At 40.1% G+C, this 61,557-nt stretch overlaps 2 protein-coding genes and 1 long non-coding RNA gene across 4 annotated transcripts; 1 reads left to right on the forward strand and 2 right to left on the reverse strand.

The window, feature by feature from the left end:
• The first annotated feature begins 13,210 nt into the window (after positions 1-13,210).
• On the forward strand, positions 13,211-13,950 carry LOC118564464. Its single transcript, XR_004931863.1, has 2 exons — positions 13,211-13,290; positions 13,510-13,950. It is a non-coding gene; the product is annotated as an uncharacterized LOC118564464 (long non-coding RNA).
• Positions 13,951-15,255: 1,305 nt separating this feature from the next.
• On the reverse strand, positions 15,256-37,171 carry ltn1 (listerin E3 ubiquitin protein ligase 1). The gene is made up of 32 exons (XM_012855202.3): positions 37,020-37,171; positions 36,635-36,841; positions 36,345-36,443; positions 35,633-35,863; positions 33,544-33,596; positions 33,220-33,400; positions 32,677-32,850; positions 31,755-31,945; positions 31,530-31,677; positions 31,184-31,441; positions 30,731-31,042; positions 30,312-30,521; positions 30,186-30,227; positions 29,911-30,100; positions 29,564-29,803; positions 29,335-29,488; positions 28,149-28,299; positions 26,339-26,549; positions 26,079-26,235; positions 25,278-25,391; positions 25,065-25,192; positions 24,845-24,980; positions 23,613-23,757; positions 21,339-21,552; positions 20,831-21,068; positions 20,660-20,737; positions 20,340-20,526; positions 20,080-20,245; positions 18,134-18,354; positions 16,316-16,510; positions 16,017-16,184; positions 15,256-15,916 (listed from the first exon to the last, which is right to left on the reverse strand). The coding sequence occupies exons 1-32, from the start codon at positions 37,059-37,061 to the stop codon at positions 15,854-15,856; spliced, it is 5,304 nt and encodes a 1,767-aa protein (XP_012710656.2). The 5' UTR covers positions 37,062-37,171; the 3' UTR covers positions 15,256-15,853.
• A 1,434-nt stretch (positions 37,172-38,605) lies between these two features.
• Positions 38,606-52,658, reverse strand: tmem135 (transmembrane protein 135). Of its 2 annotated transcripts, XM_036143088.1 has the most exons (15): positions 52,452-52,656; positions 49,067-49,194; positions 48,279-48,371; positions 48,090-48,123; positions 47,930-47,995; positions 47,360-47,406; positions 46,392-46,433; positions 46,120-46,296; positions 45,956-46,025; positions 45,684-45,851; positions 45,504-45,567; positions 45,319-45,395; positions 43,637-43,735; positions 43,467-43,534; positions 38,606-42,001 (listed from the first exon to the last, which is right to left on the reverse strand). In XM_036143088.1, the coding sequence occupies exons 1-15, from the start codon at positions 52,587-52,589 to the stop codon at positions 41,851-41,853; spliced, it is 1,422 nt and encodes a 473-aa protein (XP_035998981.1). In that variant the 5' UTR covers positions 52,590-52,656; the 3' UTR covers positions 38,606-41,850. The 2 variants fall into 2 exon arrangements, with proteins under 2 accessions (XP_035998981.1, XP_035998980.1); XM_036143087.1 differs by lacking the exon at positions 47,930-47,995 and having other exon boundaries at positions 48,018-48,123; positions 52,452-52,658.
• Between the last annotated feature and the right edge of the window lie 8,899 nt (positions 52,659-61,557).

Here is a 61,557-nt window from a genome sequence, read left to right on the forward strand (position 1 = left end):
AGTTTGTAGCCGCCTCTACTCCAACTGAGTCATTACAGTTATCCAGGCGAGATGTAATAAAAACATGGATTAATGTTTCAAGGAGTTGTCTTGACAGAAAGGATTTCAATTTTACCATCTTTCTTAAAGTATAAAAACATGATTTAACAACTCCTCTGTTCTGACCATCTGATTTTTCAGGAAGTTTCCCCAAGTCCCTTTTTGAATAATGGCACAAGCGCAAGACCGTCTTACCTCGCTCTTCCGCTCATCAGGGGGATTGTGTGAAAAGAATCTCCCATATCCACTCTGGTCTTATTTCTTTTTACTGACACCTTCCTCTTCTTCTCATAAATTGTACACAGTTTGCTTTTTGCCACTGTTGGCCATTTTCAAAGTTTACAGTGAGAGCAGCGGAGCTACAATGAATGGCTAACACCGAAGCTAACTGGAGCTGACAGGATACATAAACGCTAGAAGTGCGCATGCGCAGCCAGCAAGCAGAAACTAACAAGGAACGTGCACGCACATTGGTGTTACATGAGTGCGTCAGAATGATTGGCATGTGGGACAACCAGCAGATAAGAAGATACCCCTGGAACTTGTGGGACAGAAGGGGCTGAGGGCAGGACCAAACTTCTGACCTATTCATACCGAATGGCAGGGATTGGTCAGATTTTTTACAGGCCTGTAGCTTTCACAGAGATCTAATTTTTTTAAACCTCCTTTCTCTGAATACATGATTTGTTGACTACTGTCAGGATGGAAGGACTATTTCACCTAGTATAACAAAATGTATTTGTGAACAGGATTACCAACCTTAGCTTTAAAACCAAAATCAGTGACAGTTGGTTTAAAATATACTGTCAGGGGTCTCAAATCAACGATACTAGGGTCACAGGAGTGATTTGGTCCAAAACCTATTACCTCAGTTTTCCTATTGTTCAAGTTTAAAAACTTAGGCTTGGCCAAGATTTAATGTCCTCCAAACAGTCCTATAGGGCCTTCAACGAGAGATAGAGCAATTGTCAGCATAGAAATGGAAAGGAATTTCATATCTTCCGAGGATGGAGCCTAAAAGCAATAAATACAATGAAAAGAGTAGCGGTCCTAAAATTGAGCCCTGAGGGACCCCACAAGATAAGAGTGCAAGATGATTCTGGGTTTTAAATGTTGACACAGAAGGATCAATCCGCCAGGTAAGATCTAAACCACTTCAGAGCAGTGTGCTGAATGCCTACTAAATGATTTAGACATGATATTAAGATATTGTGGTCAACAGAGTCGAAGGCAACAGTTAGGCCAAGCAGAATGAAGACCATATAGGTACTAGAATCGCATGCCAACAAGATATCATCAACAACTCTTATAATGCTGATTATGTACTATGGTGCGCTTTAAAACCAGACTGAAGAGTTTGAAGAATGTCATTTTCGTCCAAGAAAGATTGTAAGTGACAGAAAACAATCTTCTTTGACATTTTTTAAACAAATGGCAGCTTAAAAATAGGTCTATAATTAGCCATCACAAAGTGATCTTGACCAGGTTTAATAAATGGTGATATTACTGCATGTTTAAGTTTTGCAGGGACCTCACTAGTACACAGACTGCAGTTAACAATGGTAAGGACACATTGCGCAACACTGGCAAAGACCGCCTTAAAAAATTGTGGGGGGTCTGGGTCCCATGGGGAGCCAGATGGCTTAAGATCATTTAACAAATAAACAGTCACAGGCTCAAACTGCCTAAAAGCTGCGAGCAAGTGGCTGAGACAGAAGGGTCAGATTCAGGAGGGATAATCAGAGCCCGTGTGTTGACAATAAAGAATTTTAAGAAATTATTAGATAAATCGGCCAATGCTTCGGAGCAAGGGTTCTGAGGAGGATTAAGAACAGAGTCAATGGTGTTGAACAACACAAGGGTTATGTCTGTTGGATAACACAACATTTTCACTTCTTTAACAGTGTTCTGATACTGACACCAACAGTCCTTCACGATTTGATGCGAAACCTGCAGTTTGTCCATTCCAACCGCCGACATTCCCTCCTGACGACACGAATAATTGGAAACTTTCGCACGGCAGTGCAAATATGGGGTTTCACTGATCTCTAAGCCATTTCAATTAATGTGTGCCATATTTTTTTTTTTTATCTACAAAACATACAAATCCCTAAAAAGGTTCCGTAATAAATGTATTACAATTTGCAACTTAGGTTGCAAACTATTAAATTAAAACTGAGGACACATTGTCTCTGTGCCTGCAATCTAGCTATGAGGTATACTTTGTGCTGTAACTAGATCTTAGAACCCTTCCCTCCATCCATTAACTCTCTGCAGGCTTGTTTTGGGGTACACTTTGAGCAGGTTGCCAGTTCATCATAAAAACACACAAGTCTAAGGAAAGTACATAATTACTAAATAACCAAAAATACATGTGTTGGGGCTTTGGGAAAAAGCTGGAGAAAATGCTTCATGCACTTTATTGTTTTGAAAAAACAGGACAAAGGCCTTTGCTGCCATTCAATGATTCTATTCTGTCAAAAACTGTTATTACAAAACCAAAAAATGTGTGGGAGATGGGCTCTTTCACATAAATAGCTTTCCATGAAACCAGAATGTAACAATATGTTTTTAACGGCGTGGATTTCATTTAACTGTATCTAAAATTTTACCAAAAGCAGAAATAAACAGGATATGTTTTCCATTTTGGGGTTTGTGGAGTTTAAAATTACAGCTCCTATATTTCCGCAAGCCATTATTGATCAGCAGGCGCTTAACACACCCTGCCAATAGAAAGGTAACAATGTTTTTCACTGACTTACTGAAAGTGGAATCTATTTCACAGCAAAGGGTCTCTTTACTTGTGCAGCTTATACCGAAGGACACAAGACTGTTAATTTGGAGATAGAAGCTTACAGCAACCAGTGGGAATCCACTTTCCAGCTCCCACACTTGAGACTCAAATGGCATTACTAACACTGTAATCTAATCACAGGACAGTGTGGTAATGGTGTCCTCAGCTCAAGCGTCAGGAAACTCCTGGGCATACAAGCAATTAATTAAGTTAATTGCCTGGTTCACTTAATTGATTACCTTGTTATTTTTTGCTAGCCTTGATAAGGCTCCATTGCGCAGTGAGATAATGTAGACATAATGTGAGCATTAGCCTATAGTCAAGGCTGGCTTCAGGTAGCATATCTGTTCTGCCTTTTTTCCTGATTCCTGACTCATTTAGTGAAATACCAAAGAGTGCTGGGTATGCAGTACAAGGGTAATTGATGCCAAATTACCTGTTCATTATCATAATGCATAATTAGTTTTATTTATAAGTCATTAACCCAATGCATCTGGTTCAAAAGGAAGTTGATAACAATGTATGAGAGTCCCGTCACCAAGCAACGTTAAGGTCATAATAATAAAGGTTTATTAAAGAACGTAGCATGCCGCAGACGTACCTCATACTACAGATTAGCAAAAAGGTGAGCAAGGAGTGTGTGTAAATACTTTACAGTACAGTGTCAGACGGAAGTGTACATACCGTCATCGTTGGCATGAAAGTCACTGATTTTGGTATTTCAAAAGAATACATACAGTTGCGGATATGCATCTCCATTGATATCTTTATAACTGTCCTTTAATAGAAACCATGTGAGCTCTATTTGTTTTTGTCACTTTCACACCCGAATTTAGGGTATTTATAATATATAATATTATATTATATGTTTTGTTTCTATGCATAAGATTTGAATGTAGTCTTTTTAGGTGCTGTGTAGATATCTTTGTAACCTTTTCGGTCATATTTTTCAAGTTGTTACATTTTTTCTATTTTCTGTTATGTTTTTGGAGCCTGACCCTCTGCAATGCCTTTCAATAAAATGGCAGCTCGGCGTGATCGAAGACCAATGATCTAAAACAACTTTAAGAGCCTCAAATCAGAACATTTACTCAATCAACTCTGCGGTCACATCTGAGCCTCGGCAGGTTTAGCGTCCTGTTCAGTGAACACCAACGTTCATACTGTATTCCCAGCGACATTCCAGTCCTTTCCCTCTTGGAATCATGTGTTTTTTGAACTTTTTCTTCATTGTTTCACTGGGAGATGCTAATAGCCGAATAACACGTGATGCAAACATCATGTACGGTTTGAATATTGGGTTCTCTAGGTGTGCATAACAGAGACAAGCACTTCCCCTAAACTGCAAGACACACTAGTAAAGCATGAAGAAGTGTTTGTTGATGAACTGGGCGGCATGAAAAATATTGCTGTGAAGTTGCATGAATGAAATGTCGGAGACCATTACAAACAGTTAGTGGGCGGCACACATTGTTCAGGTACCTAAAAAGGGTTGGTGCAATCAGGACGTATAGGGTTTCAAAGTAACTGTTAACTGTGGTCTTGCAGCAACACTTCCATGATAGATGACTTGTGTGCTGTGTTGAGTTGAGATCAGAAATTTGGTTTAATGGATCTGAACCAAGTGTACCTGCAGATGCTTGTTGAATGTTAGCCATGTGAATTGCACACTATAAACACACATAAAGGATTTTTCAGATATTACATATTACCATTTGGGATCATGTCAGCGCCAGCAATGTTACAACGGGCAATGGACCAGATCCTGAGTGTGCTGTCTGGAGAACAATGCTATTTTGATGACATTCCCTACCAGGAGTAAAGGATCAAGAACTTCTAAACAACCTGGTGTTACCTTGTAAAGACAGAAAAAATATGGACGAATAGTTTGCAAAAGCCATCCATTTTCTAACACGTCTATCCCTTTGTGGGGTTGCGAGGGGTGCTGGTGCCTATCTCCAGCTGTCAACGGGCGAGAGGCGGGCAACACACTGGACAGGTCGCCAGTCTATCGCAGGGCATCAAAGAGACAAACAACCATTCTCACTCACACCTAAGGAAACTTTAGACAGGCCAATTAACCTAACAGCCATGTTTTTTGGACAGTGGGAGGAAGCCGGAGTACCCAGAGAGAACCCACACATGCACAGGGAGAACGTGCAAACTCCGAGCAGAAAGACCCAGTGGCAATGGTAGGACTTGAACCCAGGACCTTCTTGCTGCATGGCAATAGCGCTACCCACTGCGCAGCCCAGTTTGCAAAAGCAAATGTGACTTTTTCCAATCATCTATAAAAGATTTAGGCCATGTGACTGATACTGAGGGACTTCATACAGCACCATCAAAGACAGCAGCAATTGAAAATGCACCATCACCTTAGAACACAAGTCAGTTAAGATCCATTCTACAATTAATGAACTATTGTGGACATTTCTTTCCAAACCTAGCACCACTGCTACAACCTTTTCAATGAGACTAGATGGAAATGGACGGCAAAGTTTCACAAGGTTTTTCAAAAAGCTAAAAATGCATTGACTCCATCAGAAATTGTGACTCACTTTAACGCCTCACTTCCAAGTCAGCTATCTTGCACCCATCTGTATATTGTGTAAGTGTAGTTATTTCCCTTGTTCTGCCGAATGGAGAAGAAAATCTATTGTGTTCGCCTCACCAACCATATAGAAAGCTGAAACCAACTATGCAGTTAGAAAGAATAACACTGAGTATCATTTTTAGAGTCAGAAAGTGGAATCGATGTTTGTATGACAGAAAGTTCACACTTCTGACCAACCGCTTACAACTATCCCGGGAAACCCTGAATAGCTGCATCAACCCTGCAGAGATGGGCAGTGTTGCTGTCAGGACAAATCAGATGCCCATTGCAACACTAATGGTCCGTCAAGACTGCCACTTCCTGTCATAAAACCCGATTCAGACCCTGTGGAGATATGTTACTTCAGAGAAGCAAAAAAAACAATTTACCCCTTTCAGCTGTGCAGGTCAAGAAGGAGACCTATAATGACCCAGAGTTATTAGCAGTCAAAGAGATTGCTGCAAAAGGGCAACCTTCTGCAACTGATGATGACTGACCACGAATTCCTCAACTTTGCCTGAACTCCATGGATAAAGCTTTCAAAACTGGACACGGACAACAGGACAATGATCCCAAACACACATCGGGATAATGTTAACCTCCAGCAAGGGTCGCAGCCTCTGTTGAATATTTATGGTCTGTAGTTGAAATATTGGCTTATGCTGGTTATTTAAATACTTTAAACGAGTTCTGTACTTTCACATAAAGAATAAACCAGAATAAAGTTCAACCTGTGCACCAAAAACTCTGAAGTTGGATCTTTTCACTCTGGCGGAAGAATAGTCAGAATCTATCAAAAGTCCCAAATGATCCTGACATCGCTGCCTATGATGAGCGCAAGTAAACGTCCCAGCAGGACTGTAGATCAGTGAAGCCAAAAGCATTTCTCTTTGGAATGAGGCGGTATCAGATTTGACCTCAGACTGTTGCCATTTTAACTTGACTTTAGGGTAGGACAGGCAGCTTTTCTTTCCCTATCTCCGCTCTCTCTGCTGCTCACACGCTCCTCTCTCCTCTCTACCCTCCTCTATCTTTGTTCCCTGTCTGACATGACCCAATCACGCCCTTCTCCACACTTCCTCGCTCGTCTCCACTCTTTTCTTCATCTCACACTGTTCCTCCTTCCTCTCTTTCTGCCAGATTCCTCGGCGCTTATGAAGGATGACTCTTCTTCCGTGCCTCAGTGTGTTACCTCTCTGGCCTCAATCTTGCCCGACTACGCTGACCTTGTTAGGACTTGATAATGAATGACAACGAATGAATGCAAATGTCTGCAACAGCAGCTGTGTGTGTTCTTTTACTACCTTTCAGCTTTACCCTTGAAGATGAATAAGACACATACATGCACTTCATCACCAGTGAAAGATTATGAGCTGCTGGTGGTAAAATATCCTTTCTATCTATTCACTTTTTACTTAAATTGGAGATTCTTCCTAAAAGTTCCTGAGTAGAAAAGTTTTCCCTTGTGTTCCAAAATCGCTTGCTGGTAAAGGAAGCATCACCCACTTCGCAGGCACACCTTGATTTTTTTTTACACATCTTATAAAAGCCAATTACCATTCTCCATCATGCTCCATGGCACCATTAAATGAGCTCATTAAAAACCTTTAGGATTACAAATCAAAGTAATTGCCAATTAGGATTTACCTAATTGTTAAAATCTTCCAGGATCTGATGCTTTCTCGCTACGTTTGCGGCGCTGCGTGGAGCCATAGCTCTCTGTATACTTGTTTATTGGTGGCACCATTGTGATGATTGATGTGCACAAGCGGAACCAGCCGGGACCGCGTTTTGATTTACTCCGCACAGTAAATACTACCGCTGAGGCAGAGAGGAAAAGGGAGTGCAGTAACTGAAAGACCTAAACTCGTGTCTTTATCTCTAAATTGTGCAGGCATGGTATTTCCCCTCCGTTGCTTACATAAGCCTTGTGATTTTTCATAAAAGTGGTATAAAAACACTTATGGGTTAAAAGACTAATTAGGGACTGCTTTACAATGACTCGTTAAACCACGTTGGGCTTGACAATGGGTAATGCAAAAAAAAAAAAACACTTTTTGCCATACCAACATGGCAGTGTTTAAAAGTAAACAGCTTAAATTTACCCTGTTCTCCATCATATCTTTGCAAACGAGCACAGTTACAAGAAAGATGCTAATGATACCCATCAATTTGCTGTAACAGATTTAAGAACTAATTATTCCTTTGTAAAATAAACTCAATCCATGATAGCAAAAATAATTTCTCCTAACCAACGAGTCTGTGCAGTTGTATTGTACATATCAATATTATTTCCCCCTTTCGTTGTTCCTGTCAACTCTGGCCAGCTTCTCCCCCCTAATCCCCACAGGATGTTGCTGCGGGCATGATATTTCATGGTGTTTTGTCTTACAAGTGTTTTTATGTGTCCCCAAAAATGGCTTGTGGCCAACTGCAAACAGGAATCTCTGTGGCTGTCTGTCAGCCGTGGCTTTCTTCTTAACCCTCTACCAGAAGGATTAGATTTGTTGAAATGATCCCACCTGAGCTGTGGATCTCTGCAGCTCCTCTGGAGGGACATTCCTCTGGCATGTCAGTTTAGCTAGACGGCCATTTCTTTGGTAGGTTTGCAAGTGGAGCCGTACTTTTCCCTGTTTGGATGATGGATTGAACAGTGCCCAGTCAAACGTTCCATGTTTGGGTTGCTGTTTTAAATCCCAATCCGGCTGCATTGCAATGCAAAACATCCCCTGAAATGTCCGATACGTTTGTTGGTCTTCTTCGTCCTGTTTTTCCTTTAACATTCCCATAAGAAATTTTCAGGTGTTCACATAAAATCTGTACTTCTGTTTTTTATATGTGAAACATTTTGAAAATACATATATGATTTTCTATTTCCTTTAGAGAATATATATATATATATATATATATATATATATATATATATATATATATATATATAAATATATATATTAAATCCTTCCTACTTCCCCTCTTACACGGACCTTCTAATTTAAGGAGTGTAGAGGACATACAATAATTATACAAGTCCTTACCTCTATTTATTATTCTGTATTCCCATTAATGCATTTTCAAAGCACAGCTTGAGCTCACTGCCAACCTCCATGATAGAAATGTTGACCCACCCCTACCCCCTCACACGGCTAATCTGGGTTTGAGCCTTAGATCTTCCATTGGAAGTCATGCAGGCTACTCCAAAGTCAACGGTTAAATCAAGAGTTTGGCTTTCTCTTTCCGCAAATCCCCCTCTTTTGAAGACATAAGACTGAAAGAATCATAAATCTCTTCCAAATGTGTTCTTTAAATCCGGTGAGAGGCTGTAATTATCTGAACAAAAGCTTATAAGCCAATGCAAGCTGTCAGTTAAGCAGAGCTGTGGTTCATCTGACCAATTCCTCCCCTAAATCATCTGAAAAAGTTTTGTTTTATTCCAGACTTTGATTATAAGGAATTTTAGAGCACTTTCTGCATTGTACATCAAACACCTTGTTACTTTGCTGCGTGATACATCTAAGTGCCCCAGGGGTTAGCTATGTAAGCAATGGCCTCACTGAAACACTCTGACCATTTAAATAGCCCAGTAAATCAAATTTGGCCACAGGGAGTCAGGAGCCCATTTTCTTAGCATCTATCACAATATATAGAGCTTTGGAACAATATATAGACATGCCGATGGGTTTCTCTAAATTAACTGAAAGGGCCATGATGGAAAACTGCCCTCAGTGGAATGTTGTGGGTTAATTTCTTCCTTTCCACTGAGTTATAAAGGATGAATTTATCAAGCACCACTCCTATAGACAGCAGAGGCTTCCCAGTGTGAACTGCCCGTCTGGCTCATGTGGACAAGTTATCTCATGCAGGCTGAAATATTCATGAAGTTTTGCTAATGCATTTGTCCGTGTTGCATCTAAAAGGGTCTCCTCTCGCTTAGAACTCCTTCACGGGTCCCCTCCGTGCTGCTGTGTCCACTTCCACGTTTCGGAGTACGAGCTCAATCCAGCTATGTGCTGAAGGTTGTCTGTTAGACAAAAAAAAAAATAAGAAGAAAAAAAGCACACCAGCAGTTTTTATTTGTTGGCAGGCTTGTGGTTATGATGCTTGACTGTGAACTGTGGGCACTGCCTCTGAATACTTAAAGGAATCCTCTTGTGAAGGAGTTGGTTACTTTTGGCTGGAAATGAGCCCTTCAAATATTTAGCCTCTTTGCAGGCGTTTTGACTCGATAAAACATGTTCATGAAAATGGAATTCTTTAATTAATTTTAAAAGTAATGCAAACAGTGTATTCAGGAAAGCCAGCTGAGGACATTTCTAAATCAAATCAGACAAGAACCACCTAATTATTCTTCTTTTCATGATTTTTTCACAAGATACACAGTGCCTTGTAAATGGGTTTACAGCACTTTTTCACATTTTGTTAAGTTACAACCACAGACCTCTATGTATTTTAAATGTAATTTAAGAGACAGAACAACTCTAAGGAGAGCAAGATTACAAGTTAGAAGGAGAATAATAGTCGGTTTTCAAAATATAAGAAATTGTTATGGTCAGATGAGTTGAACTTTTTGGACTAATTTAGAAATGCAATGTGTGGCAGAAAACTAATACTGCACATCAGCCCAAGGACACAATCTACAAGGTGTAATTTGGTAGTGGCAGTGTAATGCAAAAGCTATGGCACTAAGATTTTATAGGAACATAATTTTCATATACACAGACCCATAAGCTATAAGAACATTATTTATTTGCTTAGATTTAGCCTAATTTACAAAGAAATAAAGAGTAATATCAACAGCTTTGCAATATGCCATAATGAATTCCTCAGGTCATGAAATCCCTGACAACATTCCTTTGATCTTAAACGGGTTCCTTCTGGAAAAACATGATGTTAGACATGGAAAACTTTAGTGGGTTTATTTGATTTTAGGTTAACTTACTTTTGGATTACACCTGAAAATTGTACAGACCCAAGGATTGTAAAATATAGTTATTTACCTTCATAATTATTCATTCAGTCTATTTTATAAAGAGACAAATAACTTAGAAATACTATGCAGCAACAAATTCTGAAAACCTACGTAATATTGCCTGTTAGCCTTCTTTATCTATAACTGTGCAGTGTTGGAAACATTCTAATATTCAAACTGTGTAAGAGGTACAAATATATTATTCACAATCAATATTTTTAAATATATAGTATTTTTCTGTTAGGTGAATTCCAAAACTACAAACTTCAGTGCATTTTTCTGATGGAGTTTATGTGATAGACAAAGTGGTGTAATGGCAAAGCAGAGGGAAATGATGTAAAACACTAAATGTGGCATTTAACTACAGTAAAATATTGTAGTAGCAGTATTACAATGTGTTGACGGCTTTTTTTTTTTTAGCAGGGATATTGAAGCCTTTCAGATTTGATGGAAATATTGAGGGAACTAAATAGAGGGTGTTAGAGAAAGGAAGCTTGTCAGAGGTGGAACAAGACTTGGGAAGGTGGTGGTGATGTAGGACATTGGCCCCGGTGCTACAATGGAATGTTTCTGATCAAAGCTTATTCGTGTTTTAGAGCGGCCCAGTCAAAGTTCAGATCTAACTCTGGATGAGCATCATCAGGCAAGACGAGAACACTCCGAGAGACTCTCCACCAATTCTGATTGACTTTGAGCTATTCTGCAAAGACGAATGCAGAAGACTAGCAGCTGCAGTTGCGGCAAAAGGTGGTTTTAGAAACGGCTGTCTCAAGTGATTTGAAAATAAATTACATGCCACATCCTTCAGATTTTTATATGGAAATAAAAAAAAAATCCTCTTTAACACAGTTATGCACCGCTTTGTGTTAGGCTGTCGCCTAAAATCCCAATAAATTGATTTAAGTGGCAAAATGGGGGAATAAATTTACATAGAAGAACAATTAAGAAACATAAACACGGCAAAAGGTGGTTCTAGAAAGGGCTGTCACAAGTGATTTGAAAATAAATGCATGCTACAACTTTCAGATTTTTATATATAAATAAAAAAAAAAACCTTCTCTTTAACACAGTTGTGCACCGCTTTGTGTTAGGCTGCCACCTGAAATCCCAATAAATTGATTTAAAGTGGCAAAATGAGGAACAAATTTACATATGAGAACAATGAAGGAACATAAACACATTTCCAATGCACTGTAAAACAGCTAACTATTGAAAACCATATGGCTGTTGTTTGTGCCCCCCTCCTCCATTCAGTTGGTAGGTCTGAATCCCAGCCAGAGTCTTTGGAAAACAGCACACTCAGTCACCTGATCTTTGATGTCCTCCACTGCAGCTGCAACATGGCAGCAGTAATAGAAAACTATAAAAAGCTTGTACGTGATGACAGACTAATATCAGCTGATTTAAGCTGAGGCAGACCTTGCAAGACTTATCCAGCCATAATAGCGGAGACAAATGCAGGCGTAGGAGCCGATAGACCGAGGTCAATAATCTTTGTTTATTGCCTTCATTACAAGAAAACTGCAAATGTTAATAAAATCGATCCCTTTGCATGTGAGTAAAAGAGCCCAGAATGTAAGGCTCCCAGCTCTGTTTTTTTTTTTTTTTTTTGATTAAATTACCTTGATAAATTTGCAAGATAACAATCGCATTCAGATATTGATCATATGCTGTGTGGGATTTGGAACAGCCTTTGCTGCAGAATAATGATGAACATGACGTGGAGGCGCAGAGTGGGAGACCAGCTGGAAAGAGGCAGACAGAATGGCTGTGTGGGATTCGTTTCAATGGAACTAATATTAGCAGTCATACTGTCGGGCTAATGCGCTTGTATGGCTCGTCTGCGCGGAACACACCTGCGCAGTCTGGAGTGATTCAAAGTGTCCCTTCCGGGGATGAGCGGCCGCCTGCAGCGTTGCGGAGAGGCGTGACCAGGATGCGACCAGCTTCATGTACAAAGGGCTCTGAACGCTAAACGGAACCCAAATGGGTCAGGGGGAGTTATAAGAGAACCAACCAGTTTGGATCATCATCAATTACTAAATTGATGACCGGGTTTAGAATGCCAGGATGACCGCTACTTAGTTTGGAGTAGACCAGCAGGGGGAATTTTGTTTAGTTGTGAAATGGAAGGGGAAAGAAACCTGGGAGAAAAAGAGACACAATCAGAAAAGTGCATCAGGCTTTTGTATTTACCTTCCTCTGAATCAATACACATCCGTAGTCCACCTGCTAATTCTTGCAATGTTGTAGGTGCCTATCTTCAGTGGTCATTTGGCAAGAGGCAGGGGACACTGATAGAAAACAACTAACATGACATGCGCATATTTGAAGACAGCCAGAGTACCAGGACAGAACCCAGACATGCATGGAAAAAAAAATTTGCAAACTTGGTGCAGAAGGGTCTTACTGCAGATTCGACCTGGGTCCTTCTTGCTGCAAGGCAGCGCCGCTGACAGCCTTGAAGAGCAATCATGACTGCAAGTCTTTTTTGTGGTCGGTCTACCATCTTTGCTCATCTACAGACTCCAGTTTATGCTAATTCCTTTAAGCCACATAGCCCAAGCCATTCCGATTGGCTTCAGAGCATCAGCGAACAGAAAATTGCACATCTTCTTACAGATTCTCAATTGAATTCAGGTCTGGACTTTGACTAGGCCATTCTAACAATTCAAAATATTTCGATCTAAACCCTTCCTTTGTATTGCTGGTGTATATTTAGGTTGGTTGTCCTGCTGGGCGGTGGATCTCCACCACAGTTTTAAGTCTTCAGCAGTCTCTTAAAGGTTTCCTTGCACTGACCTCTGACTCCCTCCATCTTCCCATCAGATCAGGGCAGCTTCCATGTTCCACTTCCTGCTGAAGAAAAGCAAGATGCTACATCTACACTGTCATACAGTAGGTATGGGGTTACCTTTCAGGATTTTAATTGTAGGCAAAAAAAAAAAATCATCTGCCATTCATGTTACTATTGACAAAATATGGAAATGTTTAAGTGGCAGTTATTGATTTGCAAGGCACTGTAGGAGCAAATCCACGTGTGACTTTAGAGTTACTGTCTGTTTATAGCTTGTCATTAATATCTTATTTTTTTTATACTTCCTTAATCATGTTTAGGGTCTTAAGATGACTGCTGGAGTCCATCGGTGTCTCAGTCATTGGGCAAAAAGCTGGATACAACCTGGACCAAAGTCTAATACAAAAATAAGGGCAACTTAGTCGCAGCTTAACCTCACATGCAAGTTGATGGACTGATGGAAGAAGTTGAAGTACCTGGAGAAGATCCACAGATGAACATGAAAAATATGCAAACGCCCCAGAGAAGACGCCACCAGCCATCATCATCATTTGAAGCGGCCACCTTCTAGCTAGTGTGCGAGGCAACAGCGGCAACTACTGGAGCAACCTCTCAGAAAGCTATTCTCCAAAAACGAAGCAGATTGGCAAACATTTCATTTCAAGCATGTCCAAGAAGCAGAATTATCATAGAATGCTCCATCCGATTCTTTTAACGGGCTTCATTTGCTAATCCACATCTTTATGTACTCATCAAAAAAAGTGAAAGAGTACAAAAAAATAAAAATGTAATCTTTGTGGGTTCCTCTAAGTACAATAAAACAACAATGCCTTTCCTGGCAGTTTAATGTGTCCATTGTCTCAAGTAAGTACTTTTCCCCTGCAGCCAGTCAGCCAGTCTTCGTGTGGCAACACTGCCATCTTCTGGTAACAACTGAGCGAGCCTGTGCAAAGCATGAGCTTTACACAGGACTGTATGTTTGTAGTTCATAACATTTGCACCACTGCTTAATCAAGCAGATAATGAGCAATAAGACTTGAGGCTATTGGTCTGAGTGTTTCTGTCAAAACTCATGAGACAGAGGGAGCCCTCAGTATAAATATTTATGCCTGCCAAACAGATCAATGGCAATTAAAAAGGTCAAGGGCAGATGATGATGAATGTCGGTTGTATGCTTTGATGAAATTTGACCACAATAATGAATTACAAATGACACACACACACACACACACACACACACACACACACACACACACACACACACACGAGCTTCAGACAGCAGAGAAAAATCAATGGGATTCATTCAATGATCATGCTTAATCTGTCATAATTAATTCCATAGGAACGACCGCGATGAGAGCAAGTCTCCATTAAATAGATAAATTATTCAACAGGAGGATGTGGTGGATTCGAGACAAATGAGCTGAGGGTGCTGGTGCAGCAGTCACGGACTAAGGCTAATTACAACCTTTTCTCGGAAACAAACTTTTTTCTTTTTTTTCTCCCCCTCGTACCTTTTCTCTGGAAACGTCATAACAGGATGCTCAGGTTGAACGCAGGAGGAGCTTTACGTTGATTTCAACCGATTTTACATCAGCCGAAACCGTTCGTGACATGCTTGCCAATTTTACTCAACACTCATCACTTTGTGAGGAAAAATACAAGGTTTATCGTTTAGGGCTTTCACGTGTGTTTTCTTTTTCGACGGTAACCCTGTCCGTAAAATGATGTGGAAATAAACCGTTTCCAACATAATGACCAGAAAATTAATAGATGTAAAAACGTATTATTGGTACTTTTATAGTCATTTGATTGTGGAAATTCAATTCAATTGTTTAATTAAAAAAAATAAGCTAAAAGCAGTAGTCATTTTATCTATATTGAAAAAAAAAAAATTATTCAAATCATTTTTAGGCAAAACTATTAAGAGCCAGTGTGGGAGGTCCTAAGAACCATGCCGCAGGTTTCCAAATAAAAAAACAAAACGGAGAAGTAATTTCTGTGAGAAAAATATAGACATTCCGATATACTGTATGAGCCGTATTTGTAATGAATCAGGGCTCCAGTAACAATACCCAGGATGTTTTATTCTAATTTTTCAACATCATTTACAGCTGGATGTAGACACAGGGTAAGACACACAGCGACGGGCTCTGATACTTCTGAGCGTTTGGATTTTTATTCTAAACTCCGGTTTCCTGCTTCCTAAAGATAAAATGTAACCAATCAGTAAGTCGTTTTACACTCCTAAATATTAGGAAATTTTACACTGAAAACTGACTTATTGTAGATATCACCATGCTTCAAACAGCTTTTCACGCTCTCAGTCATTTTCCCTCCAGTGATAAATGATATGGACGCTCGCTGACTGTTTGCTGGGAACTCAAAAAACAAAAATCTGTATGACAAGAAAGATAAAACGATAACATGAGGGCATTGGTCTTCCACATAAGCAATACAGAAAAGCCCAGCTATATACACACACACACACGTTTGAGGTACTGTGATCCACATATCCGTAGATTTATGCATTTTCCAGATTTTGGTTCGAATCACTTCAGTAATCAAACTAATTACACAGCCTTCTAGAAATGTTTTGTGATAGCATGTAAACGTTGGTCGATGAGAGTCGTCCTCCTTTCATCCAAAAGCAGACGACGAGAACTAAAAGAAGGTTTCTCTGCAGAGCGGGCAGGTGGACTTGTTGCTGGACGTGAACCATTTATACTGTAGGTAAAATAAAAAGGAGAAAAAAACATATATATCAATACCAGCTGCGACCGGCTGCTAAAAGTACATTAATGCTTGAATATCACACGTGTCTCACCAAACAGGCAGAGTGGAACTTCTTCTTGCAGGTGCGACAGGCCTTCTTAGGCAGGGAGTAGTTGGAGCCGTGGATGACGGAGAAACAGATCATGCAGTCCTCGATGCCCTCGAAGCGCTTATCCACGTTGTTCTTCCACAGAGCCAGGCCCTCCATTATACTGCCATTCTTACCGCACAAACAATGTTGTTTTTAACACTTAATCCCGGTTAATAAAAATGCAAGGCGCCTTTAAAAAAAAAAAACGCCCGAGTCACTGGTGCCTTAAAAAACAAAGACGTATCGATTTGTTTTTCTACCTGATGTGTGAGGTAGGTGCTCAGCTGCAGCATCCAGTTCCTCCACTGCTGCACGGCTACGCCCACACGTCTCCCGCTCTCCACAGTGATGGAGCCCAGAGGGTAGTTCTGCGGCAGCTGAATCACCAACTCGATGAAGATATCGTCCACGGAGTAGGTGGCGATCACCTCTCGCGCTGCCGAGCGCGCCTTGACCTGAGGCACGACAATCACAAAAAAAAAAAAGAACGCATTTAGTCTCACCGGTCCGATAATCAGGAGGCGGCCTCACATTTAGCTGATATTTGTAATTCATCATCAGACCTACTGGCCTTTTAACAAGAGATGGATTTCTCCTCTAACAATACAACAGATTGAGTTTAGAGTAGAGATGAACCAAGAAATGAATGAAGGAAGTCGATGTTCAGCTTCATCCGCTGATTTTGGGAAACTCAAAAATCTCGTCTTTTTTACTGCAAAATGCTAAAATCCAATTTAACATGTCAAACTTAATTCATGGTAGGCTTTAAAAAAAATAAAAAGACTTTAGGATGTCTGAAAAGACGCTCTAGTCTAAAAAATATTCTCAATGCTGTTCTTCTTGCATTACTGTTCCTAAAGAGCAATGAGCTTTGGGCAAAATTTGTATCAGCAGAGTTAAACTTTACACACTTAGGAAAGGAGAAAATAGCAACAAAATTCTGACAGGTGCATCTCTAGATTAGAGAATAGGGTGTGTTTTTTTCACTTTTAACCCTTCGATGTCTATGATCCTGCCTGTGGGTTTTTTTCAAATGTCAATACCAAAAAAAATGCCCTAGAAAGCGCAGGTTTTAAACTCTAAACCAGGAGTGTCAAACTCATTTCTATATTGGGCCACTCTGACATCATGAAAGGACCAGCTTCACCTGTATAGCTGATACTTTTGATTTCATAATTTCATTCCGGGTCACATAAAAATGTAAATAAATTAATTAATTAAAAAAATTCACAGTAACATAGAATTAGCACCATTAGGCTCAGTTTATACAGTCTGCCTGCTAAAATAAGTCGATACTTGGGTGAGTTACACTTTAAACTCATGCTTCTGCATCACTTTTTCCTCTTTTGGGAAATTTCTGGGTTGTCTTAATGTGTTGTGGGAAAACTGACATCTAGTGGCAGGATGCTGTTACTACACGGTAAAAAATAAATCAACATTCGCTACAGGAGGCACAATTTCAGCCACTTTATACACTTTAAAAAGGACATATGCCTCTAATTTATGACATGATATGCCTGTTTTGGCTCTTAAGGGACGGATAAATTGCCTTGACGGGCCGGATTTGGCCCGCAGGCCTCGAGTTTGACACATGTGCTCTAAACCCAAAATGACAAATTTTTATTTAGCTTGCTTTGAAGAGTTGCATAAACAAAACCATACATATTAATATACATTCCTATTTATCTATGTACAAGAAATGTGGAGATTTTAATGGGAAATATTTGCATATGTAGTTTTAGTATATTTCATTCGGCATATTTGTGCATTTATTGTACTAAAGAGAAGATTATTCTGTTCTGTTTGATGATTTTAGTTTATTTGTTGGCCCAAAATGTGAAATGTGAACAGAAAGATCAGATCAGACGAAGTTATGCTGAAAATTAGTTACCAAACACAGATATGGTAAATATGTTTTTGAAGTGGTATCTTAAGTCTAAACTGAAACTATAAAACAAAATTGACACTAACACATTCAGTCAAGAAAATTACTGTTTCACCGCAGGAACAAATTAGAGTTTAACGAACGCTTGTGAAGGCTGTCTTGTTCACAGAGCCTACAGCGCCTGCTAACTTACAGTCATGCTGTCAAACATCTGCGTGCTGTCGTGGACGGAGGAGATCTCCTGGGCTGACAGAACAGGACTGACGTATTTACTGGTGAACTTCTCCACCGCAGAGCTCACTCTCTTCTCCTGGCTGTTCCACCACAAACGCACCATGGCAGGCAGGTCCTGCACCGTGCTGTAGTACACGCTGCAGGCCAGGTGGGGGAGCTCCCAGTCAACGCCGACATTCTCTGCAAGTTGGGACACAGGACAGTAAATAATGAAGCACTGGTACTCTTTAAAACTTTTTTTTTTTTTTTTACAGCCTTAACGATCAACATATTTTATAGGTTTTTTGATGTGATCATACCACAAATCAATGCATAACAATGCAATTACAGCTGCAAGTGTTTTGAGGTACATCTGAACAAGCTTTGCACTTCAATAGACTAAAACCTTTGGCCATTCTTATTAGCAAAACAGCTCAAATTCAGGCACGTTAGATGGAGAGCATCTTTGAACGTCTATCTTTAAGTCTTGCCACAGATTCCCAGTGGGATTTAGGTCTGGCTGTATGCTTTGGGTCACTGTTCTGCTAGAAAGTGAACCTCCATCCCAGTCTCAAATCTTCTCAGACTGGAAAACAGGTTTCCCTTCAAGGACTGCCCAGTATTTAGCTTAGGGATGGGCAATATTTACCTGACTCCGCCAGATGGATTTGCTCCGCATATCCATCTGGAAACCTTCCGTTGAAGTAATTTTGGGAAGGGGCGAATATACTGGTTAGCTGATTGGCCTATGTTGGTGATAGACGGGCCAAATAAACCAATCAGATTCCTCGTCGCTCTGTTACGAGCGACGACGAAAACACAACCACAAGCCAAGCTACTCTTGCTGCTGCAGGTAAAGGCTCTTTAGCTCAGCAAATAAATACTCTGTGATTCCGATAAAACTTGCTCGATAGCCACGCTAACGCTAGTTTCATCGACTGAAGCCGCCATGTTGTTTACACTGAACTGTCGCGCTTCCCGTTGCGTCACACCTCAACCCGCCTCAAAGCCAACGCTGATTGGACGTTCGTTTGGTGAACGGCTCCAAATTTTCTTTAACGGAAAGTAGCCAGACTGATCTGCGAGTGAAACCTTGAAAGCTCGCGAGATCAGGATGGTCTCACGAGGCTAGGGCAATATGGCTTAAGAAAAAAAAATCTCTGATTTTATTATACCCGTATTTACCCTTTCAGAAAATCCTGATTTTATCGATTAAGTTGAATTTGCAATTTATGGAGATTTAACTTTTGGAAAATAAATTTAATCACCAAGCCCTAATTTAGCTCCATCCTTCTTCCCATAAACTGAGAAGCCTAAATCTTCCTGCAAAAGAAAAGCATCACCCTAGGACCATGCTGCCACCACCACCACCATGTTTTACTGAGGGGTCGGTGTGCTCAGAATAACATGCAGTTAGTTTCTGCCACATGTCGCATTTTGCACCTGAGCCAAACAGTTACATTTTGGTCTCATCTGACCAGAGCATCTTCTCGATGGCGACGCGTTGAGTTGCCAGAAGGATTTCTTGTGGCTTTCTTTTCAGCTATGGCTTTGTTTAGACCCTCATCCATTAAGGCCAGATTAGTGAGGTGCTACCCTGTCAATAAGACCAGATCTGTGAAACTCACGATGGATGTTGTCCTGTCTCTCTGAAGCTCCTCCAGAGTTACCATGGCCCCCTTGGCTGCTTCTCTCATTAATATTGTGCTAGCCTGATCTGTCTGTTAAGTTCAGGGGGTCTTCAACCCTGGTCCTCAACACTGTCCTGCATGTTTTATGTATCTGCTTGACCACACCTGTAACAAACGATTCCATGACCTTCTTTCTCTAAACTATGCTCTACTTTGTGTTGGTCTATCACATGAAATCCAGAAATGTAACATACTATAGGTTTAGGAATTTAAAGGAGGTCTGATCTAGACTTACTGTCAACTGTAAGACGGAGGCTCTCTGTAAAGAACGTTTTACTCTCCTTGGTCTCCGACCCCTGGCCCGGGCAAATTGGGTTCTCCGGCATCAGTTTGAAGAGATGGAGGAGCAGCTTGTTCAGGGAGCAGCTTCTCTTAAGATACTGAGCATAATGGGCACGCAGCTGGACAAAAAAAAAAAAATAATTCAAATAAAAAAAATATATCAATACATCAAAATCAGCAACTCCTGCAGTAGAAATTAAGAAAGTGACTCACATGGGAGGGGGAGGATTTGAAAAAAGTAAGGAGCAGCTTCCATGCGAGAAGGTAAGCCAGGATGCAGGAGTACTCCACGCTGAGAGGTTGGACCACGGCGAACTCTCCCACCTGAACCGCTGCCAGGATGCTGTCGCACAGCTCTTCACAGGTCGACAGGATGGCCATGAGCGCCGCCGGGGGAGATCTGGGATCAAACACACGCAACAATTTGAAAAATATATTTTATTTCCTTAATTTCAATTTACCTTGTTACATAAATGCATAAAGAAACAACAGCTCGGCTCAGGTTAAGGGCAGAGTTCCCCATTGTCACTTACAGACACGGCTCGTCTCTGTCGTCATCAGACTTGTTGTTATCACCTTCTCCATCACACTCAGGAAGCTGTGGCATCACCCTGTATCGACAATAAGGCTGGTAACATTGTGGGAGGCAGTTTTTTCCAGACAGAATCAAACCCTTTTCCCTGTAAGAAAGAAAAACTCCTTACTTTTCCAGCATGTGGTGAACGGTTATCTGCAAAGGCCTGGCCTTAAACAGCAGCAGGGGACACAGGGTGTTCAGGAGCGTCTGCAGGGACTCGGGCAGGTTCGTCTTTTGGTCCGCTATGAAGCGTGGCGGCAAGGAGTTTTGGTTCAGTTGCTGCACTGGAATATACGTCAGAGCCAAACAAAGCGACTGGAGCACGGCCATGGGGAACACAGGGTCATCCGGTTCAGGAAAGGCCTCTAATTTAAGACAAAACAGGGAATAAAAACATAGAAATTAGGTTTGGTGCTTAACGATACTAAACCTATTCGGAGAGAAATACCAATAAAGATTAGCTTTAAATGTATTTAAGATATATTCAGCAAACGTTAAAAAGTAAAATTTTGTTAAAATGTATATATTTGAATGTTATATTTGAAACATTTATGGAAAATTAAATGCAGCGATTCTCCAAATTATTTACCAGATGCAGTACAATTTACTTGGCACGCTCAACCCTGCACACATACCAGTGATGTGGACTGGCAGGGGCAACAGGAGGTTGTAGATTCCCTCTACGAAGAAGTCTCTCCATTCGCCAGCCAGCTCTGTCGGCAGCCTCTCCAGAACGTCGCAAGGCGAAGACGCGAAGAACTGGTTCAGTGCGACGATCAGTGCGGCGTTCTCGCACACGAACAGCTGCACCCACGGGTTCCACAGGCTGCTCACGTTCTCACTGGCAGTCTGGGTTAGGATGAACAAAAATCAACCATAGCTTAGTTTTCCTTATATGTAAGATTTTTTTTTAATAAAAGCGACAAAATGAAACCATAAACTTTGATTACTGAGGTGTGCAGCGATCCTTATCTCCTCCAGAACCGGTGCCTGTAAACTCATTTATACCCATTTACACGTTATAACCACAAACTCTAATCTGTTTCTAGCTTTAGGCCAAAACGACTCTGCAAAATTGTTAGGTCTAAGGAAGATGATCCATTTTCAACATTTCTTTTAAAACGAATATTGAGCTGTGCATTGGCATTCTGCCCTCTTTCCTTTGATACCCACTAAACAAAATCCATTGCAAGCGATGACTGTTCAGTGAATGCCTCAGAGGTTTGTTAGAGAGCATTACTGAACAAACGGCATCACGAGGACCAAGAAACACAGCAGTCCGGTCAGGGTTGTAAGGGATGTTAAAACAGCAGCTCAGCTCAGAGAACCTGATGACAGGAGATCTATTAGTTAGAGCTGTACAATATATTGTGAATATGTTGTTTTCACGAGGCCAGTGTGTTCAATATTCATATCGCAAAGGACCGATTGGAGTGCAATAATTGTTGGCTAATATAGTCCAAGCGTTGTGAGCATACATATTTATGTGCCAATATTTAGCCAGTTGGAGAGCATCAGATGCTCACCACGGATCAAATGACTTTCTCCAAAATGCTAAAAGTCATAAAAGTGATGGAAAGAAGAAAAATACAGATATTTTGCAACTGAGGTTGTCATTGCGATATGTACCAATATTATCATTTTACGATCTTCTAATATCATGCAGCCCAATCAGTCAGTCCACAAATCTGGAAGAGCAGAGAGATAAAGCCGTGGTTGAAAGAAGGACAAACATCTGGAAGAAGGTAGTTCAGTCAGATGAGAGTGAAACCGAACTCTCTGAGGATAGATGCAGAATTAACACTGCCCACAGTGACACATGGTGGTGGCAGCGTCAGGCTGTGGGCACGCTGTTCTTCAGCAGGACAAAAATAATTAAATTTGCTGGTCAGGACCTCAAGGAGGTTAAAAAACTCAGCGAAGACATCTTTTAGAAGCTGCAAAGCATATGGAAATGGGGCAGATGTTCACTTTCCAACATGACTGACTTCAGAACACAGAGGCTGAGCTTAAAATCAAATGGAATACGGTCAGACCAAAGTTCAAATGACAATGTGTGGCAAACCATGAAAATGATTGTTTGCAGACACTCTTCGCCCAATCTGACTCAGATTTAGCTGTTTTACAAAGACGAATGGATAACACCTTCAGTCTGTAGATGTCAAAAAGTACTAATTGAGTATTTTCCCCCAATATTTTATACTTTTATTTTTCAGACCATAAGGCACAGTGTGAATTAACGTGTCCATGTCCACATATAAGGCACACTAAATATTCTTCCCGAGTCTGTAATATCACTCCGCACTGCGAAAAGGGAACTAAAAGTTGGACTACACTGCCCTGTTTCAAACATAAGGCCAAAATAAACGTAACTTTTATATTGAATTAACTTGGTTTATTGTTGCTAGCGCGTACTCTGGGCGAGGGCTGCCTTACATAAATGCACTTCTAGTTTAGACATTACAGTCAGGCAGTCTTGTAGACAGCTCAGGGGTCTGATCAGGTAGTGACACAGTGTACCGTAATGCTCTGAATATGCATTGAGCGGAGCCGCTTTGTTGCTAACTAGTCGTACTTCGACGTTTTAACAGATTTTTGAGCGCATTGTACCACATAAAATCGGTCATTAGGCACAATTACGGTAATCATATATAAGGCGCACCATCAATTTTTGAGAAAATTTAAGGACTTTAAGTGCACCTTGTAGTCCAAAAAAATACTGTAGGTAAAGACATTTGAAAAAACACATTTCAAAATGTTCCACTACTTTGTTTATCATGTAGAAATTTGTGGTCTTAACTTGACAAAATGTTAAAAAGTTCATTTTAGATATGGAACAGTGAAAAAAATAAATCAGCGTATCCAGCCTCAAAGCCGTGACTCAGCCCCTGTATGAAGTTTTGTCTCACCTCCAACCAGGCCAACATGGAGCAGAGCAAGAAGTCCCACTGGTTGCCCCCAAGGAGAGCTGGACAATGAGACACCAGCCAAGTCAGGAACCGAATCATCTCCACGTTGAGGTTCAGCTGTTCAGATGTCGTTTCAGACAGGTCACTGAAATACACAGATCTGGCTCATTTAAAAGCAGGAGAAGCACTGATTCATAATGGTTTAAACAATCATTTGTACTGCCCTCTGACACTGACAAGTCAAGAATCCAATATTCTGTGTATATTCTGTGGGTCCTGCACATCATAAAATGTTGACTCTACAGATCAAACTGGTACCCAGAACCAAACATAGAGAAGCAGCATTTAGATTCTGTGCTCCACAAATCTGGAACATACTTCCAGAAAACTGCAAATTAGCTGAAACAGAGTTCCTTTAAACCAAGACTGAAAACCACCTGTTCAGAGTCGCTTTCAGCCCATGTTAACAGAAACACTGACCGACTGTATTCGTGTTTTCACTTGATACAATCTAATGTTTGTTACTGGTCTCACAACCGGCGATGGTTTCAACGTGTTTATGTTTTCATGAAGTGCTGCTGAAATGTGCAACACAAATAAACTTGACTTCAAAAACATGCGGCACTCTCCTTCTACATGGGAAGGAGCCAGAACATGGGTCTGCAACAAGAGGCTCTAGAGCCGCAAGTGGCTCTCCGGACCTTCCACATTGGCTCTTAATAACTCTGGCAAAAGATTATAAGATTAGAAGAGTTTTAAAGAAAAAATATATATATATAACAAATGGTGGGTTTAGCTGTTTTTTTATGGATTCATTGGCATTAAATTTCCCTAGAAGAATTAAAAAAAGCAGCAGCAACTATTCTTTTGATCTGTTTTTCTTGTCAATAGAAGAGAACATATCCGTCCTCTTTTCTGTAAAAAAAATTTATTTTCTTTATTTTAAAACCTAAAAATATAAATAGTGATCCTTTAAAACTTACAATATTTTTTTTGCTAATTGATTTTCAAAAATTAGAAGCTGCCTTTTCCCAAAACGTCATGTAATATTTGTGGCTCTAAACACATTTTATTCAGCCAGGCTAAAGGCAAAAGTGGCTCTCTGGGTTGGAAAGGTTGCAGACCCCTGAGCCAGAACGTCAGCGTCAAATCAGCAATCCATAATCTTAGTAAAATTGCTCCACATCATGACAACGGTGGCAAATCTTTAAGAACTCGAGAAATAAGTTTACCAGCTAAAGAGAAACCAATCCTCCCTGCTGTTTCTCCACTCCATCACAGTGGCGAGGATCGCCTGAACCACCTCCTCCTCTACCTGTGTGTTGGCGTTGAGGCAGCACAGCAGCACTGCCAGGCAGCCATAAACTCCTGCAACACAACATTATTACTTTGAGCGGATCAGTCCAGAAGGCGTGGACTCCTGTAACGAGTATGTTTCTCAACGTGTCTCGCCTTCGTTCTCTTGCCAGTTGATTATTCCAGCAGTCGCCAAAGTAATCAGAGTGTCTCTGTCTTCTTCCGTCATCAGTGGGCAGAGCACCTGGAGCGTGCTCAGTTTGCTCAGAGACACCGGGAAAAGACTGAATAAATATACACCATTAGTATAAGACGCTTTACATGTTAAAATGTGGAAAAAATAATTATCCTTTCTTATAAATGACTGACCTTTCTGCACCATTATAAAGTCTTCTTAGAGCTCCACTGCGATTGGCTGCCAAGTCGTTGGTCTGGATGTAGTTTTCTAGAGTCAGGGACCACAAACCTCCATCGGTCACTGACCTTACGGTGGCAAAAGATTAAGAATTTTATGGCAGGATGATAAATCAGGGTTCCTACAGCATAAGGGAAGTTAAATTCAAGACTTTTTAATGCCACTTGAAATAAAAAGTTAAGACCAACTTCACGATAAACAAGATAAACCTCCTTGCGACAACTTCACCCAAATGTTTATTTTAACATAAACCATTACTTTGTGGCCCAGTAGACATGTTTAAAATTTTGAAAAACATTCCATATAGGAATAAAGCTAAAAAACACACAAATTACAGATATATTTTTAACAACTACTGAACTGAATGCACAAACTTTGTTTTGTTCCCTACTAAAATAAACTATAAATCAGTATTAAAAACCACAACATAACCAGTGCCAACTCTTTTTCGCAGCTATGGTCCGGCCGCAACAGTTTTTATTGCTTCCGCTATCGGGACGGGTAAATTAAAAATATATATAATTGTGTCAATTATTATACTGTTTGGTAAGGATTACAAAAACTAAATCCTATTTATGACCTGGTAACAATTTTAAGACCTAAGAAAGACTGATTTGAGACATTTTAATGCCAATTAATGCCTTAGTTTTATATTACAGAATTCAATGCCTTTTAAGACTTTTTAAGGATCCGCGGGAACCCTGTAAATAAAATGACAGTGGGTAAAACGAATGAAAGCCTGAGATAAATCTCACCTTGAGTAGAGGGTCTCTAGCAGAGATTTCATTGGAACGTTACTATGGAGTCCACCTGACAGTCCCCAATCAGCCAACAGGTTGCGATAAGCAGATGCTACTGCGGGTCTGTAGTCAACCTCCTTACACCACTGCAGCGCATACAGCAGTTCTGAAACTGTTGAATAATGACATAAATATAGAAAAGCGTCCAAAATTGATGACAGGAAAGGAACAAAAAAAAGAAGACATTTGTTCCTAATAGAGCGTCCTGTGTGTACCTGTGCTTGTAAGGTTCGGGAGGGTCGAGGGACACGGCTCCTCTTTTAGGCCACAAGGTAAAGCTGCAGCAGTCTGGGCCACTCTGCCCAGAACGGCGCACACACAGAGGTGAGCAGGCAGCCTGTTCGACTCCCTCGACTTCCACATGTCCTTTGAGGGTTTTTCACAAACTCCTCTGTGACGGTTGGACAGTAAAGGAGATTTGACCCACTGAAGACAACAGGTAAGAAATAAACAAAAGAGGTACTACAAAATGTTTTCTTTCTACACTGCCTTGCAAAAGTATTCCCACTCATTACACGTTTGTCATTTTGTCGCTTTACAAGCATTTTTTTATTAGAATTTTGTCACAGACCAACTCAAAATAGCACATAGGTTTGAAGAGGAAGAAAAATTATACGTTTTTAAGATTTCTTCAAGAATCTAAAAAACAGTGACATGTACTGAGCCCCACTTTAATCTTATTGCCCTAAAATTCTAGTGTAACCAAGTGCCTTCAAAAGTCCTGTACTTTGGTGTAATTTAATTTGGTATGAACGCAACTGTTCTTGGAACCCATCGGAAATTTGTTTAACGTTACTGGACAAACTACATGATGAGATCTATGTAACATACCCGACAGGTCAGGGCCAGCTTGTTTATGTGCAGAACTATGTGCACAGAGCTACAGTCTGTTGTGTAACTTTTAATCAGCTACACCAAAATGAAGCGGATGGACTCACAGCCATCACTAATTCGGCTCTTTAAGGAAACTTAAGGTTTCTGTTTCAGCTACAGTGAAGAAAAACAGGTCAGACCAAAGGTTTTGAAGCATTTTTCAACAATTAATTTCCCTGAAATAACTTAAAGCCAAACGTAAACACCACTGGTACCGGAGAAAATTAGCTAAGGTCCAAATGCTGCTCTGCCTCTGTAGAGGCATTCAATGAGCCTGTCAGCAGGATTCCCTGTGAGGAGAGGTTATATCCTAAAAACTGAGACTTTAAGGTGCATTCAGGGACATTTGGGACATTGGATTATCTACATATGAAAACAACTCCAAAGCTATCTAAGCATTTTTTATTCATAAAAAGTTCTAAATAACAACTTTGACCATTTTCAGGTGGTTTTTATTGCTTTCCCTGATCATTATTAATTAATTCAATATATATTACCAAGAGAGTGTAGCGAAACTTTCCGAACCATGATTTTACAACTGAGGTACACACTACACCAAGATTTTAGTGTACCTTTACACTCTTGATCATGACACATAATGGTGGCAGCATCATGCTGTGGGACCAGTTTCTGCTGTGGCGGCAGAAGCTGGTCAGCATTGGTTGGAAAATAGATGGAGCTAAATAGCGCGCCACACTGGAAAAAAAACCAACAGGCTGCAAAAGACTTGAGACCAGAGCAGAGTTTACATTCCAAAAGGACAGAAATCTAAAACCTGAAGCCAGAGCTACTATGTAGTGTTTTACATCAAAGCATATTTAGTTACAGTCCAGTCCTCGGCGTGAAAGTAGATGTTCACAGATGGTCTCCAGCTAAAGTACTGACTCTGAAGCAATTAACACAAATGCACAACAAGATTTCTAATTTAAAAGATGTTTGAGACCATCCGTCCTTGTCCTTCTACTTTATAGTTAATGTCATTCATGCTGGTCTGTCACATAATGTTTTTTGTAAAAGACACTGAACTGTGTTGCTGTAATGGAATAATATGTGAAAAAGTTCAAGCGGTAGGATTACTTTTGCAAGGCCTTTATAAAATATTTCCTTTATAACCACTGTACGGTTGCAGTAGTCAAGCATTTGCTTGCTGACCTGAGGAGACAGGGCGTGTCTGATTCTGGTCCACTCGGTCTGGCTCGGTGTCAAAAGAGCAAAGAACTGGCCGAGGATGGAGGACGCTTGGTCGCCAACGGAGGCGACCGTTTCCACCAAGCTTTGAACGGCTCCGACTAGAACCTGCAAGCTAGATAAAAAAAACAACAATCATTCTAAATACCATAGCAAACCTATCTAAAGCCAGGCATACACTGTACGATTTTTGTTGCCCTTCTTGGGCCGATTCCTCAGTCATGTGAGAATTTTTTGGATTGGGCCGAGTTTCAGCTGCATCGTGTAGTATACAGGGGCTAATGAGGGGCGATTAGCCTCTCGGGACCACCTCCTGATCAGGAATCGTACGGTCGGATGAAAATCAAACATGTTTGAAATTCAGTCAGCCCTCATAAGGTGATCGTGAGCCGATTCCCCCCTCAACCTTGTGCACTGCACTTGTGCAAACAAGGAAATTCTTCTTCTTCTCAGATGAAAAGATAGGAGTGGAGAAAGAAGCACGGCGGCGGTACATGCAACATGGAGGCAAACTATGGCGGAACAACTCATAGAATTGCCAAGGGAGCGTGTTTCGCTCTAATGAGACTCATATTTAACTGTGAGCATCGACACTTCCACCTGTTTCTTCTTCTACTGTTGACATTTGGCTTCTGGGTAGACGAGTCTGAGTAGTGCCATCTCTCTACGGGGCTGAGACCGACGTGTGGTTTTTGGACGTACAGTGTGAGCAGCCGGGTCGCATCACAGCATCGTGTGCTGTGAGCTTTTAAACCCTGCGGTTTCGTCGCACAGTTTGAGCTGGATCTGAGTACACTGCAAAAACGGATCAAAAAATAAGTAAAATGTTCTTAAAGTTAGTGTATTTGTCCTTGATTTGAGCAGGTAAATAAGATTATTTGCCAATGGAATGAGTATTTTGACCCCTAATATAAGATAATTAGACATCCTGCACTTGAAATAAGATGATGGAGATGAGTTGTTCCTATTTTAAGTGCGAAAATCTTATTCCATTGGCAAATCATCCTATTTACCTGCTCAAATCAAGGACAAATGCACAAATTTTAAGAACATTTTACTTATTTTAAGTTCCGTTTTTGCAGTGTACAACGATTGAAAACATCATACAGTGTATGCCCGGCTTAAAAGATCCAGGAAATATTAAATTTACCTTTGAATATCTAGGGAGATGGTCAGCAGCTGCTTCATAACCCAGACGGCTGCGCTGTGCAGGAAACCGCCCGCCCTGACCTCACATTCACAGTGTTGCACCAGGGACCTGACCCCTGCTACACACACTTTCTTCAGCTTATCCAACAGGGATCCTGTCAAAGTAAAAGCAACAGGAATTAACTTTTCCCCCTCACAGCTCAGTTAGACATCTGTCTGTGCGTACCCACCAGAGAGGTGAGTGTGTCTCTGATCCTGAGCAGTCAGCTGGAAGACTGTGAGCAGGAGCTCCTCAGCCGAGAGGAGCAGAAGACAGTCCTGCACGGAGGAGAAGAAAGAGGAAGCCACGTCGCAGATGAAGGAGATGAGTGGCTCCATGTTGCCTGCGTCCGACAGACTCTTGGTCTCGGACAGGGTGGTGTGGAGCTTCTCGAGCATTTTCTCCATGTATACCTCGCCTATTAAAGACTCTGAGTACACAAAACAAATAAAAGCTTCAGACGTTTGTTTTGTCAAGAAGACCAACGCTTTTTGCAATATTTCTGCCTCATTTTCTGCACGCTGAACCTGTAGTTACCGTTGTTGTTGTTCTGAGAGAGAACAAGGCTGATAAGCGTCCAGCTGTGGTTGCTTGTCCGAGTTTTGGACGACGAGGAGCAGCGGCCGGCGTCGCAGAGCTCCTCAGTCAGTCCCAGGAGGTGCTCGCCAAGAATCGAACCTTTCAGCCAATCCCTGCAGCTTGCGCGTGTCTCAGCATCTTTACATGCCTTTACAAGTTAGAAAACAGTGAAAAAGCCGTTTCTAAAACCTGAACACCAACTGCTTCAAGTTTGATAGAAACTGAATGCTTACCCTCTGAATAATCTGCAGGATAATTCCCCACTGCAAACCCATCTGGAAAGAAGAGAGGACGACCATCTTAAGCAAAGAAACAGTAAGACTAGAGTTGGATATCAAAACAAATGGGGATGCGGTTACCATGGTGACATGATTGAGAATTTGTGTGGTCTCCTCCTGGCTGCAGCAGGACAGGGAGCTGAAAACCATCTCCACCAGGTGCTCGGTCTCACCGTAGCCCATCTCAGCCAGCCACACGACCGCCCGCTTCAGCAGGAACTGCACCGCTGGGTTTTTCTCATCCGTCCATTTATCATCTCCAGGTGGATTTTCATCAAATTCAAGTAAGGTCTGAGAGGAAGAAAATATGCATTCCAGTAAGAGCTAATAGATCCTATGTTTTTTTTTATCCCAACAACTGGAAACTGGAGCTCCACAATATATAAAATTGCAGAAGTTAACGCTTTTGCTGAACTAGTTTTTGCAACAGACAATAAATCATAAAAATCTGCCTCAACTCCTTAAAATAAAAAGATGAAAACTGTTGTTTTTTGACTCACGCTGAAGACCCTGGGCGTGTGAAAGGACTGCAGAAGGAGGGACAGAAAAACAAGATGCTTCTCTGAGTTTTTCTCATTCACGTGCACCAGACACAGCTGGGCCAGCTGGCACACGGCGTCTTCAAAATGCTGCGTCTGCAGGGACTCGAACGCCTTCTCGCTCGCAGGCTCCGACGCCGTCTGCGCCAGCTTTTCAACTCCCTCCCCCTGAATCACTGATTTCTCATCCTCCTCTGCCTTTGAGAGACACACCCGGACCGATTTCTTCTTCTGGGTTTGTTTCTTGCTTGCTCTCTCAGGAAAACGCATAACCTGGAGAGACAAGGGAGAAAGGAAGTATTTAAGGCATCAACGCACCGGCATTGTCTTCGAGTTACATTCTTAGTTCTAAAAAACGTTTTAGTAAAAAAAAAAAAATAAATAAAAAAAAAAAAAAAAAAAAAAAAAACTCACCTGCAGCAACATGGCAACGCCTTCCAAAGCCTGAGGATCCACGTCCTCGTCGTCAACAACGCGCACACACAGAAGACCGAGTTCCTCCCAGAAGTCCGCTAAAAGTGTCTTGAAGACATCTTTGCTGTCGTTTTCCTCCACTTTCCCGTGCAGACCCGCCCTCTTCTCCCAGGAAATGAGCATGTCGGTGACCAGCGGGAAAAGAGGGCCGTTCTGAAGGGAGGGATTTCTAATGGCCTTTTCTATTAAAGGCAGGAGCTGCAAAAACAGAACCTGTGAGAAACCCCCTGAACTTCTGACAAAATCATCGATGTCGGGAAAATGAGGCACGACGGTGTGATCCCACCTGCTGGGAAACGAGCATGTTCCTCATTTTCTCCTGAGACTGCTCGTCTCCTGTGTTCTGCAGGATGCAGTACCTCAAGCACTCGACGAAAGACGTCACTATGACCGCGCTTTCTGACGGGCTCGACGCTGCGCGCTCACTGGACAGACTGAGGTGCAACAATTGTGTTTAGAAAATGCAACGGCTTCATTTCGTATTCCCCTTTTAATAAAAAAAACAAGTTACCCTTGCAGGAATGCGGTGTAGAAAGTGGTGTAGAAGTCCAGGCGGGGATCGGTGACCTGCGGCGGCAGCTTGCTGAGGAGAGGCATCAGATTTGGATGGAGTCCTTTAGCCAAGCCTTTACCTCCTTCTCTTAACAGAGCCCAGAGTTTAGGAAGGAAGCCTTTCTTGGCGTTTACATGCGTCCAACAATCCTGAAACAGTTTAACATGAATGACAGTTTACAACTATGTTGAAAAATTGTACAGGAAGAGGAGATGCACGGTTATGGGAGAAGAGACGACACCCTCCAAGAAATCCCGAGTTTAATACGTCACAACATAAAAATAAAAAATACATGGTCTTTTTCAGGTTCTAAAATGAATTCAATCTGATCTCCAACTTACAATCAAGCAGATTCTACGCTTCATCCAGTGTTCAAGCTGAGCAGGAGGCAAAATGGATTAGCTGGGTGTGAAAAAGTTGCTGCAAGTCTACTGAGAAGTCCACTCATGGGAAGACTGTAAACTTTCTATAATGTTTATTTTCGCCCAGCAATATAATGTTTTATATCTTGGTATTGAAAGGGAACATAATGTCCTTTTTCACATAACTACTTACCTATATGTGTCCAGAATGTAACATTTTGGTTAAATATTCTTCGCTATTAACCAATTTAACTATTTAAACAGATTAGCATTGATTACTCTATAAGCTGGTTGACCCCACCCCTTGTCCTCAACGTCCACTGCCCTGCAAGCTTTAGATGCACGTCTGCTCCAGCATAACTGATTTAAATGATTGCATTATCTCCTCAGCTAAAGCCTCTTAAATGCCAATTTATTACATCTGGCTGTGGGGCAGCAGGGAAACACTTAAATCACGCAGGGCAGTGGGGCCTGAGGGCCGCGGTTGGGACCCTCGGGTGTAGGACAGTCACACTCACAGGGATCTTGGACACAACGTGAAGAACGGCCTCCCACACGTGAGGAAGCACAACAGGATCTGTGTCGTCGATACTGAGCAGAACAGCAGGGCAGAGTCGGGCTGCTTCGCTCTGGACCAGGTCTGGTGTGAATTCGCACAGAGCACACATCGTCTCAAAGAAGGCTCCTCTGACCTGCGGAGCAACACGTGAGCTTAGGAACATCACAACAGCCGCCGTGACGGAGACGTGCTACAGTATTAAGGACTATCGACACAAATGTCATTTCACTTAAGCTCTCTGCGTTCTCCAACATTTTCACACATGGAAATTAAGTCATATTAAGTAGATTGTAATTCATTTGCAGCTCCAATTTTAAAAACAATCTTTTTTTTTTTTTTTATAATTATAGATTTAGAATTGTAGAAAGCTTTTGTCCATCTTTTGAGCTTCAAAATTAGAACCCAGTTAAGGTCATTTATGTAGGGAGTGAGTTTTTCTTTTTTCTGTGAGGTCTTATTGGTGCGTCTAAAATCAAAAATGACAGTGAAGTCTTCTACAGACCTGTGGGCTCTTGTGCTTGCTGTATTTCCAGAACTTGCCAGAGTTAACCAGGAGACCAAGTTTTTGCTCCAATGCTGCCCTGTCATTCTGAAGCAGCAAGGAAAGCAGTCTCTTCACCCCCAACATGGAACTGGTCAGCATGCGGACATATTTGGCCTCCCTCTCCTCTCCTGTCACACTTCTGTCGAACAAGAGAAGCAGGAGTCTCAGCAAATCAGCTCCAAATAAGCGTTATTACTGTAGATACACAATGAAAGGCACACCGGAGGAGGGAAGCCAAGATTCAGTACAACTTTTTTTTTTCTTTTTCTTTTTTTTACTTACTGTGGATCACTGAGAGTGTCTGCAGTTTCCTTTAATAAAATGTCCTGAAGCACCTGCAACACAGTCGTCATCAGATAAATGTGGCAAGTTGCATTTTGTAACGTTAGAACCCCAAACTTCAAAGGATTTTATGTGCTATAAGGTGTGGCATGCTATTCGGCATTTTCATCTGATAGCATTAACCTAAAATTCAGTGAAACCACTTGGCTTCTGGAATCATTTATTGCTAAATTGAGACGATTTAAATTTCATCTCAGTATAAATACAGCTTTTCGCTGAAGTCCTCAGGGTTTGTTTGACAACATTAGTAGACAAGAAGCATTAGGGATGAGGTTCCTGGCTAATTTAAAGCAGGGTTTTGATTTTAAAACAATATATCCATGTGACACAGAACATGAATACAAACAGCCTTTATTGCCCCAGAGTGGAAAAATTCAGGTGCACCAGTAGCAAAGGGAAAGCGTTTAGGGAACAGATAAAATCCAAATGAAAGATTTTGGCCTTCATACAAAGGGTGATGTGAAGCAACAACAACAACAAAAAAAACTTCATAATAACCTGAGCACAACATCCCTATGGTGACACATAATGCTGGCAGCCTCATGCTTTGGGAATGCTTTTTTCCCCATCAGGGATATTGATGCTGGTCAGAACTGAAAAGCTGACCAATTGGAACAGCTAGTTGGAACAAAGCATAATCCCTTCATAGAAAAGCCCGGTCAGAGGGTCAATCTAAATAACAATGAGAACATGACAAGGCTTAAAAAAGGGTACCTAGCCACGTTATATGCTTATTAAGAAAAGACCAAAAACAGTTTGAACATGAAAAAATATGGTTATATACACCAAGTGTCTATCCAGATAATGTTTTGATAGTCCTTTTTGAGGCCAAATAGAACCCCAGCAACGGGCACGATAAGCAGATATAAACAGTACTGCAGAACTCTCAGAAAGCCAGACAAAAAAAAAAAAAAAAGAAAAAAAAAAGAAAGCCAGACAGCGACTACAAAATCACTACTAAATAAATGCCGGACCGAGCCTGACCCCTCTGTGATGCTTCTCAGTGAAGCAGCAGCTCTGCGTGATCGAAGGCGGACCGTTATTAATTAAATAAGACGATCTACAGGAAATATAAAAGCCTCATATCAGAAGATCACAGAGAAAGAAATTTCCCGTTCATAAATGGAGACAAGGACAAAGCATCAAAGTACCAATGGATCCATCTATCTATTTATAATGTTGTTATACTTAAGACTGTAGAGGCTAAGCAACTCATTGCTGTTACTATTATCACAGTATAAATCAGAACATTTACTCACGTCAATCAACTCTGCAGTCACATCTGAGCTATTGGCAGCTAGTTTCCACTTCAGTGAACACCAACATTCATTATGTAGCTTATTCCCAGAGCTATTCCAGTCTTCTCCCTCTTGGAATCGTATATTTTATTGTGTTTTTTTGTTTTTAACTGGATCTCGAACTTGTCTTCATTGTTTCCACACTTCACTGGGAGATGCTAATAGCCGTTAGCTGCTTCCTTGTTTGTCCCCTGTGTCTGTGTTGTACCTCCGTTTTTATAAATAAACACAAACTTTTATTCACTAACAAACTGAGCAAAAACAAAGCATAAAACACCCAAACAACAACTAATACGCCAGCAGGACGTGATAATCTTTCAGAAAAACATTGTATGCAACCAGAGTGAGCTACTGACGTATAAAAAAATTTAAAATAAATAAAGTCAAATAACGTGGCTATGCACCTTTATGTGCTCAGACTATTTTCCATCATGGCCGAGCATGGGTTTTTGTGAAAATTACAACTGGTCTAACGTCCAAACTCAAAATATGCAAAGACTAGAAGTTGTAACTGCAGCGAGGGGCACTGAGCACAAATGTAAGCCACACTTTTAAGATCAGTAAAAAGTTGAAAATCCATGCATCATTTTAATTCCACCTCATTACACACATAAATCCCAATAAATGTTTGTTGTACTACTATAGTATCAAAAGGTTTAAGGGTTAATGGAGTGGAATTATTTAGCAATGCAACTACGTACCTTTGTACAAGAAACCACATTTCTACTCACATTAAGGATCTCATCCTTGCAGAAGCCGAGAGCCTCAGGCTGTTTAGCCGGGGAGAACGACGCCTGAAAGGCCTGGCATGCTGCAGAGGCTGCAGGCGTGTAGGTGTCACACTGCGACAGAATCCAGTGGCCCATCAAACTCTTCAGAAAGGGGGCCAGGCTGCGACGCACTTTTAGCACCAGCTGTTCAAAGGCTTGCTGAGTGGCCTCCCGGATGCGGCGGTCATGATCCTAGCACATATAATGACAGAGCATGATGGGAAAATTAGTTGAAAGATTGACTATTTCAGCTATTATCAACACTAGAGAAGCACCGATAACGCTTTCTTTAACAAAATATTTCATTAACGACCAAAAGGAGAAGAAAACGTGCTGCAGGATCTTTGATAGATGCAGCCGTTTTGAATCCAACAGAAAACGAGGTTACAGAACTACCATTATGTATGTATTAAATGCTTATTCTTCAATAAAATGTGCATACACTGTTAGTTATTGTGCATATAAATCATAAATAGAGCTGTTTAGTGGTCGTGCTTTTTTTAATGAATAGGAAAACAATCTGATTTGAAATTGACCTTCTGAGCCCTCAAAGGAAAATTGCCAATTTTGATCTCTGGCCGGTTTGACTGGTTCATTTCTAAAAAATAAAAAAATAATGCCTGTAAAGTGATGATGCTGAATGGGAAGCTGGGAAGGTGGATGAACGGCTCACCACTGATATCTTGCAGTAAATCCTCGGCCAGTATGGCAGAACTCCTTTCACCTCTTCTGCATCCCGTTCCTGACACATGGCCCCAAAATCCTGCACAGCCTGAGAGGAACAAACAATCTGACTAAACAGTTTCCATAATGACAGCTCTCTGAGGTGATGTTTAATCCCCTTATGTTGTTACAAGCTCATTTTTACAGTGAAAACATGTTTTTTTTTAACATATTATAGTACGCATGTGTCTGAAGTTTCTGATGGTTTGTGCAGCGAGAAGAAGAACAGGCGCAGCTCACTTTCAGCCTGGTGACCACATCCCTCTTTGAGAGTTTCCTCAGCACCAGGCGGAAATCAGCATCCACCAAGTTGTCTATTTCCTCCGCTCCGTGGACAGCTGGGACGTAACTAAGCTCAGGGGTGACCGTGGTGTCGAAGCCAACGAAGCCCGGGATGGCGCCACCTTCCCTGGCCAGAACCTCGGCAGCTCGGCCGCTGCTGGACGGCTGATAACAGGACAAACAAGGCATTAAAACATCCGCCGATTTGGTCAGTCGGTGGTAGTCAAACGGGCTAAACGTGCGTCGTGTTAACTGGGAACATGAAGTTGGTGTTAGCTCTTGCTAAGGTGCTAGCTCACTTTGTGACGTCAACGTAGTGTCACAGACAGCAGTGGACACTTACCCGAACGTTCCCCTTTGTTCGCTGTTTGTTCTTACCCCCCATGGTGGCTTTCTTTTAGATTTAAACTCTTAACTTAATCAACATCGGTTCCCACCAGCTATCACATAGGAACTTCCATCCAAGTAAGTCGGAAGTGACGGATACCAACTGAACGTGACGTCACTGACCGTCGCATATTTAAAGCGACAGGTCGCGCTCCTCGACTTCTATGTGAAACTAAAAACGTTCGCCAAATAGTTTATGATCGCTAGACATGATGTGAGTCGAAACAGAAAATGCCGGATATTTAATTTACATAAGATTAGACATTAACATTAGAATGTTGCTGTCGATGTGATTGATTTATTTTTCTTTTAAAGTATAACTTCAGAGTATCCAGCGCGCAGCAAACGTTACAAAGCCATGTGACAGATCTAGCTTCCTTTCTAAAACTTTCAAAATAAAGCAAAGCCCTCAAATGTAACTTGGAGAGCAGCTCAGTCGTCAAATATTTACAAGCGCCTTGGGTTCAACAAACGAACGAGCAAACATGATGATGAAACTGGTTTGATAACAGAAGAGATTATTGCTGTCGGTCAATATTCTTTAGAGTCATAGCTTCTTAGAAAAATATATAGGCTACATCAAATCCACTCTTTAGCACAAGTATTTTTTTTCTGGATGTACTTATTCAATAAAATCAAAAACACTTAAAAAAAACTATAATGCAGTGTTCAGAAACTACTCATCATTTTAGTTTAATTTCTGTAGAACTAAAATAAATATAAGAAATACTAGTTTTAACCTAAAAGCCCAGATACTTTACCCACTGCTGTGAGAAAAAAAAGCCTAAAGACATTTGGTTGATAAGCTACACAACTACAAAATCAGTAAAAAAAAAAAAAAAAAAAAAGAGCCCAGAATTTAGATTAAGAGTAATTTTAATATAAACCCTCTTTACATTAATTCCAAAAACAATTACAATATAACTATGAACATTTTATTTTCCTAATATATCACACTTTATACAATCTCCCCATATATATATATATATATATATATATATATATATATATATATATATATATATATATATATATATATATATATATATATATATATATATATATATATATATATACATACATACATACAGTTTTAATCTTTCAGAATCTTTCAGTTTTTCCCCCATATACTTGTCATATTTGTGGTTTCTGGTGTTAGTGTCAGGTGCCTCTTAAACTGAGCAGAAGTTAAGTATTTACATAATGTAACGTAAACAACCTGGCAGTTTGAATGACTTCCAGAAATGTGTGCAAGATTTCACAAAATATATAGTCTATATAAACTTTCATGGGGGGAAAAAAAGCAAAGAAGTTTCTGTCTTTGTTAAGTTTTGTGATAGCAATCACCTTTAAAATGAGCCTGTGTTTCACTCTTTTCCAAGAATGAAATAATTTGTATGAAGCAACCTCCTCCCTTTTCAAAAAGAAAATATTTTTTTATGGTTTTAGGGATATTTTTCATGCCCACCAAATTCTTACACATGGCATCCAGTTCTTTTGCAAAAACAGTTTGAAAGAAAAAAAAAATCAACATAAAAACAATTAGGTTCAGCATTGGATTTATGCAAAATGAATATACCAACAAATCCTTTCATCCCAGTTTAAAACACCAAATAAGAACTCCAGGTATATCTGGGTGTAAGCAGACATTCACATTTAACACAGGGTAACAGGGTGTACAACTGCACAGCTACAAGCATGTGAGCGGTAAAGTTCAGACATAGTCTAATGTATAAAAAACCCTCCTCTTACCATCTTTATACCCGACAAGTCTGGTAGAATAATCTCATTTGACTGCAGGGTGACTTTGTCTCATTCAGGTTTACAGTAATGTGAATGTTTACCATTCTTGAAATTGAAGTATTTCAAAATTGAACTGACTGATATATAGACAGGCATGTGCAAGTGTAAAGATTTTTTACCTGTTAAATTTTAAGAAAAAAAAAAAAAACTTTGTAAAACTAATTTTACATTACAACACGTACCCTTCCGATAAGCACAGTGACCAAGTGCAGCTTTACTATTCCTTTCTTAGTAAGAACTCATGTCAATGTGCTTTTATTGTGAAATTATTTTAATAGGGCTAAAGTTCATTTCTCTCTCTAGCATGTCAGTGTGATCCAGTTCACAGAAAGCCAGCAATGACTGGGGGAAAAAAAAAAAAAAAAAGATTTTTAATTTACACCCTGAAAGAAACAGAATTTAGAACATATTAGAGATTCATTTTTGATCATGTCTGCTTTTAATCAAAGTCAGAAAACTGGCATTGTTGTTTCTCTCTTAACCGTAATAGTGAACCCGAACTAAAGGTTACGGGAAAAGGAGCATAATCATACTCTGGCAGATTTAAAGCTGCTGAAGTGCCTTAAAACATTCTGTATTCACCAAACAGCATCAACTTCTCTCATGAATTACTGAAAAAAAATAGAGATTTCCTATTAATGTGCTTGTGTTTTAAAAAAAAAAAACAAATCATAAAACTATTACTTGATGAAGCCGTTATTTGCACTCAAATGAAAGTAATCCTATTGACTGTTCACCCTCCGATTACCCTTTCATGTCTAAAAATGGAAACTATCTTGTCCCATAAAGATAAAGCATGTACCATTTGTTTTGGTCTTTCATCCTTTTGTGGCTCAGAATAGATGACCATGAAAAAAGAGAATATTTCCAACGTCACAGAATTCCTGTACAAGAGGCAAAACTTTTGTCGAACATGTCCATCCAAATTTGACAAGCCAAACCTCAAAATAACAGGCTTTATCTTTGCGGATCAGAAGGTTATACAACCAAGTAACTTGCTTGATACCAAAGTTTACTTGGTAACAAAGTGAAAGTTGGTGCGATAAAACCTGCAACTCTAGGGCTCAAGTGACACATGCTGAAGGGCACATGAGGTGTTAGGTGCGTAAGAAAAATGTTGAAAAGTTAGAAGACGACAGGAATGTTGCAGATTCTTTAGTTGTTGAGCAAATAAGCAGGCAGTTTTTTTTAGATGGTGAAGCTCTCAGGCAGACAATTAGTTTCAATACACCAAAATAGTTTCAGTTTTTCACTTGCTGTCAATATACTGGTCACGTAAATTTCAATTCCTTGATTAATAAAATGAAATCAGCACTCGAAAAGACTTCTCTGCCAATCTGGAAACAAAATGAAAACAATTGGCCTTCATTTCATATATTTAGCTCGGATGGTAACATTTGAGCTATCAAACCAGCTGTAGTGAAACTTCAAATTTTTGAATGGAGAGAAAAAAATGCCCACAGTGAAAGGTTTTCACATTTAAAAAGCATAAACCAGGTTTGTTTTTACTTAATTTTGGAAAAAAGAAAAGATTTCACTTTTTTTTGTTAGATTGAAATCCAGCAAGCTAACTTATATTCAATGATATCGCTGAGTATTTTTGTGAAGGAAATTTCCCTAATTGTACATGCCATTTAGTTTAAAACAATACACTGTCTGACTGTCACTGTGACTAATTATTAATCTAAAATAAACACCTACCAAGAGCTTTTAAAAGTGGCTTATCATGAGTCATCATTAATTATTACCTCCGTCTGTTGACATCTAAACATTGTTCCTAAAATCTTTTGTCTGTGGAATGATTTAATGAATGGGTGGAGCTTTTTGTAAACAATTTAAATTAAAACCCTGAACTCATAATGTAGAGCGGGTTATGCATAGTGACAAGAAAAAAACCGTCAGACTTTCAGTTCGACATATGCACGCACATACCAGTAACTAACAAAGCAATAACTCCGTCCATTTTTTATTAAGTCTATGCTTTCCATCCCTTACCTGAACAAAAGCAATCACACAATGCAATCAGTCATCGATTACAGAAACGTGACCCAGAAACTGCAAGACATTATGACTGGACAACAAAAAGAATGTAAGCATTTTTTTTTTTTTGTCAATAAAATTATCAATAAAAACTGCCGACCTCAGAAATCTTCCCCAATAAGGGACTGAACACTGGAAGCAATAGTGGAACCGAGATGATCTGCATCCCTCCAGCCTGAGATTTCTAAAGAAATTGGACTTCTGTTCAAACAAAACTGTAAAAATACAAATGTCTTTGCTTAATTTTAACCTTTAGCTCAATGAAAATAAAATAAATGTTAGCAGAAGAAGTCTCTGGTGTTTTGAAGTCATTGTTGTTACTCTTGTTCTAAATGTGATGCAGGGATTAGTTGGGTTGCGTTAGCCGACGTCTTACTGCATTTATTTCATTAGCTATCAAAGTATTTTCACAACTACATCTTTTGAAAGTGGCTGCTTTTTAATCAACGCTCTTATCACCAGGAAACAAGCGGCTGTGTGAAAACATACAAAGTTCTAAGAACTGAACTGAAGAACAGACTCAATTGATTGTCAGTAGGTTTGACGTGTGTGTAGTTTCTGCCAGGACTGCTGCTCAGAAAAGGGCTTCCTTTTGAGATTTTTAGACTACAATTTTACTTTTTACTAAATTATATATTATAGGTAATTATGCATCGTTCTATTTATTTTACTCAGCTACCTGTGAGTGTTCAGTCACTGTCAGTATGATTACTGGTGCTGCTTCAAAATGAACACTCACAACGTCCAGCTTTGCCGCGATCTTCGGCTTTTGCATCATCCAAAATTGTATCCCAGCTTTTACTACGACCTCACCATTTCTCCTGGTGAGGCGGTCAGAGGTATGTCACTTTTACGAAAGCCGTAAGAAGCTCTCAAGGAACAGTCAGTTTTGTCCACGTTCTCTGCAAGAGGGGAAGGGCGTCTTGCTAGAGTGTTGTCTCAAGTCACCCGAGCTTGGCGTCCCCTCCAGGTGGAAGCACAGTCCGGCTGAGCGCTGTGGTGCAGAGAGGGTCCAGTCTGGGCACAAAGCCTTTAAAATTCCTGGACGCCTCTGTCCCGAACACGTCGAGCAGCTCCCGGTTCATCAGAGCAAATCTAGAAACGGGGAGACAGAATAAACCCTTGTAAGAATACAACAGCGTCCACTGACCTGATAGTGATACGTTCTCTCTCCCACTGTACAATTTATTGTGCCTCACTCTTATTAGTTTAGCGTCATTTGAGTTTGGTGTAGGAAATTCCTCAATATCATTAATATCTTATTCTACCATTTCATGGTACCTTTAGTTAGAAGGCACTTTATAATAACTAGTGTTGCGCCGATGCCATTTTTTGGCCCCAATACCCGATACCTGGCTGTGCAGTATTGGCCGATAACGATACCATCTGTTTGAAAGTGATGTGTGTGTGTATATATGAAAAACTGCATACTACTTGGGGTACTAGAACTTTTTATTGCCTAACTGGAATGGGTGACAATAGTTGAATAAACGTTTGGCTCTCAAAGGCCAAAATAGTGCAACATTCGAGAAATTATAACATGTATAATAGTAGTAAGACAGTAAAATGAATTTCAATGAAATTGAATAATCTCTTTTAAACCCTGGGTTTTGGCTCTGAAAGGCCAAAATAGTGCAACTTTCATCAACTTATATAACATGTATAATACTAGTCGGGAGAGAGAAGGCTGCGTTCAAGTGACATACAAACATCAAAATGGTATCGGTGCCTATTTGTTGGTACTCGCCGATACCAATACCACCATTTTAGTGCTGGATAGGGGCCCTGTCCCATACAGGTATCGGTATCGGTGCAACACTAATAATAACAAAGGTCAAGAAAGTGCTGTAATTGGAAATAACAGTAAAATTTAAATAGCCCAGTAAAACACAGACCAGCTAAAATAGACAAGATATTGTGTATTTTAGAATTAAAAACAGAGTCAACCTCTCAGAATGTGCAAAAGGCTTCCACAACAAGGTGTGTTTCGAGCAGAGGCTTAAACTCTGAAAGAGAGGAGGCCTGCCTGACATGCAAGGGCAGAGCAATACCCAACTTTGGAGCACGAGCTCCTCCTGGTTTCCACTTGGATGTAGGGACAATCTGCTGGTTGGCAGACCTAAGGGAGCGGGCAGGTGTACGGGAGTGCAGCGACTTTAAAACGGGTCCTAAAACGTACCAATGAAGTGAATTCAGAATGTGCTCAGGCCCTCAGCATTCTGAGTAGTCTTACATATTTTGCCTTGTCAAAAATGTAATCCCAAATGTCTTGTCCTTTTGGGCCTATTTTAGAAGAATACAAAACTTGTCGTCGTAGCAGGAAGGCTGACGAACAGAAGGAACATTGACACAATGGGACAGGGAATGGAGTCTCAAAATGCAAATATTTTTCTTTTTTCATTTTCATTTATTATCCAGAACTAAAAAAAAAATTGGTCAAATCAATCTGGATATTCTCAGAGTTTTTGTGGGTGGCAATCCCTCGACTCTTCGTGTCAGTTTAGTTGTGAAATAAGCACAGGAAGACCTTCTGGTTTTTATAGCATATGACCGACCGTACCTGCCCTTTGTCAAACGCAGCAGGAACTTCCAGTATGAAGGTCTGAGGTTCTGGACTTCCATTACTGCCTGTGGAAATGTCACGAGTCAGACATATCCTTACTCAGCAGGAAGAAAAAAAATGCACAACAAGCATATTCAGGTCAGCAGCTAAGTGTCTGTCTTACTTACAGCATGAAAACAGATAGCAGTGGAGACGGCATAGATAACTGTATCTGCATGTGGAAAGTAAGGGAACCGGCCTGCTTCAATGCCTTTGAAATACATGGTCTGAAAAAAAGAGATATTATGTACTGTCAACCATAAAAACACGTCTAATTCTGATTAATTTGAGATTAGTAGATACTGTAGATCAACTCCAAATACAAACAGTTTACCACAACATTCACATAAGTGACGGCTAAGTCAATGTCCTAAAAATTTGTAACCTGTGCTGGTACCAATGTGATTTTGTGACTGGTTTAACCAGTTTGCTTTTACAGAACTCAGTCAATAAATATCTATTGTAACACAGTAGGATATTTGAACCTTCAAAATAAAAATGGAAACCACATGTGGAAGCTTTTTTTTTTCTTAATGAAGCTAACATGTTTTTTTTTTTTTTAAATGCATCTGTGTGGCAGCTCTCAACTGGTTTAGACAGAGACTAATTTATCTTTACTAAAATCCAGTCCAGAAAAACGAGTTAAGAATATTCAGCTGCCCAGGACCTGCAATAAAATCACCTTTATCAACAAAAATGTGGACATGATCTTTACCATTACTAGTTGGCATGGCAGGTAAGGATATGTAAAAACCTTAAAATACAGTTTAAAAATGTAACATGTCTACATATTCAGGAACAGAAAACAGAAATACTTGTGTTTCGTTTGCTAATTCTGGGTATCACACTAACTGACAAAACTTTCTGAACAGGACAGCATTTAGACTTCTACTGTAACATTTCACAAGCTTGGATCATGAAAGAAGGCTGCCTTTGTGTTTGGTGAACCATTTCTGAGTTGGTTTTGACATCTTTCAGGATCATTATTCTACATTTTCAGCTTTATGACAGAGGCCACCAGATATTTATTAAAGCCTCCTGGTATTTCAAAACACATTTCATGCCACTGACTAATAATGTCTTTAATAGAGCCTGTGTCTTTTTGTACTACATGTCCTCCACTCCGCTTTACAAGGCGGGTATAAGCTGCTGACCCAAGGGATTCGCCGTCGGAAGCAAACGCCACACTTTTACATTTGTGATGGTAGGAAGAACAATGATGCTTCCTGTCCTGCCTTCTAACATACTGATTGCCATGATTACCAGATTTCCAGTCTTGGTTACAGCTCTACAACTGTGAGTTTCGGAGATCTTCCAAACATCCATTACCATCCTGCTCGCTATAATTAGATAATTATATCAGATAATTATGTGTCCTAGTCTAGCCTAGTGGTCAGCGGGTAAGAGAAACACGCCTCTGTGTCACATCAGATTTATTCCCCAGATGTAGCTGAATGCTGAAGATTGCTTAAGTTATTTTAAGTTATGAAACACCACAATAAATTAAATTACTACAGTATTATTTAAAAAAAATTAATGGAACCATTAATTGTACAATCAAAAGCAATTGCATAAAGAAATCCAGTGCATCTCGATGTAGGCAGAACTTTCTCAGATTTTCAGAGTTAACAGTTTCTTTTCAACCTAGTTTTCTGTTTGCCTGCGATCCTTTGCAGCAGAATCTTTCTGTGTCCTTGACATTTTACTGCCTCCCCCAGCAACGTAATGTTCTCTCCGCTATCTATCATCAAAAACATTTGTTTTTTCTGACACAAAGTGTGATTCTGCTTTAAGACTTGGTATCATTTACCTCCACCAGCTTAGAGAAGAGGTACATGGTTATACTTGTGCTTTTGTAGAAGAACATCGAGACACCAGCCAGGAAGCCTTAAGAGATGGAGGAGAAAGGAGAAAAGGACACATGTGACATGTTTTCCAATCAGCAGAGGCCGAGCAAAACCCCACAGAAGATTGCTCTGCGGGTTATTTTCTTACCAGCTATCAGTGCGTGGAGTTCATCATCAATGTTACGCACCCAGCGTAACAAGCAGCTTGTTCCCTAAAAAAGAAGCAGCACAACACGTAGTTGAGGACGTTTTAGGATATTCTGAATAGCGCATGAGAAAGGAAACTGAACATTAGAAAAGCACAGAAACAAGAAATAAAAGCACACACCTTATAAATACTGACAAAAGAGCCTAGAAAGGCCCCAAGCTGGAAGTTCTCTTTGTTGTAGAAGACAGAAGGGAGCCGAGACGGTTTGGAGAACATCTGCCTGAACGCTGAGGGCACCTTGAGACAGCACTGGATGAGATAGCCGATGCTGAACATCCTGACAAAACCCTGAGGGGAGAATAGTGGCACATCATGATTGCTGGGTTCCACGTTGTATATATTAAGGAGCACTTTACATCTGTTATTTAGGGAAATTAAATAAGGAGGCTTACTTTAACACAGTAGGAAATGCAGTTATCCTGGTAATGCTTACAACATCGGTGTCTTGGACCATGTCTGCATCTGGATTAATAAATACAAAGCAGTTAGTGCTTGGAGCCACTTCCCATGATGCATTTTTTTTTTTGGTCTACATGGAGATGTTTTTGTTTCTCACATTGACTCCAGCAGCTTCCTGGTGTAGGCTAGCAGACCTGTCCTCCTGAGGTCGGGCCTTTCTGCCAATGCCTGCGAGGCTTCGGTCTCTAGGGCGGCAGTTCTCTGGCGAGGCCTTGTGCTAACAGGGTCTGCCGTGTTAGAATGAGTTGGGATCTCTTCTTTCCCAATGATGAATCTGTGACGGGATCCAAACTCAGACTTACAAGACTCACAGAAACGCCGCTGGCATTCTAAACACGGAGCACTCGCAAACAAGCAGGGAGGACTTACTTTAATGCAGAAAACGCAAAGCCTTTGAGGCCGTCGTTACTCCTGCAACATAAAACCAAGTTTATCTCAAACTTTCCGCTCTCGTCCTTTTTCCACAGTTGTCTTGTGAAAATATTCACATCTCAGGCTATTTCAAAACGTCATTACATTACTAAAGAAAACCATTTTATTGGGATTTTATGTGACAGAAAGTAGCGTTAAGTCAAGGCAAAATGATGCATGGTTTTTCAAAGTTGGTTACAGATGGTCAGCTGTAATGTTCCTACGGACAAAAAGCATCCCCAAAGCATGATGCTGCCACCCCCATGTTTCACACTGGAGATGTTCTGTTTAGTTAGTTTTCTACCACACGTCGCATTTCGCACGAATAGTTTAACTTTAGTCTCGTCTGATCCACGCACCATTTCCCTCTAAATGGCCTGAGCAATGACTGACTGCGATCCGTCTACAGATTCTCACACCTGAGTTGAAGATCTCCGAAGCTCCTCCAGAGTTACCACGGATGGTTCTGACGGACTCAGGGGAGCTTTGTGAGTTGTTTAAAGCTTCTTATTCTCTTTAACAACCTAACCCTGCTTTAGGCTTTTCCACCATTCTATCCTAGCCTGTCTGCCGTGTTGCTTGCTACCATTTGTTCCCTAAGGTTGAACCTTTGAGGCCTTCAGAATTTAGACAAAGGATAAATCACACAGAGGGGGAATCTGCTAACAACTTAATGGACATCAACAGACAACTGATTCTGTTTCATGAAATCTGGGGAAAGGAGGCAAAACTTTAAAGCGTTTTATCTCTAAAAGCCTTTAAAAACCATGTATCCTTTGTCCTTCCACACACCACATAAAATTCAAATACAACACACTCAAGTTTATGGTTGTAATGCCATCAAATCTGGAAAAAGGTGTATTAATACTGTTTAGTGACAGTTTTAAGGTTATTCCCAATGTGTGGAATGCAATGAATGCTCTTACTTGAAGAGAAACATGAAGATTGATGAAGTTATGCAGAACAAGAGCACCTAATAAGGGAGCATCAAAAGATAAACAAACATGTCATCAGCATAATGCCAGCTGTTCAGGTTTACAATTAAAGTAATAAAATGGTACTGGCTGATTGGAAGTAATATCTTCACACAGAACTAAAGCTGCACAATGTGCCATGGCTATATTGTCATTGCAATATCATCGGATGTGATATTCATACAGCAAATGAGTTTTTGGAGTGCAGTAATTGTTGGCTGACGTAACCTAATTGTTGTAATTTAGCATTTTATGAGCTAATGTAATATTTAGGGAGGAAAGAAGAAAATGGGCAAATATTGCAACAGACATCACCATTGCAAGATGCTTTCAATATCGTAGTCAAACTCTAGTCACACCCTAGTAAAACCGAAAGATGTTTTCATATCGGAATTTCAAAACAAGAGTCATGCAGGACGTTTTGCTGTTTGTGTTATATTAGCTGCAACAGATTCAATCGTAAAAAAAAAAAAAGTACGACTACTCAGGAGACCGGCTTTCCTTGACCTCTTTTGATCTTACCTCTCCGTGTCTAATGGGTTTGACGAGTCCTCGCGTCACTGCCATGCGGAACAAAGTCTCACTAGCCTGTCAAAACAAATTAGCTCACCATAACCATGCTCTGGAAAGGACGCAGGTGCACTGCTTCCCTTGAGCCAGATGATTGGTAATTGAACCTTACCAGATTCGCCATGTATATCGTCAGCAGACCTCTCCTGGTGGGGGTGAAGAAAAGAAAGCGATATCATAAATTAAAAAATTAAAAACATGTATGACAGCATTAAAAATAAAATCAAGTAAGGCTTTGTTTTTTTCCCCTCTCAAATGCCAAATATGCAACTAAAGCGGAGCAACAAGACAAAAATCTGACCTGCTCTTACGCTCCAGGAGGATGGCAATGTAGGAGGCCGGCAGAGCTGCACCGAAGCCGGAAGACCACGGGTAAAACGCTCCAAGCAACTTCCTAAAGTGAGACCAATACTTTCACTCGTAGGAACGTCAACAGATTTTCAAGGCTTCAGTGGATGACGAGGTTTCCAAAGAAAATCCACCTAGATTGAACCTAAATGTACTTTTCACAAAGCATTTGAATGTAATTATAAAGGAAATACGTTCAGATCACCTTTACTAGCACGCCATATTAATTTAAGGGTGTAATTCAACGTTAGATTAATAGATCAGTGATCAGAAGAGTTATGTCTTGTTTTAGCCAGGTTAGCTCAGGAGATCAGCTCAACAGTAAACCGCCTTTAACTGAGGACATCACAGGTTACTTATATGTGTAGTACAGTCCTAAAGAGGCTCTCTCACACACTAACATTGGAATGCTGCTTTTCTCTGACTTTTGAAAGGATTTAAGTGACTTTAATGCTTCATTTATTAAAAAAAGGCAGAAAATAGTAACTATAATTAAAACTGTAGGTGTGCTAGATATTTTTTTTTTTAGAAAAACAACATACTGAGATTTTACCTTCAGATTAAAACTGTAAAACTGTCAACATGTAATTTATAATTGATCAAATCAAGCAGCAAGCACAGACACATCTGCCACACCAACGGAGCGTCGATTGAAAAGAAAAAAATCCATAAATATGAGGCTGGTTTAACAAACTAATTCACCTCTTGGCAGTGTCTTTGCCACCTGTTGGCACTACTGACCTGAGGATGCAGAAGAAAACAATGAAGAGACTTCCATTGGTAGTTAGGAAAGAGGTAGACCACAGGATCTCAGGCAGGAGCCTCCTTAGATAATAATCCTTCTTCTTTCTCCGTAGAACTGCTGCTATCTGCAACACACAGTCAGATATTATTGACTAGGTTTCAGGTGCCTGATCACTGAATCCTGAAAGCAGTGAGAAGTCATGCTTTAGTGATGAGGGTTATATGGAACGGCAAAAAAACATTTGACTTTGCATTCATGCTCCGCAGGTTTATTGGGTCAGCATTACTCTGAAATATGGGGAGCCAAGGAGTAAAAAGAATATGCGATGCGACTCCTGAAGTGGTCCTTACCTTACTGTCTATTAGCATTTGTTATTTATATCCATGTAATCTAATGCTGCTTATTTCCCCTGTGAGGATGCGGCACAACTCTGCATTTAGCAGCAAAGACTTCAATGCAAAATGTGCCTACAACTCTTCCTCAAATGTTGTTGCTGCCTATATATATATATATATATATATATATATATATATATATATATATATATATATATATATATATATATATATATATATATATATATATATATATATATATATATATATATATAACATAACAGGAAAAAAGTTCAATAAAAAGTTCAATAGAAGAGTTTTCCTTCCTTTTTGCATTCTAGCTTATAATGTAGGTTAATACTACAGTCATTACATCCTCCCAACCAATCACAAACAAAGACCTAGGAACCAAGCGCCGCCCCCTTCAAAGAGTTCAGAGAGCTCATGTTCTTTTTTTTACAAACTTGCGGTTTTGGTAAAAAGTTGGTTGAATAAAGGGTTTAGTTTGAAATGTTTGTGTGTTCTGTATCTAAAGATAGGTCGCTAAGCCACAGCATAAAATGGCCAGGGCTGCACTTAAAATACGTTTTGAATTTGTTGATAATTATCGATATTGATCAATATGAGTTCCATTTAATCAATATGCTTTTTTTCTATATCGTCCAGCCCAAGCTAGAACTGGGGCTGAATACCAATGAAAAGTACCATGAGAGGAACGGAGCAGCAGCTTGATTTCACAGGGGAGCAACGTTTCCTGAACCTATGTAAGCATGACCGAAATTAAATTTAAAAAACAAAAACAGTTTTGTTGAGGCTACATTTATAAATACGGTAACCAGAGCTCTAAAAAAAAAAGGGGGTAAACCAGAGTAAAAAGCATTCCAGTTAATACAGTCCGAAAATAAATAAAAAACAAGTTTCCAACATGTCACTGGCCAGGAGAGCTGTTGTTTTGTTCACAGTACCTCTTTTATAAACGTCTTTTAAAGCTGTACTTTCCACCTGCAAACACCACTTTTTAATTTGTTACAACTGTAGCATAAACATGTTTTCGTCACAGCTCACTGTTGTTGTTGCGAGGAGCTGCCATGTTGGATCCTACAATCTCCCTCCTAAAATTTCTCCGACTTTCCGAGGACATAGTCCGACAATAGCGGCCGTCACAGTTGATCTTTCCGATCGGAAGCCGGGATTTCCGAGTTCCGACTGCAAATGGAACGCAACACGGGACTCTAGAGCCTTCTCAACCAAAGCGAAGAAAGGCGTAGTGAATCATGGAGCCGCAGCATTTACTGAAAGTCACTGTCCCGGGGTACGTAGGACTTATCGATGCTTTTAAGTGCTTCTGCCTTTCGGTGCAGCTATTTTTGCTGCAACAGCTCGCCTGAAAAAAGGGGTTTGAGGCCCAGATGTGCAGAACGCTTCATGAAGCTTCAATGGCACAGCAGCAACACCCAAAGGAAGCGCCCGACTCGAGTGACCAGAGCTTTTTACTGTTTGTAGCAGCAAGTATCTCACTGCTGCCCATCCAGTTTTGTTGTTGCTCACGGCCGCTCCGTTGGCTAAAAGAAGACTGTCACGTTTTTAATCTTGCTGCCAATAAAGACCCGTTCTGGCTTTCTGGAAATATTCTCACCACAAAACCACAGCAGTAACAGGAAAAAACGTTCAAGGTGTGCCACAAATCACTCAAGCTAGAATAATGAACATCCTGAAGATTTTTCTGTTGTCATATACATAATATTTTAAAATATATTTTAATATTTGCTTTTAGTTTCTATTTCCCCCCCTGTTTTATTTTGTTTCTACATTTTATTCCAACTTGCTTTTATTCTGTTTTATCATCATGTAAAGCACTTTGCATTGTCTTTGTACCGAAATGTGCTATACAAATAAATTTCCCCTGCCTTACCATAAAGAGCAGAGTGGCAACAAAAACAAAAATAACTTTCTGCAGCATAAGCACCCTAGTTTTTAAAACATTTACTAAATTTAGTGGGTGTCTTATTCCATTTTTTTTTTAATAAACATTTGTATTTAAGGCCAGAACAAATACAGAAATCCTACCAGATTATTAGAACTTTAAGAGTCTAAAATGTTGCATTACTTTAGCAGCAGTATAAAGAATTGTTGATTCTTTTGTTTTAACAGCTAATCATGTTTCTGTGTTAGTGAAAAATAAAAAGTTCTCCTGCTGCCAGTGAAGGCCCGCTGTTCTTGTAGTTAGTTTACAGACGTGCCATTCACCTGGCTGTACTTTGTTCCTAAGAGGCGAACATGGCAGTTTTGATTTTATGGCCGCTTAAATGAAAGTGACCTTGCCTGTGCGGTTAAAATATCCACACGCAAAAAAAAACAAAAAAACATTTATAACAATTTAGCTAGAAAATGCATCAATCTGCATTTTTCTGAGCATCCAGGCCGAGAGACGCATAGCTCTACAAGCATACTTTAATTAAAGGACATGATTCTCTGAATGTTGTATGTTCAAACTAGGTGTGTGTGTGTGTGTGTGTGTGTGTGTGTGTGTGACAGAGCTGACATTGTAGCTGCAGCCACTGAAATATAATTATGCCTCCATAACACTATTTTTACCAGGCAGCGCACAATCACAGCTGAGTCATGCCATGGCTGTGAACAGAACCAGATAATGCTGATTTAACAGAAAGTTTTACCACTCAGTGTCTCTGAGCCCTTGTTTTTGTTTTTTTGTTTTGTTTTTTTTTTTCCCCTCTCGGCATCAGTAAAAATAAAAAAACAAACTGAAGTCTTTGCAGGATAGCGCAGAGCTTCCCCCTGAGCTAGCACTAAACTCCTGAAGAGGACAACTTGCAGTGACCTTCGCTGCGGAACCACTCCGCTCCGACGGGCTCCACCACCAAGCTCGCTTTTATCCCGTCTGTCCTGCAGAACTCGGAGCTTGGACCGCAGAAGTGCGGCGTTAGCTAATCTTCCGTGCTTTGCTCAGAACAACTATGCTCACTCGGTTAGCTCGGCAACTTTACTTAGCTCCAGAGTCTGCGGACAGAGACCCAAAGCGTCTTACCAGGTAAAGAGGGGCGTATATTTTGAAGGAGACCTCCAGAGCCCCCTTGGTTATGTCTGCGGCAGCTTGTACACACGATGGGTGCCAGGTATGACCGATCTCGTAGCAGCTGTGCGGTATCTTACTTAGAGCAGCCATGTCTGTGAGGCAGAGAAGCGAACACACACACACACTGCAGAGCGGGCGGCGCCGGCGACGGCGGCAACGCGCTTTGGGGTGCGCGCGCTCACGAGAGCGCTGGGCCGGCATGTGTGCTGCGTTCACTCTACCTCGGAAATCAGATTACAGCGTTGGGGACGGAGTTTTTTATTATTATTATTATTATTATTATTATTATTATTATTATTATTATTATTATTATTATTATTATTATTATTATTATTATTATTATATGTCAAACAAATAGTGTACAAAGACTCGTTGAGGTACAATCATTACAACATGGGTAGAAAAAAAAAAAAAAAGAAAAAAAATTGGGCTAAAAAATAAGAACCGATACATAAACAATAAGGCCAATGAATGATTATAGAGCAAGATTTAAAACAAAAGAAAAGTAGAAATACTGGCAGTTACTTTTTTGGCAGAAACAGATTTCAAGTTGGGGACGGAGGTCGTCACCAAGCGAAGGAGTCAGCAGCCTTTAGAATCTACAAAGCAGATGTGCTCACATCTGATTTAAAATGGTCAGAAGGCTAATTACAACCTGCATAAAAATGTTGGTTTCTGGAATACAATTGGGGGAACCGAATACATTATAATTTTCTATTTTAGAGCGATATAAAAAAATCTAAAGTTTAGGAAAGAAGAGTATTCACCTTGAGTATTATCTTGAGTAAAACGTGGCCAGTTGAGCCCTTTCAATATTTAAAGAAAATATTAAAATCCAGCTAAAGAAAAGGAAAACAACGCTTCAAGCTAAATGACAAACATAAGACATGAGAGATAAATATTTCTGCTCTGGTTTTTGAAAATTCTATAGTACAAAAAAAGGAGACCAACTGCTAAAACTAGCCTTACCTATTGCCTTTTTTTAAAAGAAAATGTTGGGTCTGTTAGCCTCTGGAAGGTCCGAAGACTCACATGCAGGATGCAGAGTGCTAGCACAGTGGACTCACTCCACTAAGCTGAGACAGTGACAGGCCAGAATGCTAATTGAAGGAAAGCAGTGTTTTATTGCAGAACTTTAAATTTTGAATACATACAATAGTTTAAAATTTTTGAAGATTATATAGGTAACACCCTACTTGCAGTAGATAACCCTCTCTGTGTTTTTATGCTCAGTTATGAATCTTCATTAGGCAAATACAGTGGTTATTAACACAGAAGGTGATAAAGATTAACGCATGAAATTAGATAAAGGGGATGGTGCGCCATCAATGATCTTTCTATATGAAGAACATACATAGAACAGAATAAGTAAAGTGTCTATAAAAAATAGCTGTCTGGAGAAAAGGTAAAGCTGTGTAAAAATATTAGAATGCGTCTTACAGATTTTAAAATTGCCTTACTTTAATATCCAAGTAATATCCCCCCCAAAAAAAGGAAAAAGAGTAATATTGGAATGCTGATGTTTATTTCAAACCTGTAATAGTTCACATTAAGGTTAACAGTTTTCAAAAGCAATTTTAAACTTTTGAAAAGGTCTACGGTTAAAATGTGTTGGGGTGCCCAAGTAAATTTTTGAACATTGAGGTATTTCTTAAGCAAATGAGGAAATGGTCATAGGTCAAAGAGTGAAACGATATGAGCTCCACACAATCTATAACAGAGTTAGTAAAAGTCTACAGATTAGATAGTATAGTATTGTGGTTCTAACAGGTGATGTTAGAACCACAAGACATGAGTGTACATGTCTGACTGCAGCATGCAGCAGCTTCAACATTTCACACAAAAATTGCTTGCTACAGTACATAAGCTATCAAATCTGACAAATGTATAATTATGAACCGAAATAAGAGGATTTTTCCCCCCCAAGAATATACACTGATGAAGCACCTGACATTCAAAAAAATTTTTTAGCAATTCCTAAAGTAAAAGAGTATACACATTTTTATTAGAGTAAGTTACATTTAGTACAAAATGAGACAAGTAAAATAAGCAATAAGTATATGTTTGTGAAATTACCCTGTTTAGACAAGGCGTATTTGTTGTCTACTGCAAAAGTGGGTGTCCTGATCCAGTTTTGTTTGTTACAGTTTCTATTCTTTAAGACAATCAAGTTTTTACTCAGACCACGGCCAAGTTTAAGCAAGAAGCTATCTCTTGTAGCTGGTCCTAAACTGTGAAGAGACAGACACCTAGTTACAAACATTATTTTCAATGTTGCTTGCATTCCCCATTTTGAAATGTGACTACAAAAAATGAGCAAATGTGCCACGTCACATTAATACCCCAGGGAAACAGAAAGTCAAGGAATACTGCTAAAACATTCCTCAACACTGTTGAGCTTTAAAAGGTAAGGTGTACACTAAATAATGTTTTAGGTGCATACATTTTATTGGGATTGTTGGTGCTGCGACTTTTGTGTAAACCAGTAAACTAAGTTAATAAACGTGTAGGAGATTATACTTGTAGTTTTTAAAATCGCAATAGAATATTTACACAGATTTTTGTACACATCACAAATATAGCCGCTGGTCTTAATGTTTAAAACACAACTCTCATTCACCACTGATCATTGTTCCTATGCTTCACAGTAATTCCTTATTAAATAACTGTAAATGCTGACACACCTCTGTATTTTATGAATGCAAGTTGGGAGAACTGATTTTACATCAAACACTCATATCTGTTTCTTGCTTGTTGGCTTTATCTAATTTTGAAACTCGTGTATTATTATGTGTGGCATGTAGTGCGATATAAACATTTGCCGGTACGGTCTTGTCTGATCAAGTGAAACAGTGAGCTCCTTCAGTCTATTTTTGGCTGCTTGGGCAGGTTGCAGCAACTCTACACCACAGAGAACAATAACTCAACCAGTGCGGCTTACTGCCAACATGACTATGCACACAGTGCAGACTGTAGAGATAAGTCTCCAAAAATTTTGAGTGTCACTTTCAGTGGAACAAAGAAGACTACAAAAATTACTGGGAAAATTTTGTCCAAGGAGAACAATCAGTTCTTTGGTGACAATGGGCTCACTTGGCCAGTAGGTCTGGTTGACCTGAAACACATTGACATTGGTTGTCTCTGTGACTGAGTTTGTATGCCCCAGTCTTCCAATAACGTAAAATGCATTAGGCATGTGAGGAAAATGGGTGCGTGGATGGTATGTTTGCACTTAAAGTTTATAATTTAATTAAGATTAACCTTTAATATTTGCTCAGTTCTGAAGGTTCCAAAGGTGCCCTAGGAAATTAGCTCTGTCCAGAACCTCTCTCTAAAAAGGTCTGAGACCCAGAAAAAAAGAACACAATGATTTCCTGCTTTAATGAATCAGGAACCCATTTTTACATAAACATTTTCAAAAATGTAAAGAAGATAAAATATTCTTAGCAATCTCTCTCTTTTTTCAGCTTCAAGCAGAAAGGTGCTATGGGTGCTATAGTTATGCAAACTATATTTGCTTTACTAAGGGAGGCTTTTTACCTACAAATCCTTCCACCCCCACAGCCAATGCAAAGCAGCCCCAACTATGACAGATGTGTGCACACACTTACCCTACCCTGCTCCACTACCCTGCAGACCCCTCAAAGACTCCAGAGCACTTTGCCAGGCACCTGCACCAACCCACCACTGTGCCGGCATGCACAAGGCAACCCAAAAACCCCATGCCTCTCCAGGTGTAAACAGCACACCCCCCCCCCCCCCCCCGACCTGGATTCAGGAGGCCTCCGGGCACCAGAGCCCTGACCACACATCACAACCCCACCCCTGATCAGCCCGGCCGCCCAGCCCAGGGCTGGCATCTAACACCAAAGCCCGCCCCTGAAACCACTGCATGACATCACCAGCCACAGAGACACCAAAACTGACCACCAGATCAGATAACGGCTCCCAACAGTGACCAACCCAACCCCCACACATGAGCACCAGACCCCTGCAGCCTCAAGCCCCCCCACAACCACCCAGAACAGCGAGACACCAGCCCACTAATCCCACTAAGTGCCGGAACTAATCGGAGGGAACCAGAGAGCGTAGGTTTCCGCCAACTGAGGTTCTGAGGAGATGGACATGGTTTCCATGTCGAAATGTTCAAGCAGGAAACTTCTAAACTGGTTAATGCACAGATTTGTTTTTGTTTTCCGGTTCAGGGCGATAGGTTTCTTTACCATAAATAAGGCACTGAGGACAGTGGATGCTTACTTAATTTTCATATTAATGTCACCCAAGTTACCTAGTACGCACAGTGTGGGTCATGCTGGAATATTACATCTGAGCCATAATGTCAGATCCACACATACCTCAAGCCAGAATTTCTGGACGGGGGCACAGAACCAAAAAGTGTGTATTTATTCAAGTGAGAGAGGAAGTTTGGAGAGCACATGTTTAAAAGCTGAGCTACCCTGCTTGGAAGTTTTAAAACTTGTTGAAATTCTAAGACTTTATTTCTACCTATCCCATATTCTGTTACAAGTATATAAAATGCAGTAAAGCTGCTGAGCTGGATTATGTTTTCATCTAGCAGTCAAGCTTCAAACCATTCTGAGACAAATTATAGCCTATTTGCTAAGTAACAATGCGGAAAGTTCTGTAAATCTAATCCACCACTTATCAATATCTCTCAACAGATATCTCACATATAGTTATACACGGAGGAACGTTCTGTTTATGTATAATCACCATGACATGCCAGTACATGTGCCAAATCTGCTTTTCATCTGCTTTTTAAGGAATACGATAAAAGCTACAAATAAAGAATGAATAAAAATGGAATTCAAATGTCCGTTACTATTTTGTTTGAAAACATGATTCAAATGGAAATAAAAAAAAAAAACTGAATATCTTCAGAGATCAGTCACTAATTTAAAAATTATGTTGACTCTCCAAATTCCAAGATTGGTTTGCAAATTATTATTTGCTGTACATTGTTTTCATGTTTTCTCAGTTCCTCTAATTAGGGGTTAGGGTTAGTTCACTGAATAAATACAAAGCTACTTACCACCAAAAACATAAATTATTCAAGCTCATTACCTTTACTTCCAAGATAAACTCAAAAATAAGCAGAGTATTTTGAGAACTTTCTGTATAAGCTGACCAACAAGTCCTGTTGGTTAATTTCTTACCTCTAAAGCAATACTGGGATCAGGGAATGACTGTAAACTTATGTTTACCATGTTTCAGTAGCAATTTGCAAAGGCACAGTGCTAATTTATAAAGTAAACACAACAGTCTTCAGCAGGTACCCCGCCTCTCGCCTATTGAACAATGGAGATAAGCATCAGGCACTTGTGACCCCATGAGGGATAAGCAAGTCAGAAAATAGATCGATGAATAAATCTTCAGCAGACCAGTTGTTTTCTGTTCAGGTAGATCAGGATGTTCGTGATCTTAAAGGCCTCCATGGTTTACAGGAACGTTTCCTTTTACGTCATGTTTCGATTGGATAGGAAACGGTACTTGCTGTAGTCCTCCAGGCACAATTCAGAACGCATTTTGTCTCCTGTTCATGTAGTAGAAGATGTGGAAACTCCTCTCTTTAGCTTGCCTGATGGCTCGAGACTTCGCCAGCAGATAGGTTTCAGTGTTGGCTCCAACGATGTAGCCGTTGACTTCAAAGTTGATTCTGATCAATTTTCCAAATCTAGAGGAGTTATCGTTCTTGGCGGTCTTTGCATTGCCAAAAGCCTCCAGGATGGGGTTTGGCCTGCAGCAGCTGTTTTTCCACCTCCCCCAGTACGAGTTAATTGCAGAGTAGGTTCTGCATTTTATATATTCAAACACTGATAGAACATATCAATTAACAGGTTATCAGTGAATCCTAGCAGTACCAGGGGCCTAACAGGGCTGGAGCTCTCCGGTGCTGAGTTATGCAGTACTGTCAAACACCTGAGCCACGGGACTACCCGAAAGGTGGCTTAGCTACAGAAGTACCTGTTAAATAATAATGCGGTTTTCCACATTTGGATCTTGATGGAGATTTTGCAGACCTTGTTATTACATGATCTCACAAAAACAAGTAATTCATTAGACATAGCTAGGTGGAAATGGCTGTTTCAAATAGACATAAAGATTTGTTGCTGCATCTTCAAGACAATTTTCATCCATAACTGCCTCAGCTAACACAAACTGAGACTGGAGACTTGGAGACTGTCATCTTTGGTATTTTTAAGAAGGTATTAATTATCACTGATTGTATCACTTTTTTCTTACTAAAAATTCACAAGTCAGAGTTAAGCATAATAAACTTTAAAATGAAATAAAATAATAATATATAGTTCAAGAAATGGTCAGTAATGGATTGTAGAAGAAGAAAAGCAGCCCAAATCAAAAGATATAGTTGAAACCTGGAGAAATGTTAATCAAGGCTTTTAGAGGTTGAACCTTTGTAGAGATGCATAGTTTGATATATGACGTGTGGAGCTGAAAGGGTATTAAAGCACATAAATCTTCAGTGTGATAAAATGTGTTTAAATGCAGATATGGTTGGGAGGCACAGAGTGGGAAGTGTAACTGTAGGTGTTGGTACTGTATCTTCAATTTAAAAGAAATAATCCCATGTTTATCTCCCATGTTTATGTAAAAGATTTAATAAGACATGTCTTAAAAGAGAAAATAAACAGTGCATTAGTGCACTTGTCACTATTTAGACACATGCAGGAGCCATATTGGGTTTGGAGGTCAGGATTAGTAGCCTGTGGTTTCCTACTTGGACTTTCGAGCTCAGGTGACCTGGCAAGCCCAGATCTACAATAAAGACAAAGTTGGTACATGCCCAGGATCCCTGTACAAAAAGCGGGCCAAGGTTATGTAAACTGAGAATATTTAAACAATCAGAATCTGATAAAAGTATTTCCTGACTGTATTTTTGCCCTAGAATCTTGCTATCAGAGTTTCATTGACTTATGAAGTGTTGACAAGTGATTAATCAAAAGACACTGTTGACTAGCTGGTTTCCAGCATGACTAGGCACAGTAAGTAGGTGGGTTATTTGTAGTGACTAAAGGACAGCTTTTATTTTAGCCAATTTGCAGGTGAAAAGCCTGTTTGGCTGACAATGGCCAACTTTCTCTTCTGTATCACTAAGAAGTTGGTGCAAAGGCTGACCAGTGGCTGAAGAAAACAACAGATAAATACTTAAATAGTAATGCTTACTGTGCTTTCTATTCAATTTGACATTCGGTATACCATCTGGATGAAGAGAAGGTACACTAAAGGTTTTATATGGTCTAAACTTATTTAAAGTGTACAAAAAACAACAGACTCCATATTTAGTTTTCATTGCTAAACATACATCACTATGGATTAGTGATATTTGTTAAAAATGAAATCAAAATGGAATTTAAAAAACTAAATACACCCTAGAAACCTTATGTGCTACTGTGCTCTAGACCAACAAAAAGTGATGCATGCCTGTGAAATGGAAAATATGGTGTTCAGCCTCTTTTAACACATTTATCCCTACACGAAATCAATTGCAAGCAATTGCATTAATTTACTAATTAGCAAACAGATTATTCAACCTGTGTAAAATTAAATCTCAGTGAAAAAGGCCACGGTAACTCCACAGGAGCTTAACTGACAGCTCAGGTACAAGAATCTGCTCACAGTTTATGACTAGCCAGTCATATGAAACACAGAGTGCTTTTAGTAAGATAAAACTAAAATTAAACGTTTTGGCATATGAGATATAAATATGTGTGACAAATAATACCCTGTTGACACCTTGCCCATAGTCAAACACAGAAGTGACAGCAATATGCTGCAGGGAATCCTGGAAGAAAATCTGCTCGAGGGACATAAATGGAATGTTTTCGATGAAAGCATATTTAAATGTGTCCAAATCTAACCAAAGATTATCTACAAGGTTTGAATAGTCAATTGAGCTTAAGATATTTTGATAGGAACAATAGGGGAAAAAAAACGTATTTTTAGATATGCAACACTAGTACAGACGTAACCCAAAAGACATACAGCTGTAATTCTTGTGAAAGGTGGTTTTGCAAACTATTAATGCACGCACCAAAAAAAACATATACAGGTTTTAATTTGTAAAAAAAAAAAAAAAAAAAAAAAAAAAAACATTAGAACAATGCAGTATTTTGTGTAGGTTTATAATATAAACCTACACTTACATATTTTTTCTTCCTGCTTCTTGGTGAAGGTGGACACTTTTCTTTTCTCTCCTCTCTCTCTATCTTTTTACCCTCTCCCTTCCCCGCTTCCTTGCCTGCTTCTATCACTCTTTTTTGAGCCTCTTTTTACATATCTTCCAAACTATGAATTATAGATGTGGTCAGCTGTACCCTCATCACAATTGATCAAATTGTCTTCAACGAGAAGACTGGGCGAAGGAGAGCCCCTGTGCACATTGTCTGACGGGATATGTGCAGCTGGACACACGGTGGAAGGAGGATCATGTATCTGTCCATTTTGTCAGTCAGGATGTTAAAAATCTGTTCAAAATTGGATTTATGATAATGGGATTTCTGCTTTTTGGAGCTGGCGGCTACTTGGAGTATCAAGAAGTTGTGAAAATGTCGGCAGCTGTTTCGGGCCAGGTCTAGGCTGCCTGAACTATGTGAGGGATATGGCCGCTACCAGAACTCAGACTGAAATGCTGTGTAATCAGAACTGCAGGCCAGCTGCAGTTTCTGAACATACTGGCAGGATGGAAACGATCTTGGAGAAAGCTGGTAGCTGGACCATGGCAGAATGACCACAATTTTGGTTGTTTTGGAATCGCCATTGAGAAGAACAAGTGAGACTTTAAGGCAGACAGAAAAACAAGAGTCTGCCTATCCAAAACAAATGCTATTATTCAAACTGGCTGGTTATGTAAAGAAGATGCCCTGTGACATATGTGACCTTGAAACAGAGCACACTGAACTGAACTGATAACTGCATGATAACGTTCCATCACTATCAAAGACTAATGGCTGCAAGTGCTATCACAGTTCACAGACTAACACACACACGATTAAACTAAAACACACAGGCACATACA

The sequence above is a fragment of the Fundulus heteroclitus genome, chromosome 11, assembly GCF_011125445.2.
Source record: "Fundulus heteroclitus isolate FHET01 chromosome 11, MU-UCD_Fhet_4.1, whole genome shotgun sequence".
In the NCBI taxonomy this organism is placed as follows: Eukaryota; Metazoa; Chordata; class Actinopteri; order Cyprinodontiformes; family Fundulidae; genus Fundulus; species Fundulus heteroclitus.

Excerpts from the sequence above, each read along its gene's own strand:
- ltn1 (XM_012855202.3), bottom strand. The coding sequence starts at position 37,061 with ATGGGGGGTAAGAACAAACAGCGAACAAAGGGGAACGTTCGG. Across the intron at positions 21,553-23,612 it reads CCATGTTGGCCTGGTTGGAG|ACTGCCAGTGAGAACGTGAG; the intron begins GTGAGACAAAAC and ends ATCCTAACCCAG. Across the intron at positions 20,527-20,659 it reads GACAGAGACGAGCCGTGTCT|ATCTCCCCCGGCGGCGCTCA; the intron begins GTAAGTGACAAT and ends GTTTGATCCCAG.
- tmem135 (XM_036143087.1), bottom strand. The coding sequence starts at position 52,589 with ATGGCTGCTCTAAGTAAGATACCGCACAGCTGCTACGAGATCGGTCAT. Across the intron at positions 48,372-49,066 it reads GTTTTCTTCTGCATCCTCAG|GAAGTTGCTTGGAGCGTTTT; the intron begins GTCAGTAGTGCC and ends GTCTCACTTTAG. Across the intron at positions 43,736-45,318 it reads TCTTCTCTAAGCTGGTGGAG|ACCATGTATTTCAAAGGCAT; the intron begins GTAAATGATACC and ends TCTTTTTTTCAG.